General features: G+C 47.4%; 1 protein-coding gene across 1 annotated transcript; it reads left to right on the top strand.

The window, feature by feature from the left end:
• The first annotated feature begins 28,747 nt into the window (after positions 1-28,747).
• On the top strand, positions 28,748-54,925 carry net (atonal bHLH transcription factor 8-like protein net). The gene is made up of 2 exons (XM_050196089.2): positions 28,748-29,911; positions 51,209-54,925. The coding sequence occupies exons 1-2, from the start codon at positions 28,892-28,894 to the stop codon at positions 51,230-51,232; spliced, it is 1,044 nt and encodes a 347-aa protein (XP_050052046.1). The 5' UTR covers positions 28,748-28,891; the 3' UTR covers positions 51,233-54,925.
• The last annotated feature ends 17,164 nt before the right edge of the window (positions 54,926-72,089 follow it).

Genomic DNA, 72,089 nt, shown 5'->3' with positions numbered 1-72,089 from the left:
TGAGCTACATATCGCTTCACTTAATTGTATAATCTCCTTAGAACGGAAGCAAATAACGTGCCACTGACCAAGAGCATCTTCCAGTCCATCCATGACTGGCGGGTTTAATGTGCATCGTTCACTTGCAGTGCATGTGCACATGAAGTGCATGGCGTTTCATATTCCGTCTTTTAAATTTCACGCAATTTTCTCACGAAGAGACAAAGTTCTGCCCTGCGTGTAGTTTAATTGACAGTGCTCAAACTTCACATTTTTCGCGATTTATACACACAATATACTACTTCTGCAGCTTCACTCGACGACACCGAGGAAAACAGCGGATCGAGTGCATGGGGAATAACGGGTGCCGTTCGTCATCCCATTGCTCCCTTTCCGACCGGGGACTAAACACTTACTCTCCGATATCTGCACACGGCACGCTAACTCCTGCAGTTAGCCCCTTGAGGGACGAAAGCGCCTTTTTTAGGACTAACTGTCCAGTTGCTCCCGTTTTCACCGGTGATTGGTAGAATCGAAGTCGTTACAAGCATAGATAACTGTACAATACAGAGAAGGGGTTTTAATGAAGAGAAAGAATATAAATTACAGATAGGCAAATGCTCACACGGCAATAGGTGTAGTAAAACCTGATTAGCTTAAAAAAACTAGGTCACTATTTGTCGCCGCCCCCTTTCAAAACAATTCCAGTAGAAATCATCAGCATCATCATTATCATATAGGGGTTGCTGTGCTGTCGTGAACCTCCTCGCCGACGTTGATGTGGGAATAGGCTGTTTGCTCGTAAGGTGTAGGTGAAACTGATGTTTGTGAGAGAATCTATAACACAAACCCTTCACCACTTTTGTCCCGAGCGATGAATAATTGGCATTGTAGTTGATACAACCATATTAAAGGGAAGCTGAAGAGTCTGTCGAATTCAATAAGACGCTCATATACGGATGCGGGAGCCTTATAAACCATGAAGGTAAAATTTTGGGGGGGGGGGGATTTTTCACTTAGGACCGACGCAATCGTCGGTTAAAATTGCGCTGTAGCCCCGCCCCCCGTCGAGCGCCGCGCGCTGCTGCTGACGCTGACCATGCGAGCGGAGACCGGAAACCGCGGATTAGCGACGTCAACACTGGTGTTCCGCTCCTTCGCAGCCTCCGCGACCGTACCTGACCGGGCTTATTTCTGCGTGCGTGCCGTCCTAATCTGCTTCGCTCGACCCTACATTCCTTTATTTGTGTGTATATAGGAGTGGTAGTTGACGTGCGCAGCATCAATTGAACTTGTAGGCCGATCATGCCGGCGTTCTGTGCAGCCTACGCTTGCACGAACACCAGCGGCCGCGACGATGTTCCGATGTTCCATTAGTTCCTGCAAGACAAGAAGCTTTCAGCTAAGTGGGAGGCTGCTGTGAAGCGAAACAACTTCAAGCGCTCAAGAACAAGTGTTGTGCTCTAACCACTTCCGTGACGATTACTACCGGAGTTAATCAATAATGCGTGCTTTGGGTTCTCCTAAAAAAAAATAGTTAGCACGCTGAACGGAAGGTGCATGTTTATCGCCCACCCTTGACGCAGGTTTCATCGCCCAGCGCCGCGAATTTTCTATTCGCACGTGTGTTGTGAAACAGCCTGCATGCAGCTACCATAACGCAGTGCAAGCGTAATGTTTGTATGTGTTGGAAAACCAGCTCACGCCAAGACGCTGCACTCCCCCTTCTCTCACACACATAAGAAACCGACCATCTCACGTAGCCGACGGAATTCACCGGTTACGAGTAGCGTGCGGATGGCGCGCGGATGAAGGTTCTATACTACACGTGCTACAACAGCCGGTAAACTTTTCCCGCGTTTAAACCGTCTGTGTAGATTGCCGACAGCTTTGGGGCAGCGCACAAATGCTGAAGATCGCATCACCGCTTACGTTCTACGAGGAGGCATGCAGGAACATAACACTACAGTTGTTTGCCCGGAAACGTACTCACTGGAACGCTGAATGCAGCTTAGCAAAAAACATACTCGCCAAAGAACATTTCCAACACAAGGAGATGCTAACACTTCGCCTTCGTTCGCGTGGAAAGCAGTGCTTGCACCAGCATTTTTTGCTTCTTGGAGAGGCCGGCTCTTCGCAATCGGCTAGTACATGTAGTATGTACAAGTATGTACGTACGTGTAGTATGTACAAGTATAAACCCCTTACAAGTGATCTTGCACGCGACAGCGACAGCGCTACAAGCGAAGCGATGGCTGTCGCGTTCACTCGTCGTCTGCAAGCCGAACTCCACGCGAGCGACGGCTTTGAGCGACGACTTCCCGGAATGAGGGCAGCAATATACGCGCCGAAACTAGCGTGACGCATGCTTTATCAATTTAAGTTGATGTATTTTACTGAAGAAGGGGCATAAAATATTTCTGAAGGTCTTGCACTAGGTTCTTATTCTTGCACGTGTAAAATTCAATAGTTTGCTCGTTCCGTGCGACAAACAGCAGTATTTGAGTTATGTACATCCAGTTTCGGCTTCGCACAATTGGCTAGTCGCTCATAGCATTTCCGGGCGACGAGCGACGAGTTCTAGATTTCTAGAAACGAGCGATCGAGCGACAACACCGAGCGATTTGTTCAAGCGACGGCCCGTTTTGTCGCTCGAAGCCGTCGCCCGTCACCGTCGCGCGCAAAATCGCTCTCGTAGAGTTTGGACTTAACGCCGAACTCCTCAGGGAAACGCAAGCTCTCGAAAATTTCCATGACCGTCTCAGCAAAACACCACCAAACTACTTTGCACCGTGCTTCATGTGTAGCGGCAGCAGTCGGTCCGGACGAACACCATTGTTGACGTCACGAGGCGCCCGACCAATCACAGGCGGAAACGAGGCGCGCGAGCTGGGCGTGTCTGCTGCTGCACTTTTCGTTGAAATAAAATATGTTTGCGCTTTCTTTCACTCAATTTCGATGCGATATTCGAATTCAGAGGGTTGAAAACCACGGCGTACTGCTCTTCACTCATTTTTTCTGGAAAACCTTTCAGCTTCCCTTTAACAATGGACGACGCAGCACACCCACGCTTCCATAATATAGGCTATGCCGGAGGACGTATCCGACTGCAGCAGTGCTGATTGCATCTTGTGATGCTATTGTCATAAACGATGACGCACTAGAAACGCTCGTGTTGCAGGGTTATCCTGTTCGAAAAAGTTACGAAAGTATTTTAGCGATGACTGTGTCGCTGCCTTCATGTCTGTCTGCCTTCATGACACCACGGAATGCAGTCTGTCATTACAAGAAACGTACGTAGCGCGAACTTCGGTAGAACGCACTGTCGCCGTAAGATGTTGCCGCCAGTTCTGATGCTGCCTTCCCATCTTCCAGTATTTCGATATACATTTACACTAGTACGTCTCTCTACCATGCTAAAACTACCTATTTTTTAGCCTCTACGTTCATGTGTTACTATTTACGGAATGCTGAATAAATAGGCGGGAGCACAGCACCGGTTGCGACATATTGTAATGCTGTGTTGAACCACAGCGTGTAATGTTTTTTCTATTTCACATGAATATCCTCGTAAAAAAAATCACAAAGATTACGCTGCGGCAGGTGCCTTTAATCCAGCAGCTAAGGAGAACATATTCTATTAGTGCAATGGCTGCAGTTTTGCGTGCGCTATTTCTACTATACAGCAGCCAGTGTAGCCGAACTAAGCGCCACAAGATGCTGTCACCTATAATGAACCAACCATCAGAAGACGAGAAAGAAGAAAGTCGAAGAAGGAGGACGGGGACGAGGAAGATATAAGAATGGATTAAAAATTTCTCAATAGTGCTTCTTTTCACTCATATAATTATTTTTATAAACCACCCGATTCTTGGCCCATCCACCATAGTGGGTATGAGCCAGTCAAGCAAGCAAGCAAGCGCAAAGCACGCGCAAAGCAAGGACAAAGCAAAGCAAAGCAAAGCAAGTGAACGCGACGTGATGGAATCGTTCGAGTCGGCTCAGCTGGTGGTCGGACTAAGTATCGGGTGAGCTTATCCTTTTTGTTATTGTTTTACGTATTTTCTCCATATATTGCTCCTTTTTAGCCTATGCTGATGTCCAAGAACTCCCCGGGGAGGGGTTTTTCCCCTTGGACGGCATCTCTTGCCACTCATGAGTTACCTTTGGATTTCTTCCTACACAGCGGTGTAACCATGCAGCATCCCTGTGGCACTTGTTCCTTAGAATGGAGGTTCTATCAGATTGAATAACCTTCAGGCTATCCTTGAGGCTCTTCACGCCGCTACTCCATTGTACCAGACCATCTCGGACGTAAGGCAGTTTGGCCGTGGAGGCATTGTTTGTAGGTCACCAGACAAGATATGTGTTGCGGATTTACTCAAGTGCACATCTTTCGCAGCCACTAGTGCATTTATCTCTACTCACCTCGCGTGCACCAAGGTGTTGATTCGGGTCTAACGAGGTGTTGATTCGCGCCTAACTCCGACAGAAACATTATAAAAGTTAGCTGCGTCTGGCGTGATTCCTGTATATCGCTCTGATCGAGTCATGGAAAGTAATAGAGTGCCAACAGAATCAATGATAGCCACTTCCTGCCTATCAGAGATCGAGGTATGACTCCTTGTTTTCAGAGTAGAGCCTCTTGCACCGCGTCTGCTTCATTGTCCCAATTGCTGGCGTTTTGAACATAGCATCGGAGGGTGTAAATCAATCCAACTGTGCTGCACGTGCAGAGAAAGTCACGCTCCAAGTGGCTGCACTTCTCAAAACGAGCGATGCTACCTCTGTGGTAGAAACAATCCGGCTGATTACTCGAACTGTTCTGTGCGAGCCCAAGAAGTACAAGTACTCGAAACTATGGACGAAAGACGTTGCTCCAGAAGAGAAGCTATAAATATTGTAAGAGAAAGAACATTCGGCTATGCTAAGCAGACTACAGTACTTGACGTATCTCGTATCTCTTACTGCAGTCACAGAAAGTGCTGTTCAAGAGGCAGTGGCTAAGACAGTGGATCAGCTGTTGGTGAACTTTGGTGATAGCATCGCACATGGATATTTCTTCGCAGATGAATACGCTAATGCAAGCTACTGGTCTATGCTCTGTTGCAAATGAGCTCATAGGTTCCGGACAACAGTCTAGCGATAGAAAGAGGGAGACAACCATCTCTGAAGATGTTTCAGCGTCTACTAATTCCCCTCCAGCTCACTATGCTTCTGACAACCAGACTATACAAGATTCAGAAATGAAAGACGCAGAACATAAACGCTCGGGCTCAAAAAAGAGCTATGTCGACTATCAGTGAGGATTATTCCTCATTTCCCCATTGCAAATCTAAGAAATGCCAGTCTAAGTTTACTTTCTAAGTTTTATCAAAAGACGTCTCCTACGACTGCAGCATTGTCTTCATCATAGGACTATGTACTTCAGTGGAATTGCCTCTCAATATTATCAGCTTCTGTAAATCTGTTTTCTCAAACTAACCAATGTAATCCAGATATAATAATCATAGAGGAAACTTGGTTGACAACGGATAAAACTTTCCATTTAAGCTTTTACAGACCTTTTCGGCTAGACCGCCCTACAAAAGAGAATGGACTAGTTATATTTATTTCTTGTGAAATATGTCATAAAGCTAAAATTATATTTGAGCTGATGGATTCTGAGAGCGAAATTCTGGCTATAGAACTCATTCTTCCTGGATGTTGCCCACTTTGTATCCTAAATACTTATTCTCCTTCCGGTGTGCAGGACACTAGCTCCCGTGACAGTGTTCTAGCTAGCTATGGGCGTGATTTTTTACTTACTGGGGATTTCAATTCGCATCATGTTACATGGGTTTCAAAGACAGAATCGTGCGGTATTCGCTTGTGGAATTGGTAATTAGACAATAACTTTCTTGAGAAAATTCTGGATTAACTACATTTGCACCTGGTCAAAATAAGTATGCCAAACCGAAAGGACGACTTGTGAAATCGATCGTCGAAATACATCAATTCACTTTCGACGTCGCTCACCCATCTGGGGAAAAACTCACAGATGCGGACGCCCTGTCAAGACTCCACATACATGCAAAAGACAAGTGTGAGAACGTAAATTACTTGAAACATTGGGAAAGCACTGAAGACATGGAACTGCGGAACGGGAAGCTTTGTGTTCCAGAATCAGAGGTGTCCAACATTCCAAGACTTATGATGACAACCCCGAGTCACATGGCCACGACGGGTTCTGGAAAACCTACTAGAAAATATCCAGCAGATTTACATGGGGCACTATGAAGAAAGACGTTACCAACTATGTCCGGACTTGCCATAACTGCAAACTCAGGAAGGCAAAATACAGGCCACGCGGAAACAGGATGGTAATTTTCGAGTATTCTGCGACTCCATTCGAGGTGGTTTACCTCAATTTCACGGAGCTGCAGAAGAAGAAGGAGGTGGTGAAAAGTACTCAGTCCTTTCTAATTGCCATTGATGAATGTGCGAGAGTGATAGCAGCAAAAGCGAGAAAAGAATATTAAGAAAAACAGTAATTGATCTTCTCGAAGGCAAGATGTTTGAGAACAAAAAAGTAGTAGTTGCTGATAATGGTGCTGCATTTCACAGCAAACAACTTTCGGAATGGGCTCAGAGAAATGGAATAAAACTCCGTTTTCCCGCTCCATATCATACGGAGGCAAATGCATTGACAGAGAGGGTCATTCGAGATATAAATCAATATATGTCGATGTACCCCGATGTACTCAGCAGTCATGGAGGCATTACGAAATCAGGGTGTAGACGAGCCGTATGTAAAAATACTGAAAGATGTCTATAGTGGCTCCACATCCACCTTAGCCCTCCGTAAAGAAAGCAACAAAATCCCAATAAAGAAAAGTGTCAGGCAGGGAGATACGATCTCTCCAATGCTATTCACAGCGTGTTTACAGCAGGTATTCAGAGACCTGGATTGGGAAAAAATTGGGGATAAGAGTTAATGGAGAATACCTCAGTAACTTGCGATTCGCTGATGATATTAGCTTGCTTAGTAACTCAGGGGACAAATTGCAATGCATGCTCACTGACTTGGAGAGGCAAAGCAGAAGGGTGGGTCTAAAAATGAATCTGCAGAAAACTAAAGTAATGTTCAACAGTCTCGGAAGAGAACAGCAGTTTACGATAGGTAGCGAGGCACTGGAAGTAGTAAGGGAATACATCTACATAGGACAGGTGGTTACCGCGGATCCGGATCATGAGACTGAAATAATCAGAAGAATAAGAATGGGCTGGGGTGCGTTTGGCAGGCATTCTCAGATCATGAACAGCAGGTTGCCATTATCCCTCAAGAGAAAACTGTATAACAGCTGTGTCTTACCAGTACTCACGTACGGGGCAGAAACCTGGAGGCTTACGAAAAGGACTCTACTGAAATTGAGGACGACGCAACGAGCTATGGAAAGAAGAATGATGGGTGTAACGTTAAGAGATAAGAAAAGAGCAGATTGGGTGAGGGAACAAACGCGAGTTAATGACATCTTAGTTGAAATCAAGAAAAAGAAATGGGCATGGGCCGGACATGTAATGAGGAGGGAAGATAACCGATGGTCATTAAGGGTTACGGACTGGATTCCAAGGGAAGGGAAGCGTAGTAGGGGGCGCCAGAAAGTTAGGTGGGCGGATGACATTAAGACGTTTGCAGGGACAACATGGCCACAATTAGTACATGACCGGGGTAGTTGGAGAAGTATGGGAGAGGCCTTTGCCCTGCAGTGGGCGTAACTAGGCTGATGATGATGATTATGATGACCCCGATTTCAAGGGTCACGTTTCAGCTAGGCCTGCTCCTTATAGAATTTGTCGAGTGATCAAATAAATGAATAATAACTGCATTGCCATTGCCAAAGATGCCGCAAACGATTTCTTTAACGCTATGCACTCTCGGGACATGTAAATTATTTATTTTTTCATAAAAGAATATATTTGTACGTCCCAAAAATTGTGCCAGAATTAACTGATATCAATGCTTCCACATTTTTCTCTATTTAATAAGTAAAGAAAATATCACACGAACTTTAGAACTATATCAGTTCGAAACCAGCAAAGCAGTGCATGAAGCTGATATGTAAAACGGGAAGGCCATGAAATGAACAAATTGAGGACACATATTTAATGAAACTTTGTAATTCAAGAACGTTGTTTAAACGAGGGGAAGTCAATAAGTAAAGATACTTTTGAGAAAAGGTACATATATTTGAATGACAGAAAACTGAAACATACAATATTTTTCTATACATAACCTCCATGCAGTTGAACGCACTTGGCCCAACATTTCACAAGCTTTTTTTTATTCCCACGGAAAAAAGGTTTTTTGGTTGCACCTGTAACCAATTTCGCACCGCATCAATGACTTCTGCATCGGCTGAAAATCTTCTTCCCCTGAGCACTTCCTTGCATGGTCCAAACATATGAAAATCACTTGCATCCAGGTCTGAACTGCATGGTGGGTGTTCCAGCAATTCGAATCCCAACTTGATCCTTTATTGTTTCGGCCTTCTGTCTGGCAGAATGTGGCCGAGCGTTATCTTGCTGCAGGATGACACCTTTTCGCAGTCTTCTACGACGTTTGGATCTGATTGCAGGTTTCAGTTTAGTGCGCAACACAGCACAATTGTTCTCACTGTTCACAGTTTCGCCGCTTGGGGAGAAATGAACGGCTACTACACCTTCCATGTCCCAGAATATTGTTAGCATAATCTTCCCAGCTGATGGTCGACGTTTAAATTTCTAGCAGTATTACCAAACCCTAGTGCGATAAATTGCAAAAGTCCCATTACTTTTTGACTTCTCGTATTTTTGTACACATGCAACGACCATGGAAAAATCTCAATGACGCTGTCCTTTGTTCCAATGTAATGCGCAAAAGCAGCTGTCACCGGTCCTGTATTGCAAGTAATTGCACCAAAATTAAAGTCACAACAGAGAGCACATATAGAAAGAAAAAGTTCTGCAGAATATACATTAGGAAATGCGAAGATACAGTGGAATAAACAAATGTGAAGATACAGCATGATAAAGGGCAAAAGGTCCCACTGGAAACACAGCTCAGTGCATGTATACACAAAACCTTGCAACAATATATTTAAATATACATATAAGTATCCAATAAACCTACGTATTCACGCAAAAGCATCTGTATATAACGCGTCAAACAAGGCAAATAAACATGTTACGCAATCAGAGATTCACAGATCATAGAATCATTATGCCCGCCCACGCCCCTCCTTCCACTCGCCCCGATGCATCGCGCGCGATGCATCGTTAAGGAGCCAATGTTGCATAAAATTTGGCGCCGGCGTCCGGCGTTGTTTCCGCAAAAAGATTTTCGAACCACGCATACACAGGCCATCCATGCGATGCAAGGAATTTCCTGAACTAATTGAATTTCTCAAGCTAAAATACCTGGAAAAATCGTAAACTACGACATGCACGCAACCTACAGACATGATAGCTCTCTGATTGTAATGTGACTACATGAAAAAATATAATTCTGTTACGCGAAAACTCAAGGAAACCCTTTTTCCAGCGTTTCTACAATGCACAGACCGGCCGTGGCGTCCGCAATTTGCGCAATTTGCGCACGCGTGTGCGCGGGTGTCTGGGGGGGGGGGGGGGGGGTCACGGAGCGACGCGCCTGGTTCCTTGCAATGCCTCCAGCTGGCGCTCGCCTCCGCCGCATCGCGGCCCACGCAAGAGGCCGCGTTTCTACCACAAAACCTGCCTTCGTGCACAGCGTTCGCGGCCAGCGTTTCCCGGTAAACATTACGGTTACATACGCTCCAGTTTCCGGGAAGCGTGAGAAGCAGTCGGAGATCTTTGAATGCTATCGCGTTCCACTTTTAAAGGCGAAGCTTAAACATCTTCCAAATTTTCTCCCTTGCGGACACAAGACTGAGCCACCATCGCCGGCTCACCCATCCCCCCTACCTCCCAACGCTTTCAATCGCGCATACACGATGTTATCGCCCTTGGAGTTTATACGAAACATGACAGCGACGGCAGGAACGCGCCTGCACTGTCCGCATAATTGCAGTCGCAATATTATAAGAATATCTGGCAAATGAAGAGTCCCGTGGCCCATTAATTTCCGCAAAAGGAGAAGTAAAATAATTTAGCTTTCACCATGCCACAATTGCTGCGCCGCAGCAATGTCCGTTCTTCTTTTGTGGGGCGGGGGCACCGAAATGAAAAAAAAAAACGCAAAGGAAAGGATGTTGGCCACAATCGAATGCCTACTTTGGGCACCTAATGTGGCTACCGAAGGAATACCGAAGAAAACGTGAGACGCTTGGTCCACAGAGCTAATCCATACGCATACTGCGGAGTATCCTACACCGGCGAGACAAAAGACTTTCCGGAGAGGTTGCAATGACATCGAAGTGAAGGTGATGCCCTCAAGCGAACGTGTTGCAATCTGTCGAGTCCGCACAGTGATGGCGGCGAGTGACCATTGTTTCTTTTTCTCATCTGTTAGCCAGAAAGCGTCCAAAACTCTGTCAGGCCAAAATACACTTGGCCAGAGAAAAACGAACGCGCACCGAAGTGCGCCGCGCGGTGGTCGGGGCAAGACGAGAAAAATGCATGCGCTCTGGCTGGCTCTTGCAGCGCGCGGGTAGCGAGAACAGAAAATTGAAGAGGCTCAATGTGTGCTCGCGAATAAAAGTCAAAGTAGAAAAAGCTAATAAAAAGCGTAGTTACCTTTGCTGGCTTTAGTGTCTTGCCATGGATGCTTTGGCGCAAGTGAAAAAAATGTTGATATTCATTTCTGTGACACGACGCCACAAATTAACCATCACAACGCTTCGTGTCATCGTACCTCACTGCGTGCTTTGCCAACTTGTATGATGGCATGTTGATTTGGATTGTCTCGTCGTAGGGTCCGATGTACGACTTTAGAAAAGTCAATGCGCCTTAGGCATCAAATGTTTGAGAACATTAAACCCACACCCACAAAGTTCCGGAATTGAAAATCTAAAGCACAGTTTGGAAATGTCCATGCACCTTTTCCATCAAAAGATTATGAGAACGTTATGTTCATAAAGTTTTGAAATTGAAATCCATGCGCTCCGCAGATTCCGCGACCTCTGCGAGATGCCGCGACGAGTCCCCTTGCCATCAAAACGCCCTTGAAACTCTGTGCTCGGATGGGGCTCCTTGCGTTATGTGACCCCAGGTGCATGGGCGTTGCCACGAAATCCGGCCCGAGTTCACAATGTTCGCGCCGAAACGTCTTTTCGAGCACGAAAAAGGCATTCTAGACAAAATTCGGAATGATTTCCGGCGCCGGGGTCGTTTTTGTCGGCGGTGCATGACAGCACGAAAACATTTCGGGGGGGGGGGGGGGGGGCTGAAGCCCCATAAGCTCCCCCTGGCTACGCCCCTGGCCACGAGCCATTTACTGCGAGAGGAAATTAGTAATTAATTCATTAATGAATAGCTGACGCATTCATTCATATCACCATATCCAGCGACGTATGCGATACGGTACAGTCGGTGATAATCTAACATTTCAGACGCAAGCACACCACCACTTTAAAGAAAATTTGTATGCATACTCTTAAGAAAATTTGTATGCATGCGTCGGCCCGTTTGCACATTTCAGTGACGTCACGGCGAAGAATTGCTTTAATATGGCGTCGTGCTCTTGTAGACAAGTTTGCCATGAAGAGGCACCGAGGGTCTTGTGATTATTTTTGTGTTCACTTATACCAGTACGACGTGGTACAGTTGTCCGATTGACTTTCAGCTTCCTGCATTTCCGGAAGTAGCCTTTCGTGGCAGTCAAAATTGATTATGCCGCCTGGGAAAGTGCAACACGGCATGCGTGTTTCTTGTAACCCTCGGCTACTGAATACAGATTTGCCAGAAAATCAAAGCAGTGACCGAATTTGAGCGTGCACATTCGGTTGCCATGACACGGAAATCGAGTCCTTGTCGAAGCGTTAAACGAGCGCGCCTGCTTTGTTGCTTATCCGCCGGCGAAAGGCATGCATCGCATCACTGTCAGCACGTGCGCTCGTCGAGCGATTGAAAATATGACAACGCGGAAATTATGAGAGCTTTCTCTCTCTCTCTCTCTCTCTCTTGCGCGCGCGGTACGTCTCAATGAGTGGTCGGCCCTGCACACAGGTGCGTTTCGTCCAAGCAGTAGGTGCGTCGGCCTTCCCTTTCTATACCTCGCGATGCCACGCAAGTAGTTCTGCCACCACGCGATGATGTCGTCGCGTTCAATAAGCAACCAGTTTCTGTCATTTAGAACTGAGGTGAAACAGCGCGAAAAAGACGAGGACACAAGGAAACAAATACCACAGACATACCACAGAAATACCTCATCAAGATCTTACTAATGCAGATTCTGTCCCTCTTTTCATGTGGTAAGTCAATATCACGAAGTATACGACACCTCCCAGCACCACGGTGTCAGTGGTGGCAGGCCATCACAGGCGCGAAACTAATCTTCGCAAGCGTGGCGGCCCTACGTTTTGCCGGAAGAAGCGGTATACACGCATGTTCCGCCGCACACACTTGGTGAAGTTGTCATACAGGGCGGCTCTTGCCAACTCGCGCTGGTCGCTTCCGGTACGGTGTAAAGAGAACGCATCACCAGTCGCCTTCGCGTGCTATATTTGACCCGGAAGACGGTGCGTGCACTGACGACAAGCAGTTCGGCGACGGATTTGTAAGCTGTGCCCTCGCTTGCATAAGCCTTGCGATGCGGCAGCTGCCGAGCTGCACAACATCACTGCTGAGAACCATTGTATGCACTTTATATACGTATATACGTATAGTTCTACTCGAAGGGGGGGGGGGGGGGGGAGGGTGTAGGCGCGTACGATGCCCTAAACTACGTTAGAGCATCGCATGCGTAATGCGAAGACGCGGGATCGTTCCCCACCTGCGGCAAGTTGTTTTTTTATCCACTTTCATTGCCATTAATTTATCATCTCTTTAATTTAATTAGTGAATACAAGTAATTTCCCCTATGTTGTCCTTGGCGCCTTTGTTTGTTGTCTTCTCATGATATGATTAATAAAAATAATAATAAACGCCTTACACACACACACACACACGCACACGTGGAAGGGGGGTTCGAGCCACTGGCATCACACGACACGGCGTCACGGTTGGCGTGACACCGTGTCGCTTGGAGATACTCCAACAATTTTTTCATACCGCCTAATTAGATAATTAGTCTTAATTAATTGATCAGTTTCTCAGATATTATAATTATATCAAAAGTGTCAATGATAAAATTGCAGAGTGACATGAAAAACTCCCGATACAGCTTTCTGTTGCTCAATACGTGCTGCATAAAAGTGTTTTTCCGAGCGTAAAAGAAGCCCGCGAATACACGCAAAGTGCCTCGAGCGGCCCGTCGAGCGGCAATTTCACGTGCATTTGCGGGCTGCTTTCACGCTCGAAAAAACACTTTTATGTAGCACGTACTGAGCAACAGAAAGCTGTATCGGGAGTTTTTCATGTCACTCTGCAATTTTATCATTGACACTTCCGATATAATTATAATATCTGAGAAATTGATCAAATAATTAAGACTAATTATCTAATTAGGCGGTATGAAAAAAATTGTTGGAGTATCTCCAAGTGACGGCAAACAACAGTACCTGGATTACGTCGAGCTACGTGGCATTTGCGCATCTTTAAATCGTGGTGCATGATAGTTGGGACACTCTGTATATAGCATGCATGTGTATTACGCTATCCCATAAGCACAGTGACTGTAATCTTAGAGACCACTGCATATACCAAACATAACAGTAATGATGAACAGTGGAATTATTTGCTCTCAATTAGATGTAACCGAAACGAATGAAATATGACGTGCGACCACTTTGAACAGAACTAAAACACCTCGACGCTATTGATAAAATGGTTTTAATAATGTGGTTATTATATAATCACCAACAAGAAGTTTGTAGGGTCTACGTGACAAAAAGTTACAGTGACGTTTCACTTCGTGAACGCGAGGGACGCGGTTGACGCGGGTGGCGCGCAAGCTACGGGTGCCAACAGCGCACACGACGCTATCGGCCCTCGGTGTGCCTAGGCGCCTACATTGTCCACATCGCAGATCGTATGCAAGACAGGGCTCGCGCTACTGCGCCATAAGCAGCAGTCGCCGGAGTGGAACGCCCCGTTGCAAACATTCGCTTACTATCTAAATTACCTAGCAAGGTGTCAGCGCGCCAGGCATACATGAACACAAGATTTCTGGAGTTCCAAGTACCTTCAATTGCGCGTCGCATAAACTGGACCCCATGCTACGGCTAACTGCCATCAAGCCTTTCCCGCTACGAAACAACCTTGCTGTTCCGCTTGTGGCTGGGAGTTGCGTTCACGAACGCTTAGTCCTATCGTATGGGACAGGCTGAGAGCCCGGTGTGCGACTCCATGTAGGTGCGAGGAAACCGTCGAGCACCTATTGTGTACCTGCCCTCGCTACAATGTACAACGCCTCTAGGCTATTTCACATGGCGCGATTGAGGCGAAAAAAATCGTTCTGCCGCGCACGTCGCAGAGCGATTTTCGCTCACAGCTTGCACATGCGTTTGCGGCAGCGCGATATCCGTCGCAGCGATGCTCAGGGTTGCCTCCTGCTCACAAAGTATCCATGCCGGCATCGTTAAATAAAAACAACATGGAAACTAGTCAAATGTTCGAATTTTCCTATTCTTATTCGATAATAGAATAGGTACACCATTTTTAACGTTTAAAAGCGTTGAGACTTTACGACAGCTTGCAGATACGGTGAGTGAGCCGCTGCACAACACCGCAAGTATGAGCGCGCGGCTTGCGCGGCGTCGGTGGGGTGGTTCCGTTTAGTACACTTTAGTTTCGTTGTTACTATGGGAGCCGCAACTTCTTTCCTGGATGAGTATTTGCTTTTGCAGAAGAACAAACTACTGTTGAGCGTGCATGTATATAAGCAGCTGGCGCGATTTGTAGGGATGAAGAGGTTGACGACGGCGGCGATGAAGTGGGTACGTGCCCCTTTCATCGCCGCCGTCGTCGTATCCATATCGGGAGAAGCGGCGTCCTTCTCCCGATATGGATAGCGTGCAGCTTCTCCTTTCAAACGAATTGTGTAAGCGAAAGAAAAAAAAAATGTATGAAGCTCCTAAGCCGCAAACGCTGGTGGGTACGCCCTAAACATAGATAGAACTGACGCGCGACATTGCTTCACAGAGCTATCAATGCGCGGTGAAACACACATTACCCCTCCCACATCGCGCCGATCGCTGCGACTGAGAGACGGCGCGACCACCAACTTGTTAGAATCCAGCCGCGGAGAACCCACGACGTCCCGGCGGTCGCTGAGCGACGGAATTCGCTGTGTCGCTGACTGAAAATCGCGCCATGTGAAACAGCCTTCTCTCTTCGGACAACTTTAAAACTACTGGACTCAAGACCGTTCTCCGAGTCAAACATACTCGGACCGTGGCCACACCCGTCACTGGCACGAAAAGCGATCCCTGCACTAGTACACTACTTGAAGTGCACCGGCTTAAGATGCCGGTTATAGTGTCCCTGTGCATCCTCCCACACGCACTCAGTGCTCATTCTCTCCCTCTTTTCCTCTTTCTATTCACCTTTCTCCCATCCCCGTGTAGGGTAGCATATCGGGTGCTCGTCTGGTTGACCTCCCTACCTTTCCTGTCCTTGCTACCTCTCTTCACACTCGATGACCGCGGACACTCGCTGTCAAAATGCTGGCGTGAGAGATCGCGGCAGCAGCCGCGAGCGAAGTGACCTTCGTGCTGTCTATCGTTTCAACGCAAACTGAGCGGTGAGAATACAGCGCGCGCTAAACTACGAGCGGTCGGCCCACCTGGACTGTGCCCCCAAAGCAGATCGCTTTCAAAATAAAGCCCGCACGTGCCCGCAATACAAGTTCCAATGCTGAGCAGTATCGAAGATACATGTATCTTAAATACTATCTTAGGTACTCTTTGGGTATCTTGTATCTGTATCACGAAAGATCTGGCAAGACGTGTATATGCGTCTATATTTCCGATACATGAAATAGTGTACCGTGTATCTAAAGATACGAGATACTGCTATCACCACATCACCATCCGAAACTGAATAAACGTTGGCTGAACTCCTCTTCGCAAGCTGATACTGCTGCCACTAAACCACCCGAATATCTCGAACTAGGCGATGAGGTCTGCGCGTCCGTGTTGGTGGAGCAGAGTCGCGTGTTGGCACTCGCGCCATCTCGACAAAAACAACCGCGCGAACGTATGCATGCAGGCGACCTCTTGGTTTCTTGTCTTTTTGTTTCTAGTTGTGTCGGTGCTACGAGGCTATGACACTTGCTCGTAGCCTGCTGTTCTGCGGACTGTTCTGCGTACGCCAATGCCTACGGCGTCTTTCGCGGTAAATCTGATGCCGCTATAGTGTCGTTATCGAAGTTGCTATTGCGTGGTGCTTTCTTACGAAGTCTGAAGAATGCAGGAATGGGGTTGCCTTGCGTGTAGTGGCTTTCACACACAAGCGATTTGAAGGATCTCGTGGATGTAAGTTTGCCTTTGTGAACCAAACCGTGGATGGCGCTGCTTCCGGAAGACTTGTGCATAAGGCGGCTGTCTTGTGTACGTGGTTGTTGCTCACAAGTACAAGTATAATATTTTTATTCTGAAACAATTTATTGGGGCTGCTTTAGCAGCTTAACATGATTGCTCCTTATACGCTGCGCTGTAATGTAATCTTATACGCTGCGCTGCTTTGTAATTCAAGGGAGTCGTTACTCTGCTTGCCGACCAGCTACCGGGTCACCACAAACCCAAGCACGTCAATAAAAAGCCTCTGCACGATGGCGCAAATACCACCTCCGCCCGACCAGCGGCGGAGGTGGAGCAGGCGTGGGCCGGCGTGAGCAGGCGTGAGCACACGTGGGCCGATGCCGAAGATAGTGCAATACCGGCCCGACCCGCGGCGGAGGTGAAGCAGGCGTTAAGCTCCCCCCATAAGTGTGCCGATACCGAAGATAGTGCAATGCCGGGCCGACCCGTGGGCGAGGTGCAGTTCTCCATTAAGGGGCCCACATACACACCTTCACTGGTCATACTTCTTCGCAGAGTGGAAAGGCACTGAGCTTCCTTTTCCTTCCGCCTAATTAGATAATTAGCCCTAATTAATGAATCAATTTCTCAAATATTATAGTAAGATTAAAAGTGTCAATAAGAAAATTGCAGAGCAACGTGAAAAACTGAAGATACAGCTTTCTGTTGCTCTATATGTGTTACATAAAAGTGTTTTTCCGAGCGTAAAAGAAGCCCGCAAATGCGCGCAAAATTACCGCGCGACTGGCAGCTCGAGGCACTTTGTTTGTATTCGCGTGCTTCTGCGGTATGTGAAAGAAACTGGTCCGAGTTTGGAAATGTACACACCGAGCTACGCAAGAGGCTCCCAGGGAATAGCGTGAAAAAACTTGTGTACGTGCAATCGAACCTCAGTGTTCGGAAGGCTTCGTCCACTGCACAGCGACTGAGCACTGACGCGTGAAGCGGAAATGCATCGGACACAGATTGATACAAATGTCGGTCTTGACGGTTCGATGTGAAATCAACGCCTTGACGTAAAATCGTGCCTAGACTTTGAACCCGGACGCTCTCCTGGGCCTTTTGTGTTGCAATGATGTAACAATTATATTCTTTTCGGTGTTCGAGAAATAAATGTGTCGAGTTTTCCATCACTCTGTGCGCCATGGTCTTCTTTTAAATTTCTCGCATTTTTCTGAAAAAAAAAATGAAAGAAAGCAGTTTTCTTTCAGGCCCCTCAAAATTTCGTGAAATTTTATATCTCTACTGACGAGTCGAACCCGGTACCTATGCATCGCAACCTAGAGCGCCTCCCCCAACCTTCCTCCTCCGCGACGCTTCGCCTCGTTTCTCCATCCCCACTTCGCTCAGCGTTACGTACACATTCCTCGAGGTGGCGTTACGTTGCCGTGCGCTAAGCGCGCTCCTTCGTACTTTCCCCGGCGCGCGATTCTCTTCACCTCCAGGCGCCTTCCTCGTTCGCTTGCTTCGCGGCTTCAGACAGACATCGCCGATTTCACCAGTTGGCCAGTTACGCTTGCGCGTAAAAGTAATAGGATATAACCAGTAAACATGTACATTCAAAGCAGATAAACTTGCATATGAGTACCAAAAAAAATTGTTTTTTTTTTTAGATGATAGCACTGGAAAGGCCAGCGCCATTTTACGGTTACACATGCATCAGACGATATTTGGGCGTGTTGGAATGCCCTCACTCCATTAAACATTGAATATTCACTGAAAACTTAGGGCCACTAAAGAGTAACCATAAATCAGACTCATCTGGCAGAGCATTCCTTAAAAACTCTGTCATTTGACCGAAATTTATGATTTACCAGTGGAGAAAACAAACGCTAATCTACCATTTTTTTTTTTAATTTGTACCAACGCATCAGTGTGATGTCACGGATTTCAAAGTACTTGCTCTTATCTAGGCCGTTTCGGAGCATGGAATATTCCCCGAACTCATGAAACTTGTCTTAGTATACATCCGTAGTCGTTCTTTACAAATAGACAGCGAACTAGAGCCAAGTAGGCGTTGTCAAAGTTTATGACGTCACGGCGGGCTGGTACAGGCAGCTACAGAGTGTATTTCGTTTTTGCGTATTTTCTGATTTATCAAGCTCGTTGTACTGGGGAATTTGGCGGTTTCGAAATTACAAAAGCGATATTTACTAATGAAGATAAACTCAGTAATGTTCTTAAGTTTTCCTTTAATAATAATAATAATAATAATAATAATAACAATAATAATAATAATAATAATAATAATAATAATAATAATAATAATAATAATAATAATAATAATAATAATAATAATATATTATTAATCAGTTATTGACCCAGATAAACTCACTCCTGCGCACACTCTAGAGACTGACTGCCGATCAGGAATTCTTGTTTGCTTGACAGATTATTCGACATGTCCATTCTTCTACCTATAATCTTGCACTTTCTGAATAAAGGCCCCCTTTTTATTTTAATTGGGGGGTTTTAAGTGCCAAAACCACGATCTAATTATGAGGCACGCCGTAGCGGGGGACTCTGGAAATTTGGACCACCTGGGGCTCTTTAACGTGCACCTAAATCAAAGCAAACGGGTGTTTTCGCATTTCGCACCCATCAAAATGCAGCCGCCGTGGCCGCGATCCGATCCCGTGACCAGTGGCGTAGCTAGGTCGTCTGGCACCCGGGGCCCATAGGTCTTCTGTCACCCCCCCCCCCCCCCCTTATGTAGTCGAGGAAGGCGAGGATATCGACAATTTCCGGGTTTCAGCACCAGTACAGCCGCCTTGGATACCGCGCACGTTCCCCAGGTCCCCCTCTCCTTCGCTTTCCTTCCCAGAGATCGCGAATGCAGGAAATATACACGCTGTTTTTCCTGCGCCAAATAACACACGGTGCTGCACTGATAACGTGTGATAAGCCCCATGTGCACATCTTCTGTCAGACTGTAAGGCTTGGCAGCCAATACAAATGCGGCATCGTGGAAAACATGACTCACGTCACAAGTAACAAAATATATCTTTATAATAAAGCTTTAATTACCAATTCTAGCGGCAATATTGCATTTGCAAAATTGAAGCCCGACATTCATATCTTGCCCTACAACAACTTCACAAAAATCGTCATAGGTACTATGGCACGCAGTATTTTGTCTGTGGGTAGCCCTGAACGAAAACGAAAATTAAATTGTTCGTCTGTGACGCTGATCTCGCCACCCTATTAGAAAACGCTACCTGCCTCCCCGCTGCGCGGGCGCCAATGCTATGACAATTACGAGTTCTCTTCATTCTGACCAATAAAGCCTTGTTTTCATTTGCTGCTATACGTACAAACGTGATTATCCGAGCTGCGGTACCACCGCAAGATTGGGAACAGAACAGAGCACGCTTCGCGTCGATTCTTGGCGTCACCATAAAAAAAGAAAGAAAAGGCCGCGATGAAGCCCGTACCAGCGAAAGCTTGCACTACTGTTGGTCTGCACTCGCAATGGAGAGGATTAAGGGATCAACGTCACTGGTGCACCATTTCATATTTCTTTCGCTGCTGCCATATACTGGGCGCCGCCCGCAGTGCCAAAGTACTGTAGGTTGTAGCACCCAAAACGATTTTGTTTAAGAAGTTTTTGTTGAGTTAATAATACGATTTGAGTCCTCAATTCTCGAATTGAAGTGCTTCCTCTAAGTACTAATTACGGGATTATTAAGGATATGGTTATTACTTATCTGCCATATTTCTCGCGCTACCGAGTTCCTAGTAATCACAAAAAGACATAACTTCATAGAATCTCGATCGGGAAATATCCTTACAAAATTCACCTTTCTTTTTTTTATAAAATTCTGTGCAGCTGATACAGACACTGTACTTGTGACATGAAGTCACATAACAACAACAGTTTTCTGAAACTTTCGAGGGTAAGAAGGAAAGCGTGAAACATAACGACAGGTTTCGCAGCGGCTTCTCGGAGCGAGCGGGAGAGGGGAAGTAAAAGCGAGCCGGACATCGCGGCTGGCCGGCGACTACAGCCTGTCGAGTCATACGCCGCCAAACTCTTCGGCCGAACCGAGTCTGAAGACGAGCCAGAGAATCCCATTCGCGACTTTTGACGGCCCCACTTATGCAACGTCGCTCTCAACGAACGCTTCGCCGTAAATGCGAGCGCCGGGCGAAGCTGGTTGAACGCCCTCTTGCTACTGTCTTTGTTCGTCTTCGCTGCGCGTTCTGAACGGAAGAGGGACCGAAGAGTCCCAACGCCTTACAACGCCTCACTGTATGTTTCGCGACTCCTGCTCCCAGCATGAACGCACAGCACGAGCGTACCCCACATGAAACGTTCCGCTAAGGCGAGTGGTTTAGCGACCATTTCGCGAATTAAATTTGTTAGCCCGCACATTTGTGCAATTATTTCGTGGGGTGTTGATAGAGCTGCAGTCGACAATTCTGCGGCGCAATGCATCGGGTGCCTGAGCTCGGGCTACTGGATACCGGAGCATTCTTTGCAATTTGCGCCCAGTCAAGCCGGCGGAAAGAGGGGTGCATACAGGCTTAAATGACACCCCCCCGCCCCCCACTGGCCCCTTGCACCCGGGGCCCACGGCCCCCCGGCCCCCCCTGTTGCTACGCCACTGCCCGTGACCTCGTGCTTAGCAGCCCAACACCATAGCCACTAAACAACCACGGCGGGTAGTTAAGGCCCTCGTTCGGTTGTTTGTTGCAATGTGTCCCCAGCGTAGGACAATGTCGTCGGCAAGCTTAATTAAGGTTCTTGAGATATTCGCCGTTGCTCCGTCTCTCTATATAATCCTTCCCCATAAAACAGCTTGAATATTTCTTCTATGCAGGCAGTGATTATCATTGGGGGGACTGTGTCTCCTTGTCTGGCCGTTTTCTCGATAAGTATTTTTTTTTTCAGTTTTCTTGCGGGTAATTAAAACATCTTGGGCCGAATTCACAAAGATTTTCGTCCGTATACGTGCTGTTTTTTATTGTCTGATCGCCTTCGCTAATTATATGTCCTACATCACTACTGACTGGCACGAACGCTTTAAGCATAAGAACGTTTTGTGAATACGGGCCCTGGAGCCGGAACTATCACTGAGGCATAGTCGAAGCCTGAGAAGTTGCGGATACGTGCGCTGTGGCTGAACGTTAATATGGCAGTTACACTTATACGAAAGGCTTTTTTGAGTTGTGAGCCGAATGCTGCAAGGACCGCGCCCTTGATGTGAGGTTCATTCAGTCCTTCCGTACAATCCATACGAAATGCACTTACACCGCTAATTACACACAAATGACGTACATTCGCGCAAGCGCACATGTATAGGCCGCCGGGACAGCACAAAAAATAGCACAATGCGAGCGACGCAAATGCTGATCTTGCTGATGCGACGCGTTTTAGTGGCCGCGCTTAGCCTCGTTCGCGCTTCACATTGTTCATTTCGCGATACCAGGCAGCTCTGGCCGGCTTTTCTATACCTGTCATGTTGACCTGACTACTGTGCAGCAGGTGCGGAACGCCATAAGACCGTCGCCGGCTGGAAGAAAATTCTTGCGCTGAATTCACAAACGCCTGTGAAGTGCGCTTGTTACGCGAAGCGACTGAAAGACGTGAGTGACGTCATTTCGCCCAGGACTGATGTTAATGTGGGATTTAGAATAAGCATAATAAGATGACGATCATCGGCTGCTGTCCGCTGTCGCTTTTCTTTGTCGTCTGGTCTTCCCATGGCGCAAGTTGCATGTTACTGGCTTTGCGCATGCAAAATTAAAATCTAATGGTGCCTTTAGGAATGTTATTCTGCGCGCTTTATTACCGAAAACGAAGTGCCTCTGATACGCATCAATGTGGGTATATACCGGGTGTTTTCTTTAGAAGGTCCAAATTTTCAGAAATTGCCTGTGGCAGATAGCATAATTCTAACCCTTGATTTAAATTACTTGATGAGGCGGCCATTACTTCTACGAGAAGTCAAAACAATTAATTGACTAATTAACCTAATTACGCTAATTCGCGTTTACATTATTTAAAATAAGGCACATATCTAAATATACGAATTATAGCCGGTGAGTTCGCAAGGCGTATCCACTCGTAACGAATTCCCTGGACTGCACTAGTTTCGAGATAGTAATTTTCAACGTGTCCGACAAAATACTCTGGCGTTCCTGTTACATTAAGAAAACGCTGTTGTCTGCATTGAAGTACAAAGGTAACTGGAACACCAACGCATTTCGTGTGTGCGCGTGCGAGTGCTCGTGTGTGTGTGCCGCATGTGATTTTGTTCACCATTTCTTTTTTTTTTATGTGTGATCACACATTTGAAGTCTTGCGTCATATCATAGACAGGATTACCGTCCGTCGTACACGTAGGCTCGCTTACACCGTAGGCCACAGGATGAGCAACACCGCGGGGGTAGGCACTACGTCGCTTCAACTTAGTGCTGAATTGAAGCTATGAGCAATAGTATATTAGAAGGCTGAGGCTAACAGCACGGAAGACAACAGCGAATTGTTGAACAGCGACATGTTTTGATAATTAGAAACGTTTAGCAGTTTTTCCGTTGTTTCATCTCACATGGAGAATTATATCCTCAGAAGCTTCTGCAAAAATAATAATTCGTAGCTCTATGAACGAGGGAAAGCTTAAACTAGAATTTAAAAAAAGAAAAAACGATAGAAGTGCTCAAAACACACCTTGAAGGGGCAGCGCAAATTGACGAATACAGAAGGCAGGAACACACAGGACAGCGCTGTCCCCTGTGTTCCTGCCTTCTGCCTTCGTCATCTTGCGCTGCCCCTTCAAGATGTTCAACCAGTACCAACTCGCCCAAATGTCGATCGTCAAAACACATCAATGACAGATTTGACAGTTCACAGGGACGGACACCACACTTCTATTTGCTAACACCCAACAGAACGTCATGACGAGTATGAAAAGTCAAGCTATTGCGCGCATATAGAAATACAGGCTATCAGACAAGGCACAAGTTCAGAGCACAGCACGTATTACTGCCTTCTACAGCACCGAACGCACAATTATGCACTAAACTGCTCTTCCTGCCACAAAGATATAAGCACAGCGCGCGCGATCCTCGGCTACAAGTTGTGGCCTCTGGCCTTGAGACGTTTCTTTTAACTGCGCGAAAACCGAGGACACACGAAAGAAACACACACCGCATCACGAGCACAGACTGCCAACTGTTTATTTTTGGTAAGCAAGCAACAGACATATAATTCATTCAAGAACCTGTACACGCGTCCGCATTGTCACTCTCACATGTGCCGATAAACATAAGAACACAAAAAGTTATCTGCTGGGTAACAGTGTAGACCAAGATTGCGACAAGCGATCACCAACATAACCATGAGCCATCCTTACAGTATCATCAAAACAGGGAGAGATAACGTAAGAAAGAAGAGAGCACAGGAAGAGAGAGAAAAAAAAAAAACGGAAGAGACCGCGAGCATACGAAGGAAACGGATATGGCACTTAACAAATAACCAGTGTAAAGGCGATGGATGAGGGTATAAAATCGTTTGAAGAAAGCAAAAAGAAAAAAAAGACAGCATAACAACAAACGGGTAATATCACACCGGTCAACAAATGTGGCAATGATGTCATGAAAGCACGAAGGCTCAAAATATGGCTTACTGAGAACAACCATATGTGGGGGTGACGGCGACGGCCAATCGGCCGCTATACAGCGCGTTCCAACGCTCACTCGCCTCAGCTCGAGCGGCGCACATAGACATAGTTCGTAAGGTTGCTACCCCCCTAGTGTCTGAATCCCTTCTTACGTCGGCAGCTGCGATGGCCGTTTAGGTTTTGTGAATCGACTTACGCTTACTAATGGCGCAAGCACTGAAGTTCACTTGAAGAAATGAGCGCTACGAAGACGCGGACTAAAGGAGGAACATGCACGACGGACATGTTCCTCCTTTAGTCCGCGTCTTCGTAGCGCTAATTTCTTCAAGTATGTAAAACCAACTTGCCAACATCAAGCTTCTACTGGAGTTCACACCTGCGGTACCATTACATACACGCCTTTCTTCCACTGCAGCGTTCGTCTTTGTAGCGGCGGGCATCGCAAGCTTGCCTATCTTACGAACAGTTCTAGCTTTGGGAATACACTTTTTTTTCGTAAGATTTATTTCATTCACACTAGGCCAACACGACACCGATTTCGGTCTGCCGACTGTCGGCGGCAGCGTTTTTTCCTTCGTGTCGGCGCCTCTGTCACACTCTACCGACGCCGACAATCTGCCGACGGTCGGAGGAGAGCTCGGCGTCGGTACAGTGTGTCAGAGGCGCTGACACGAAGGTAAAAAACGCTGTCGCCGACAGTTCGCAGACCGAAATCGGTGTCCTGTTGGCCTAGTGTGAACGAGCCTTCAGTGAATTCCGCCACAGATTTTCGACGATCGCCGACTGTGCTCGCCGATATCGTTGTGCGTGTCTGTTGCTTGTTTTTTCTGTGCACAGGTTCGCTCAATAAAGAGTTTCTTTCTTTATTCACAGTATTCGCTACTGTGTTCTTCACCTTCACTACAGCGTGGCAATACATTCAATTGTCTCCTCATAGCAAGTAACAAGGGCATCACCTAAGGTCTCATTCGTGGCGGTGTGAGCGATGTAGTAGTGGCAGCCTGACTGCAAGATCCTCCCTACTACGTAGTGCTCTCACCCACCTCAGGGATCATTACTTGCCTAGCGAAGCCCTTATGATGAAAACATCGTTGCAACTTTTACTTCTTTCATTTGTATTAACTTTTCCGCCACGGCCTGATGGATTGGATTTTCTTCAGCAGTTATAGCATCATCATTTGATATGTTTGTCGGACTTTCCCTGTTCCATACGCCAAAGAGGTATAGGTGGTAGCTTTGGTTAAAATACCGTTTTGGGAGCCCACAAAACCTTTTGTTCCGTTCGGTTTCGCTCAAGTTTGTTAACATTGTGTCTATGGGAGGCCGACAAAAGTTGATCCGACAGTTCGGTTTAAACGAGCTTCGTTTATCTGGATTCCACAGAAATACTGGGTTCTCGGATATGCCAGGAGTTCTCAATATGCTAGGAGTAACTCGGCCGCAGGTTCGCGCAAGGTTACAAAAGGCTGCAACGATGACGTGTACTTATCTTCAGAGACAAAGCCTCACAATTTCAACAGAAAAATGCGCATTAGTCGCCTTCACGCGAAAATCGATGACTGGATGCCCGGTGTCTATTAATGGCCAGCATATCTTGTACAAAAGGACCCGTTGATTTTTAGGGAAGATTGTCGACCGCGACCCCTCCTGGAGCCCCCATGTATCCTACCTAAGGAGTAGACTCCTCTCAATGAGTCACCTTTTCAAGGCCATTGCTGGAAAAGAATGGGGACCGTCGGTGCGATCTATGCTTCAACTGTACAAAACGATCTTCATGGGTTTTTTGCATTACAGCACTCCGGTGCTGTCAAGCACAGGCAGGACAAATCTCAGAGTCCTTGAGAGCATGCAAGATCAAGCGCTTAGAACATGTCTGGGTCTACCGCGGTACGCTTCAACAGCCGCAACAAATACCATCGCCAGGGAACATCCCATCAGTACATATATTGCCACAGACACCCTTAGAAATGATCTTCGTCACCTTTCCCGACTCCAGTATGAAGGCCTTGCTTCTCTCTCGGAAAGTAGACCAGGGGCCCTATAACGTAAAACTATTCCAATATGTTTTTATTCCAATCTCCTGACGTCAAATTTGCGTAACCGCCGACGCAAGCATCGGGCGGTCACCCACCGGGTTCTCTGAACAGACCAATCAAACGCTCTCCTCGTTCATAGGAGGTCACTTTTGTTTGCTTGAAAAACGAATAACATTGCCTACACTGAGCGGCTTGTCTTATCTAATTGGCTCACAAGAGGCGAGGAGCACGCTCAAGTGGAGGGGGATTCGATAGGGCCGAGCCACTGCACTGAAAATCGACAACGGGATGAAGAGGGTGGTGCCGGCGTGTGCGATTGGTCCGCTTTCCCTTACTTAGCTTGCGGCGGCTCGTCGACAATCGCGGCGACATGCAACGGAAGCATAAGAATGACACTAAAACGGATCCTCAGCAAAGAAGAGTTGGTAGAACGAGGTCGTAAACGGACCGAAAGTGCTCGAAAATGTTACATGGCCGCGCAGAAAGTTTTATTACACGCAAATAAACCCATGCTCTTCGACAGGTGCGAGTAGACAGTGCCTGAGCGATCGGCGGCAGCCATCTTTTATTCCTTTCGGAACGGGGAAGCCTGTGGCTATTCAGAAGAAAATTCAGTTTTGTTCGGCATAATAATGCATCTTTATCGCGTACACGTCACTTTGACGCGGTGAGTTATTGCGGTTTTGTGAAGTCGCGTGAGAGGCAGGTGAAAGGGGGGTGTTCCAAAAAGCTTTTGACCAATCGCGGAGGGCCGATTGCAAAATTGGAATAGAAAAGTTTGGAATAGTTTTACGTTATAGCGCCCCAGATGCAACTTTTTCGGGCATTGTAGCCTCGTACTGATCCTCTCTTCTGTCCACGATTTCACGCCTGCAGCAAGGTCACCTTGTCTTTTGTGGTGTCTGCGGCAGCTATAAGTGCGGCTTTCCATTCCATCAGTTCGAAAGAAGCCCGACTTAGCAACATGTGCCCTGAATTAAGCCGCTCTACATCTACTGCATGCATGATTCATACTCCAATTGAGTTCACGTTTATACAGATGGCTCTTCGACTCTAACCAGCTCTACTGGTGCGATAGTCATTCCGTCGATGTATATCTGCAAGAACTTCAACATCAGCCACGTCGCAACATCGACAGGATCCGAACTTTCTGCCCTCCGTAACGCAGTGCTATATGTGTAGCAACAACCACCTTCACTGGGCTATATTCTGTGATTCAAAGGCAGCCCTGCAGTCACTCTTATCACCTCTGCGACACAGCCCACATGAACAATCGGTAGCAGAGATACGATTACGCTACCGTCAAGCGGTTGACGGTGGCCACTACATTTTATTTCAGAGGCTACCCGGGTCCTGTAACATTGTTGGCAGTGAAAGTACCTACAAAACTGCCCGTGAAGCACATGATGTATGTGGAAGCACCGCGATACCATTGTCAAGAACAGATGCAGCGCGGCACCTCAGCGGTCTTGCTCATATAATTACTGTAAGAAAATTAAACACACCGGATTTTACCAACCGGCGCCTATATGCCATGGACCTGCATATGACATTGCAACTTTTATCTGGTTATAACCGACGGGAAGAAACGCTACTGTACCGCTTGCGAGTAGGTCTTTCTTTCACAAACACTTACTCAGTTCTAATTGGGATGGCGGACAGTCCCAATTGCAGCAGATGTAGTGTCAAAGAAACGACCAAACATATCCTGTGTGACTGCTCTATACATACGAAGACGAGAGGAGTGCCTTTCGTATAGCTTTGGGGCACTTAGACGACCGTTCTTTTAGAGAGGAGTAGATCTTCGGCCCGTGGCCTCGTGCGTCTGCTGTGCGCAAGGTCACAAAGGCACTGGTGCGTTTCTTCAAATGCAACAGCCTGTATGACCGTCTGGGACTGACTCAGTGATGCACGCTTGTGTGCGTAACAATGGAGACTGGGATCTCCTTTCTTCCTTATCCTCTCTCCGCTTTCAATCCCCTTTCCCGCTTCTCACATCAAAGTAGCCTACAGGGCTCAGTCTGGTTAACCTCCCTACCTTTCTGTTATGACCTCTCTCTCTCTCTGATATGCATTGATGACACGGCGCATTGGCCAGCAATAGGAGTACATTGAAGCATCCACCGCCAGCATCGCGAAGTCCTCTGGTTTTCTCCAGAGATGTATCAGCGTTAGCTTGGGCAGTTCACCTCAGCCATAGAGAAGCGTGGCGTCCGGCCCGCTTCCGCATTCTGAATGAGCCATCGGCTTTCTCGTTCAGCAGCCGAACAAAGCGTTACGTAATGAGCCGCGTGAGCAGCAGGGTCGCCCCCTTGCGAGGAAGGGGCGCGCGCCGCACTTGCCGCGCGCCATCGCCGCTCCTCCCTCCGGGATGAAAAGAGGGTGAGCCGGGCGGCCAGCTGTGTTTGCGCTCTCTGGCAGCTGTGGCCGCTGTCGCCTAGGCAACCTTCTGCGCATCCTCCTCCGGCCCGTCGCGGGCGGTAGCGGGAGAGCGGGGAACCCCGCCGGTTGCGGGCGTTGCGGCAGTCTAGTGCGCGCGGCCGGTGAGCACGCACGCACACAGCAGAACCGGCCGCATCGCGTGCGTGACAGCTCCTGCTTGCTCGGCCGGCCGTAGCGCGTGCGTGCAGCCATGAGCGCTGCGTCGAGCGACGACAGCGGCGTGGAGCTGCACAAGCGGCGCAACAAGCGCAAGTCGAGCGAGCCCCGGCGCCGGCGGCTGCTGGGCGGCCGGCCCCGCCCCTGCCGTGATGCGGACACAACCGAGGACGACTCGGCTGAGGAGCGCGTGCCGACGATTTCATCGGCCGCCGCCGGCCGCGGCTCTGTCATCCGCGAGGTGCGGCGGGCTGCGCCGGACGAGGGCCTCGACCTGACCACGACGTCCAACTCGCCGGCCACCTCGGCCACGTCCAACACTGCCGGCGGCACCGAGGGCGATGACGAGTGCCTCCTCGACTTGCGGTCGACGGCGACCCACTCGTCGGTGTTCGAATCCCGCGAGACCGGCGTCGTGCTGTTTGGCGGACACATGACGCTGTCCGAGGAGTCGGCACACCGCGCGCCGGCTCTGCCCGCTCGGCCCGGCTCTTGGACTCCACCGTGCAAGAGACGCGCCGCAGACGATGGCGCCTTGGCTGGCAACTTGCGGGACACCTCCTGCCTTCGAGACAAGCGGATAGCGCTCTCCGTGTACGATAACGCGTCATCCTTCCCTAGTGCCAGCACGTCGACGGCACGCGAGACATTCGACGCGAGTGACGTGGAACTAATTCCGAGGACTAGCAGGACGTCTCCGTGCCTGGACAGTACTAGTGGCGGCAGTCGCGTGGCGCAGCGCAACTACAAGGGCATGACCAGGCAACGGCGCATCGAGGCGAACGCCCGGGAGCGCTCGCGCGTCCACACAATCAGCGCGGCGTTCGAAGCGTTGCGGCGCGCCGTGCCGGCGTACGCGGACAACCAGAAGCTTTCCAAGCTGGCCATCCTACGGATCGCAGCCGCCTACATCGTGGCCCTGGCTCGGCTCAACGAGAAAGACTACAGCTACGACCAGCGGGCCCCCTCGTTTGCCGAGTGCATCGACCTGTGCACGCGCACCATCCAGGCCGAGGGCAAGGCCAGGCGCAGGAGCACCGCGGCCGCCTCGAAGGTATACACCGACTTTCTTTGCTTTCATTTTACGCATCGGAGTCAAGTGCGTATATTTATGCGTATAATGACTGCGTAAAGCTGTGTTCAAAGTATGACAACACGTGCGTTGTGTTCTACCTCCCAGAACGTTCTCGTGCTTGCAGCAGATTCTACGCTGCTTGCCCGAGGATAATATGCTCGACCATTGTCGCAGCTTCATGAGTGCACGTAAAAGGTTTCACGTGCAGGCTACTAATAAGTGGATGGCTTATTATTTGTCTGTGCGTCGAATAGTTCCACGTTGTGCATATTACCGGCGTAGGATTCGGTGTTCAACGCAAAAGTATGAACTTTATTTTGCATGTGTCGTGCATCTTTTTGTTTTTAATTATCGTCCTCTATGTAGTCGTTACCTTGGAATATCTGTGAAGGTTCTTTGTGCAGAAAGATAACCTGAAATGGCCTGGCGTGGGAACAAGAGTTCGCGATTGGTAGTCAGCCTCTTAAAACAGCGAAGAAATACTTTTACGAGGTCAAGCGGACTAGGAATCTGAATCATGGAAAGGACAGTTGACGAGTAAAAATGGGACCGAGGCGCACATCATCATCATCATCATCATGAGCAGCAGCCTGTTTTATGTGCACTGCAGGACGAATGCCTCTCCCTGCGATTTCCAATTACCCCTGTCCTGCGTCAACCGATTCTAACTAGCGCCCGCTAGGCGCACACTTGGCAGGCGTCAAAGAAATAACCGCTGGTTTATATAGACGACATTGTTTTCGGTTCACGGGGGCCGCTATCGTGGGCTGCAACCTGTGCATTTTCTAAATTTTGTGTGTAGCGAAGAGCTAAGTTACAGCGTTCGTAAAACGGCCAAACGCGTCTGTACGATCACTTTCACGCGTGCGAATCAACCCTAATACTACGACTCTCGGTATTATGGTTGATTCTATCGCATTAACAGCCCATGATTACGGCACTCAGACGTCTCTGTGAAGTAGGTAAATAAAATAAGTATTAATAGAACGGGCACCAAAAGAAAGAAACTCGGGAGTGGTAAGGGGATTACATGAAGCCATGAGACTAGAAAATGTGCTCGGCTGTGGCACTGTCAGATCTTTGGGAGGAGACTTCATACTGTAGTTAAGTTGAATGGGCTGATAATGATGGATTTTATTGAATCCGCTAAACATGGCCCGATTTAGATTTGCAAACAAAAGCAAGCTGCTCAGTGAGGACAAAAGAATACTCTTCCCTTGTTATGTCCTAGCTAGATGACAGGGATTTGTTTTCCACTCATATTTGTGCTATCAGTGAACACGAATGCGGACCAGGCCGCATTGTCTGAAATATTTTGCTCGTTCTACTTCTGGAACAAACACTTTCTATAGGCAGAGTATAAAGGAAAGCAGACAATTTTTAAATCATTTGCATCACGAAGTTTCTACAGAAACTTGTCTTTCTCACCTTCGCACAAACAAAACAATAAGCACGATTGAAGAAATACAAGAATGAAAGGGAAAGCTACAGCCAGTGTCGTGCACGTTCAGACATGTAGCGCTACTTGTTCAACGAAGTAGCAAGCCTGCACGGAACACTGCGTCATGTATGGTTCGCTAATGGCACTGCATTAAAGAAAGTGTAAAGGCACGATAGACAGTTTTCGCTGCTTTATATTGCGAACGTGTGACTATGTATGTAAACTTGATGGAAAATCAGGGCACGCGTCGTAAGTAAAATTTTAACTTTGTTTAGATAGCTTCATTCCGTGATTGGGCGCCTGCTTTGATATACTAAATCGAACGTTCTCCATCGTTTTTGGCGTTAAAGGACGTCGATTATTTTCTCGACGACCCTTACTGGACGATGATGCTTGCGACTGTTTCCTTTGCCGCATCTTGAGGTTGGCGGATAACCCCGGGACAGCCAGTGTAAAGAATCGAAAGTGGAAAAGGAAAGAAATAACAAAAAAATAAAGGAAGAAAGGACCAACACTGTCATCAAACAGCAGAGTGCGGGTCAGCTTACATATTCGCTGACCGCAGGTCAACGGTATAATTTCCCCAAAAATATTACTGCCCCATTCAGACACAAGAGAATCCCGGCCACGGCGGCTGCATTTCGATGGGGCCGACATGCCAAAACACCCGTATATTTAGATTTAGGCGCACGCTGAAGAACCCCAGGTGGCCCGAATTTCCGGAGTCCCCCCACTACGACGTGCCTCATATCAAATCGTAGTTTTGGCGCATAAAAGCCCATAATTATTTAAGACAGAAGATACGGCGCAGACGCCGTCCTGAGGAATGACAAGGCCCCTGTTGTGGGAAACAGATGAGTTGCGCGGCAGAAAGCGCTCAAAGGACCAGTCGAGCAGAAGCTAATAGAAAATCTTGCGTGAAGGTCGCACTCGCGGTTTTATTTTTCGCAGGCATAACCGAGCGCTAATTACACGGTTTCATAAAGCAGAACCTCAGCTTGGGCATAGCGATTCTGACATTTCGTTTTATACCTATAGGAGCCCGTCGAACGTTGCGCCGACGGGAGGCACTTTGTGCAATGTTGACATTGAACGTGCGACTACTCACGGTGCTGAGCGCCGTTGCGGTAAAGCTGGAGCCCAGTGCACGCGGATGTATTGACTCCGGCAGCACGTCCCCCGCTTCTCCACTGCCAAGCCAGCGTTCAGTCGGGAGGCGGCAACCGTCCTCTCCCGAGCCAGGTGAAGGTGCAGAGGCGATCAGAGAAAGCGGCAGTTGCGCGCACGCCTGAGCTCCTCGGGGCGTGCGCACTCGAGCCCTATTTATAGCCCGGAGGCGCGGTCTTCGAAGCCTGCTTCGGTTCAGTGCTTGCACGACAGCCCGCTCGCCGCCGCAGGTTCGCAACCTCGCGGAGCTTTCCATCGACGCTGTAACCCGCAAACCCGCTCTCGTCTGTACGTGACGGCTTCCTGCTAACGCTGGCCCGCGTAGGAACGCCGCCATGTCCGTGAGCGCTCGAGCTTCTGCGCATCCCGCTAAGGCAGGGACGAGCTCGGACAAAGTCTGGTGCCGGCATCGCGTAGCGGACGGCGACTTCCGTCAACGCGCGAGCCCACGGCTGGACTCGCCGAAGGGCTGGTGGCGCTTGGTATCGCCTATGTGCGCTTCCTTGTTCGTACGTGAAAAAGTCGCGCTGCCGCAATAATTTTTAGCTTAAAGGAGTATACTGCCACGAAGACTTCGTGTATGTCACTTTTGTTTAAGTTGTAGCTGCCGTCTCCTTAAATAGTGTGGGGGATTTAAATTCCTCGAGCGCTCAACAAATAATTAGATGGTATTTCAATGCTACCAATTCTATATACGTCACGTAGAGTGCGTTTCCAGGCTTGAAGCAGCACTTATCGTCATATTCAGTCGTGGTCACGTGGTATTTCGGCCATTTCGTCACCACAAAAGAAAACTCGTGAAGCACTGTTCATTGTTGGACAAAAAAAAAGCAAGAGGTGTTTGCCTCGAATGACCTGAACAAAGTAAATATCAACGGTAAAACGGCGGACTATCATCATCATCATCATCAGCCTAGTTACGCCCATTGCAGGGCAAAGGCCTCTCCCATACTTCTCCAACTACCCCGGTCATGTGCTAATTGTGGCCATGTTGTCCCTGCAAACGTCTTAATGTCATCTGCCCACCTAACTTTCTGCCGCCCCCTGCTACGCTTCCCTTCTCTTGGAATCCAGTCCGTAGCTCTTAGTGACCATCGGTTATCTTCCCTCCTCATTACATGTCCGGCCCATGCCCATTTCTTTTTCTTGATTTCAACTAAGATGTCGTTTACCCGCGTTTGTTGCCTCACCCAATCTGCTCTTTTCTTATCCCTTAACGTTACACCCATCATTCTTCTTTCCATAGCTCGTTGCGTCGTTCTCAATTTCAGCAGAACCCTTTTCGTAAGCCTCCAGGTTTCTGCCCCATATGTGACTACTGGTAACACACAGCTGTTGTACACTTTCCTTTTGAGGGATAGTGGCAACCTACTGTTCATGATTTGAGAATGCCTGCCAAACGCACCCCAACCCATTCTTATTCTTCTGGTTATTTCAGTCTCATGATCCGGATCCGTGGTCACTACCTGCCCTAAGTAGATGTATTCCCTTACCACTTCCAGTGTTTCGCTACCTATCGTAAACTGCTGTTCTCTTCCGAGACTGTTAAACAGTACTTTAGTTTTCTGCAGATTAATTTTCAGACCCACCCTTCTGCTTTGCCTCTCCAGGTCAGTGAGCATGCATTGCAATTGGTCTCCTGAGTTACTAAGCAAGGCAATATCATCAGTGAATCGCAAGTTGCTAAGGTATTCTCCATCAACTTTTATCCCCAATTCTTCCCACTCCAGGCCTCTGAATACCTCCTGTAAACATGCTGTGAATAGCATTGGAGATATCGTATCTCCCTGTCTGACGCCTTTCTTTATAGGGATTTTGTTGCTTTCTTTGTGGAGGACTACGGTGGCTGTGGAGCCGCTATAGATATCTTCCAGTATTTTTACATATGGCTCATCTACACCCTGATTCCGTAATGCCTCCATGACTGCTGAGGTTTCGACTGAATCAAACGCTTTCTCGTAATCAATGAAAGCTATATATAAGGGTTGGTTATATTCTGCACATTTCTCTATCACTTGATTGATAGTGTGAATATGGTCTATTGTTGAGTAGCCTTTACGGAATCCTGCCTGGTCCTTTGGTTGACAGAAGTCTAAGGTGTTCCTGATTCTATTTGCGATTACCTTAGTAAATACTTTGTAGGCAACGGACAGTAAGCTGATCGGTCTATAATTTTTCAAGTCTTTGGCGTCCCCTTTCTTATGGATTAGGATTATGTTAGCGTTCTTCCAAGATTCCGGTACGTTCGAGGTCATGAGGCATTGTGTATATAGGGCGGCCAACCTTTCTAGGACAGTGTTCCCACCATCCTTCAACAAATCTGCTGTTACCTGATCCTCCCCAGCTGCCTTCCCCCTTTGCATAGCTCCTAAGGCTTTCTTTACTTCTTCTGGCGTTACCTGTGGGATTTCGAATTCCTCTAGGCTATTCTCTCTTCCACTATCGTCGTGGGTGCCACTGGTACTGTATAAATCTCTATAGAACTCCTCAGCCACTTGAACTATCTCGTCCATATTAGTAACGATATTGCCGGCTTTGTCTCTTAACGCACACGTCTGATTCTTGCCTATTCCTTGTTTCTTCTTCACTGTTTTTAGGCTTCCTCCGTTCCTGAGAGCCTGTTCAATTCTATCCATATTATAGTTCCTGATGTCCGCTGTCTTACGCTTGTTGATTAACTTAGAAAGTTCTGCCAGTTCTATTCTAGCTGTAGGATTAGAGGCTTTCATACATTGGCGTTTCTTGATCAGATCTTTCGTCTCCTGCGATAGCTTACTGGTTTCCTGTCTAACGGCGTTACCACCGACTTCTATTGCGCACTCCTTAATGATGCCCATGAGATTGTCGTTCATTGCTTCAACACTAAGGTCCTCTTCCTGAGTTAAAGCCGAATACCTGTTCTGTAGTTTGATCCGGAATTCCTCTAGTTTCCCTCTTACCGCTAACTCATTGATTGGCTTCTTATGTACCAGTTTCTTTCGTTCCCTCCTCAAGTCTAGGCTAATTCGAGTTCTTACCATCCTGTGGTCACTGCAGCGTACCTTGCCGAGCACGTCTACATCTTGAATGATGCCAGGGTTCGCGCAGAGTATGAAGTCGATTTCATTTCTAGTCTCACCATTCGGGCTCCTCCACGTCCACTTTCGGCTAACCCGCTTGCGGAAAAAGGTATTCATTATACGCATATTATTCTGTTCTGCAAACTCTACTAATAATTCTCCTCTGCTATTCCTAGAGCCTATGCCATATTCCCCCACTGACTTGTCTCCAGCCTGCTTCTTGCCTACCCTGGCATTGAAGTCGCCCATCAGTATAGTGTATTTTGTTTTGACTTTACCCATCGCCGATTCTACGTCTTCATAAAAGCTTTCGACTTCCTGGTCATCATGACTAGATGTAGGAGCGTAGACCTGTACAACCTTCATTTTGTACCTCTTATGAAGTTTCACAACAAGACATGCCACCCTCTCGTTAATGCTATAGAATTCCTGTATGTTACCAGCTATTTCCTTATTAATCAGGAATCCGACTCCTAGTTCTCGTCTCTCCGCTAAGCCCCGGTAACACAGTACATGCCCGCTTTTTAGCACTGTATATACATCTATTTCGCTTGTGCATATGGACTTCGCACGTTAGCGCGAATTGCTTGCCTCAACTCCTTCCGAGTAATCATACCCCAGTCACACGGGGCACTTTCCGTCGCGATCAAGCCCGATCAGGATCGAATTCCCCGATCGCGATTGGCTCTCTTCCGCAGCTTGCGCAAAGGAGCCAATTGCGATCGAGAATTTTGATCCCGATCGGGCTCGATCGCGATTTAAAGGGCTTCGCTTCGTGTGACTGGGGTATAAGTGATGGTACTGTTAGAAAGACGCTCGTGGGGCAGTCCTGCTCCCTTGTCATTGCTAGCAGAAGCCGCGCAAATTGGAATTCTTTGAAACTACGCTTGCGGAACTGTTCCGACACAAGTATAGGCAAGGGCAGATAATATTACGTATATATGTATATTTGTTTTCTCTTTACCGTGCATTAGGCTTTGCCATTGAATAGCGTGCCATTCACGGCGCCCGGTTGTCAACATACAATTTTCGCCGCTAATGTCGGCAAGTGGCGCTTCGTGTTCGGTTCGAAGCTCTAGCCCAAGAGGTTATCTGTAACTGTACGGTGAAGCTTGGAAGCAATTAATGCAGCGAAACGGTAGTGCACCCGGCGAGCAAGCGGGACGCGCACCTGTGGCATGAAAGCCGTTCGCCGTAAGGCTTTAGTGCCGGGAGAAGCCGTCGCGCGCACCTGAGCGCCTGGAGGGGAGGGCCAACCGGCAAGGCCCTCGATCCGCCGGCGGTCGAGCCGCACGGGGGGCCGCCGGCCTTGGCGTCCTTGCCCTCCGCCACCGGCCATCCACGTGAACCGGACACCGCGCTGCCCCCTGGGCCAACAACCGGCCGTAGCGGCCCGGGAAGCCGCGACAGGGCCCCGGCCGACTTCGGGGGGAGGCGCACGCAGCCCCGGCGGGAGATGCCAGTCATGCAGGCTGCAGAGCGAGACGCCGTGGAACCGAGCGGCGCGGCCCTTCGTGGCGGCAGTGATTGAGCGGCCGCCGCACCGAGGAATTCAATTGCGCAGAGGCACTTACTCAGCGGTTACACTATTGGGCGGCAAATGGGCTCCGTAAGCTGTCCTCCTCGGCGCGGAGAACCGCCTTCCGAGTCGTGACCGCAAGATTCTCGCGGTCCATGAAGGAAGGCTTCCGCGCGAGACCATCCTCACTTTAAATAAATTTGCAAGGCATGGTCGCTGGCCGCCTTGTTCCTCCCCGAGACGCTGCTGCCGCTTGCTTTTTACAAGTTAATAAGCCGCAGTTGAAATTGTTAGACACCGACTTCTCTCCCTCCTGCATTACTACGATATACCACCACGCGAGCGGGCGCGGAAAAGGCACATTTCTGGCTAATCTTGTTAGAGAGAGAGAGAGAGATTATACTTGTTATAGGGTAAGGTTGAGTAAAATGGCAAGAGAACGATTATTAGGGTGGTGACAAGATTGATGAGGTGGTTTGTTTGCTAGAAACTTGCGTCAAGGCTCTAGCAATCAGCTGCATACATTAGGTGGTCTCGCATTATCTATTCCGATATGTTATTTAGGAATTGACCACTGAAAACAGCGTTGAGTATTTCATGCTTTTGTATGTTATTGTACCTATCAATATGTGACCCTATCTCTTGGGTCGATTTCGCCCGCAAGAGATATTTTCTCTCTGATGTCGGGATACGATGTAACGTGGCTATACTTTCGTCGGTATATAGCTTTAACGCACATGTCTCCGCGGTCATCGACGAATATGAACTGCGCCCACAAATGTAATTCAACCATCAAAAAAGTTCGCCGGCGGGCCCAATTATCGTTTTCTCTTCTTGCAATCCGTTCCAGAATTACGCGCGGGCCCATTACTGCCCTATACGGTGCGCATATCGATTAGGTTTACGGCGTTTTTCGATTCGGACAAGGCGCTTTCAAGAATGACCAGAACCAAACTTGCTTGTCTCGCAGTGTCCGGCTGATCCAAGAAAGCTAACCGTGCATGCACATATAAGGAACCATGCATGCATATATAAGGAACCATGCCACAAGGGTTCGTTATAACCCGCAAGGAAACGTCACGCCTTCTTCTTGCATTCCGGGAGACCCTGGTTTCCTGGGCGTATGTTAATATAACCCAGTGACACTGCAACAGACGCTCGATCACTAGGTTAAAACCTCCTGCAGAGAGCTGAGAACGAAGGACAGCAATAGGGAGGGAAAGGCCGTTTAGACGGCGCACGGTAGAACCGATCAGACGAAATTCCTGGCATGGTTCTTTTCTTCTTTTCTTTCCTGCATTACCGATTTCGCTTGAGGGTAGTGAACGAGGTGTGCGGTCAAGTTTCGTAAGCATTAATTACTCGACTGACCAAGTCGCTCTTGCGCCTTCGCAGCCACGCACTGTCGACCGTGAAATATGACCATTAGTTTGGCACCCAGATACCAGGTGTTCCAGCGAACACTTTTCACTGTTTCTTAACTACAGCCCAGTAGCAGTAAAGTGGTATATTATTTTGTCTCGACTCATTATTCACATTGATGGACGTTAGGAATTGTGCAAAAATCGCCTAATAACTGTCAACAGTTTTAGGGTCCATCAATAAAGAATTACCAGAAATTAAAGCTTTGGTTACCAACAACGTGAAACTGATGAATGATCTTCAGAATACGATTGAGATAAGGAGTACATTAACTTCTTTGCCCTGCTAGTCAAGATGAACACATTCAGACCGCTCTTAAGACATTTGAACATGTCGCAAAATTCCAGGCGATGAAGCTCACTGACCTAGAAGACAGAAATGTAAGGTCAGACCTAATTACACACGGATACCTTAAAAGTCGTGAAGAAACAGAATCCGATATTAAGGAAAAAGTGGTTTCGAGTATTTTTTAAAGATACACTGAGCGTGAGCTGTGTGTCCGGAAGAGGCATTCATATACTCGGTTGGCAGCGCGGTAAACGACCGGTAATTGTTTATCTTCAACGTTTCAATGGGAAGAAAAAGGAAATTTCGAATAACGGGAGGAAACAGAGGATCTTCTATATTTATTCAGAACGGTAATTCGAAAGCTCCGTTAAACAAACGAAAGCTACTCTAGGAAAGTGCTAAGGCTGAAATAGCTAAGGGCAAAAGGGTAACTTTGCTCCATGATAAGCTTAAAGTCAACAGTGAAGTCTTTGTGTGTGACTAGACTAGCGGTAAACGTGTGAAAAAAGAAGAAAATCAAAGTAACGGGTCGCAAACTGGAAATCAAGGTAACTAACCGCAAGCATGACAGGGACAAACAAGCAACTGCGCAAGGTCAACATAGACGCACGTGGTATGCGCAATAAAGCTTATTCATTAGACATTGCTTTAGTTCAACTCGATCCACATATCATAGCCATTTTCAAGACGTGGCTGCGTGATGAAATCGATGAAGACAATAAATAGTCCTGCTGAATACAAAATATACCATATTAGAGGTTCGATTGCGCAATATTTCTACGAGACACACAGAAGAGAAACACACACCACAGAGCGCTTTCTCTTCTATGTGTCTCGTCAAAATATTGCGCAATCCAACCTCTAATATGCTATACCAACACGCCCAGTCGTCAACCTTGGCAAAATATACCGTAAAGATAGTGCTTCAAGAGCAGGCGGTGTTGCCGTGCTCATTAAAAACAACGTTGAATCTACCTCATTTTGTGATATTACTGATAGTGAGGGCTTGTGTATCAAGCTCTTATGCTGGAGTCATCTGTTTATCTTGTGCGCGGTATACAGACCCCGTGATGCATACGTATATAGCTCCGGAATGCTTGAGGAAATGAGAAGCTCATATGACGCAATACTTGAAATCCAATATCTTAATCATTGGTGATTTTAACCTACCCGGTGTTGATTGGGACGGACAACAGTCCCTTGAAAGTTATAACGGTCGCGTTAACATTGTTTCTAGTATCATGGGGCACACAACCTAATGCAAGTTGTTCGTGAGCCAACACGAGAGTAGGGATCATGTAAATCGGTTTTAAATTTGTTTCTTCCGATAATAATCTCCAAGAAGTGGACTTGTCGTGAACTCTCACCAGCGACCTCACAGTGGCAGCGTGGGCGCTAGAATCATTAACAAGGAAGTTGGTGGATTTCTTTTGCGGATTTATAGAGTGCAGCAGCAATTATTGCAAAAATTTCTTCCGCCGGCGCGAATATCGCGTCGCCGAAAAGTAACATACGAGTATTCACATCGATACCGCACTTTTTTTTAAAGAACTTCTTGAGAGTCCTCGTTGAAACACCCGGTAGATGGAATTCAAACGCAACGGCGTCATCCCGTGGCCCGTGGGCAGTGCGGGCAGGAGGGCAGCATCGATCAGGCCGGAAGGCGGTGGCGGAGGAGCGAGTCTGCGCTGGCGGGGTGCACGTGCGGATGCGCCGGGCCCCGCGGTTCCCCGAAGCTTGAGCTCTTCCCCGAACTCTGATCGTAGGCGCAGCCACCTGCTGTTGCTTCGCTGCCTCCCACGTCTAAAGCTTTGCCACCAGGGAGTGGGGGGAGGGGAACCGTGGCGTCCGAGCGGAGGCGAAACATGCGGCTGTGCGGGCCGTACCAGCTGCATGCATAAATGCAGCGTGCCATGTTCGTCAGGCTCTTCGGCGACAGCATAGGACTTTAGGACATAGGATTCGGGGGCTCCTCCGCACCCAGTCACGTATTGATATGCGTTACGCAAAAAGGAATTGAACAAAGCGGAGTGGCAGTGATAGCACATACCTCTCGAAGTTCACATTCTGATGACTCGGAGACCGTGCTTCGGGAAACATGTAGAAAACGTAGAGCCTTAGTGCTATTTATTTCACTTGCTGCTATTTTGCTTGCGATTCCGCGCATGCGCCGTCCCAGATGCGGTAAATCAGCCGTCGATTTCTTCGTGCATGCGATTTTTGAGTGCATGGAGTACTCAGCTTCCCTGCGAAATCGGTTGAACGGAGAAGAGACAGCGCGGATAGTTCGAATACGAAGTGGTAATATTTTGACCGAACAAAATGGGTTGAACGCTGCGGGAACGATTCATAATGTGATTTCTTTTTTGGAACCAAAACAATCGAAATAAGTCTACGCCAAACAATAAGTGTCTTCCGCTAAAGGCAGCTACCGCGTTATCTTCATGTAAAGCGGAAATTCGCAGTCCGCGTATGCGGTTACCTCATGTCCGAAAAACGCAATAGAAGATCCATCTGTATCAAACGTTCTTAAAAGAATTCACCAATGAAACAGCTCCCTCATGTGACTACAGCGTTCGATGCGAACACTCGCGTTTACAAGCATCGGAATCAACCGCGGAACACAAAGGTGATTTCGAAAATGGACACGGGTTACGTAATGGATTATTTGCTTCGGAATAAACAGTTGGAAGAGGGTGGGGGGTGTAGCGCCTTTCTGTGTGCTCTTTCCTTCCTTTTCTGAATTTTCGCATGTCTTATAGCACACACTCGCCAAGAAGTTATGGAGTCAGGGGAAGACGACAAAATGCGTGTGCACGACAGAAGAAAAAAAAAAAAATGCACCAGGACGACATGGGAGGAGAGCAGGGTTACGTTGCCTCAAATACCAACGGTGAGACCCTCTCTGGGCGACGATGACCAAGCACTCGGGGTCGTTGCCTTCCGTGCTGGTAACCGCGCGCGTCCGCACGCGCCTCTTTCAGCATCGTGTTTCGCAGCCAGTCTCCAGGAACGTCGATTCTGGAACGTCGTCGCCATGGCCCCACGAGTGCAGGTTGTCTGCGCAAGTAGCTTTATTTTTTCCGAACCTGGCAAGGCGTTCCCTGAAACAGTTTCTGAGAATTTCATTCGTCATTCTTAGCCTTGGTGATTGCAGGGTCAAACAACTTTTCAAAAAATTCATCACAGACCACAGAGAGGGCCACATATGGGGAGTAGGGGATGAAAGAGGGGGGCAGGTTACAGTACCTACCTTAGTGGCGACCACCAATGCGCCCGCGGCTGTAGTCACTAGTATAGCTACCCTGTGAAAGAACATCGTTTCGGCTCAGTAGGGCTCACACAGGTGAGCTGTTGAATGCGTGACTGTGAAGAGGGGAGCGTCAACTTCTCAACGTAATCTTCCCTGCTTAGAAAGAAGGAGGTGCTTGGGGGCAAGCTGGCTTCGGACAAGAGAAAAGTGAACCGGTGGACGCGGTGGGGTCGGGAGCCCCGGTGAAAGGACGACCGGCGAAATCGCGCGCGCCGGCGGCAAGTCGAGAGAGCGGTCAGCGGCGCGCTCACCTGCGCGTTCTTTTCGGTGCGCGCACAGGTGTCACGTGCGGCACCGCGGGAGCATCGCGCGCAAAGAGGCAGCGGCATCTGGGAAGCGCGTGCCGCCCGCCTCGCTTCCCGGCACAGGTAGCCTCTTCAAGCGGAACGTGCACCGTGACGCGCGCACGCACGCGCGGGTGGCCGCGCACCGGAGTTAACGGAGTGGAACGTCGCGGCGCTTTAATGAACGCGAGCGGTGCTATCGTGTGCGAGTCGCGTTGCCTTGCAGCATGAGGAACGCGTGGCTCAGGAGCCAGAAAGTCCTCAGGGCCGTCGAGAATGGAGCAGTATCGATGAAGCAGCCAGTGTCCGTGCGCGGCCCTTGCTTCGCCGTCGAAGGTTCAAAATGCTGTGACCGGCCGCTGGTTGTAGATTAACTTCATGTGCGCTACCGGTGACCGCCCAACGGATGCAAACCTCCTCCTCGTAATGGCCATTTGGTCTAAATTCTGACACACGTGTCGTTGATATCGAGAAGACTTCTTCACTGCGTGTGAAGCACTTTCTGAGAGCCCAGCGTGCTGTCACTTTGTTCATGTGCAACGTCAAATGTCTGGCCCTGAATGGAAGAAAGCAGGCTAAAATTTTTTGTCACAGCCAATAATTTTTCATGCAGTCGAAATTGCAACTCTGACTCCGAACTTGCAGGACGAATAAAATTGGTGTGCTATCGGCGTCAAAAGCTTACCGGCGTTGACCGGATCTAAGAAAAAAGCTGAATATCATCAGTTTGGGAACGTACACCAGTGAGCAATAGTGTACGGACCAGATATTGCGCGATAAAGCTCATTTTCACCTCTGCCTGTGAATGTAACCTGAAATTAAAGGGACACTAAAAGTTAATATTAAGTCAACGTGGACTGTTGAAATACCATCCCAGAAACCTCGAAACGCTTGTTTCATGCGAAGAAGAGACTTATTTTAAGAGAAAATGCGTTCTGAAGCGTCCGCCTACCTCTAGTGCAGTTTAAATCGCCGCTCTCCGATCGAGGAGTGGTGACGTCATGGTCTCATAGTGACGTTACGCCGTCGGTGAGTAAAACGGCGCCCGCAGACGGCGCTACGGCTTTTTCTGCGCAAACCGCAAACACGCGGCCAGAAACAGAGCCGACAGCAGCGCGAAAGCGGAACAATGGTGCCTAGCGGAAGGGAAAGCGCGCGACGATAAGCTGGTTCTTTATTTTATGAGCCCAACTTTGACGCTCATTGCAATGTACGACCCTAACAACGACACATTGGCTCGCGATGCTACGCTCGACTTCAGCGATTTAAGCCTTAATGAACGTGACCTGCTGCTGAGGGCTCGCGCTGCCAGCGTCGTTGCGTACTACTACGACGTCAACTGCATGTCATGGCTGTACATATTCGCACATCTGTAGCTTTTGCTTCGTGAAAACCAAATACCGACCTGCAGTTGTTCTTGCGCTTCGGAGAATGCAGGCAAGACCTACGGAACAGCGCTACGGAAAAGCGTTGCTTTGAAAAGCACTCCACACGACTTCAGCAAGTCGGCGTTGAACTCGTAATCCTCTGGACGAAAGTGCAGCGAGCACGCTATGCGATTTTTCGGTTCTTTGCCAACGCGCTGTGGCATAGCTACGGCACTTAACCACTTCGAAAGGAGAGGTTCACTCGTTGGCACACAGTGATAAGTAACGTTGGATTCGCCGCTGCAACTGCCCTTGGCCAAGTTCCGCGGACCGTCTAGTTAAAAGACTAGTTAAAACTTGGCATTGCGTAATTTCCAGTACACTCGTCAATTTCAGTTTATGCATGTTAACGACGAAGAAATTCAGTTTTTCCGGTGACCCTGCGGTCCATATACTTTTGCTCACGGGTACACTGTATGTACTCTGGGCGGGTATTAAAAAACTTCTCTTACGTAAGACATTCTTTTGAGTGGCTGGTGTTTGGGCATCCGCCACTACCGATAGCGATCAGCGTGCCGGCGAGGAAATTGCCGCGGCGGTATGCAATCGCAGATCGTATGACTGAAATAGAAATTTCGTGAATAATAGCCCTCATTTGCTGCCTGTACTATGCCTTAGGCTTGGTGCAGTATAGTTTTACTGTCTGCAGGCACAAAAAATTCGGAAGTTCAAGTTTTTCGCCCAACTCACGCCCTGTAATCTTTTGATCCCGGCAGTACGCATATACTTGCGGTGGCTCACCAGCTACGATGCCTCCTGCACCTTCAGAATCCAAGTATATACGAGCTTCTTTAAAACCGAGGTTGATTGTCGCAAGAGAAAGCCGCAAGTACTTGCTGCAAGTGCGAAAGAGGGTGCCTGGAAACGGCATCTTTTGCGTGCATATTGCTGCGTTTGCGCAATAACGACGACGATGATTATTTCAAACGAAAGCAAACGAAAGCACGTTATCGACGTCCATATGAAAGCTCATCAGTGCGCCCGTCTGCCTCAGATACTAGAGGTTCGTAGGAACACGAAAGTGATTGACAGACGTAGAACAGAGACTATCGCTGAAGCCAGCGTTTCGACAATGGGTCCGACCACTGGTGATCAGAAATACCTGGGATAATATAACGCCAACATCTATATATATTTACATAGATGTACATTTTATATATATATACACATAAACATGCGGCGTCCGCATTCAGGTTGGGTGGAATGCAAGAACTCCCACGCACCGAGCTTTGGGTGCACTTTAAAAAGCTCCAGGTGGTCGAAACTAATTAGGTGCCCTCGATGTCTGAATTTCTAAGCGAATAAATCGTATGTGCCAATAATTGTCAACGTTCTCCTGCGAAATGGATATTTCCGGAAGCAATGTGAGGCGCACGTAAAAAAATATTCTGCAGTGGTAATCGAATGTTGCCCTATTAAGCGCTTGCTAAAACAAAATAAAATAGTAGCACAAACAGGTGCGATGTGAGGACGCATGGGTATCACGAGACTTGATAAAAGAATATTGCAAAGTGAAATGGAGGGTCGTGGTGCATGCCGATTCTACGAATCAGTGTGTCTTTCACAACGCTGCGGCAGATAGAGGGAAATACCATAGGACATTTAAAAGGCTTAATGTCGCGTTTACCATTTGTTGGCTATCAAGAAATGCATCCTACGCCGGTAAGAATGTTTAACGGCTGTTCACAGTTGCCTCGCGCAACGCAGGATATTTTTGTGTTCTGGCTAACCATTTAATTAGGCAAATATAATTGATCATCTTAAGTATGTATGTTTTTGTTCTGGTTAAATTAGAAAGGTTTAGAGCTCTGTTGAAAACACCCAGTCGGTTGTACTAGGTTACCTTCCGCGCAGGCTGTTATTTTACAGCGAAGCTTTCGTTGCTACCCCTCCCCTTTCTTCTTCCTCGATTTTCAGCCTGTTTTTGCCTAGCAAAGCGGGACGATCCCACATACATTGTTGTAATAGTAAACTGGACCCGATCCCGGAGACTGTGTGTAATCGAAGGTGGTGACTTGGGGGCCAGACCCTCACACCAGTGCACGATGTGCGTTCTCGCAATGGTTTTAATGTGCTTCGTAACGCGAGCCGATCCTGCAGGCCGCGCAGTCCCCATAGTTACAGTCGCTCAAGTGTAGCACGTGAACTATTAGCTTCTTTGCCTACTTCTCTGGGTTTGGCTTCGGGTGTGTCGCCGATTCTACGAAGCAGTGTGTCTTTCACAAAACTGCGGCGCAGAGAGGGGAATCACAAAGGACACTTTCAAGACAAGCATATTTTACAAAGGACATCTCGCCGGATAGACTCAGCGGGAGATCTCCGCGCTCGGGTGGGTCTCGTGGTAGGGCTGATTGATTGATCACGTGTCTGTCACAGGTCGCCGCTATGTTTCACACTTTGTATACACACCTCTGCTGACAATGCTTCTTTCACCAATCGCAAAACGTCGCATTAGCTTGTAAGTCATCGCTGCATCCACGTTGCATACCATGAGGCGAATGTGAACTTGTGTTTGCATTTAACCAAATGCGTAAACTATCGCAAAAGTTGGAAATAAAATACAATTGCACACATCATGTGTCTCTCCGCAAATCATCTAAATCAAACAGTTCAAGATAACTTAGGTTAACGTAGACAACGTTACCAAGTGCGTTGGATTATCCGTAAATTTCTTTTGTTTGTTTGTGTGTGTTGAATAGAACACGACAACAGTGCGCTCAGACGGCCCTAGAGCTGCACGAACCACGCACACGAGTGCCGTGACATTAGTAGTTCATGCTCGCCTGCTGCACCGAGGAACTACCGTATTTCTTTCTTTTTTTTTTTGAGCGATTATGGCTGGCCGTCTTCTCTCGCAGCGAAGCGCTGCAACTATCTCGTGGGCTTGTATTCGGAAAAGGTTGTTAGAGTTTAGCGGTCTTTAGACGACGAATGCCCGTTTTCACAATACCCCAAACTGCTGAGGTGAAAAATAATTGCCTTGACCACCGCTTGGCAGCACCGTCGTTAATGGCCTAAAACGATTCTTGCTTTTTTTTTTTATTCACCAGGGTGGCAGTTAGGGCACGTTGGTAATCCATAGGAACGTTAAAAAGCGCAAGATGGACACGGACGAAAAAGACGCGTTAGCTGTGTGTGTATACGTGCCTTTTTCTTCCGTGTTGATTTCACGCTTTTTAACTTTCCTTTTTTCAAATTCTTTTTCGCCTGTTAACCGGCAGCAAACAAAAGGTTGAAGTGGTTGAGGCGCTGGCCTCGCATGCGTTGTATATCCGTGGTAAGGAGCCTTCGTACACGCACGCCTACTCCATGTACGTATGAAGCGTCGTATGAAGGACCATGCACGGTGACCGATCATCCTGCGGTCGGGTTCATCGTGCAGCTTTGCCGATTGGCAGAGTCAGGCTGGTGGGTGGCTGACACAAAAGCTGCGCCGCCTGCCATGTTGATGGGGACACAGAGCCAAGTTACGTTCGTTCACAGCGCGCTCGAGGACAGTGCGGTGGCAGCGCGCAAGCCATCCAGTGTTGCCCTCGCGCACTTTCTTTTCAACCAGGAAGTCCCCGCGAGAGAGAGCATAGCACAAACAATTCGAAGGGGAAAGGGGAGTAAACATATCCACAACAGAGATTAGTGAGAGGCGATTGGAAGACTGGTGGAAGAAAAGTAGGGAAATGACGAACAACGGAGGCGTACAAAAACGAAGTTCCCAATCATCATCATCATCATTATCATCATCAGCATCCTGTTTTATGTCCACTGCAGGACGAAGGCCTCTCCCCGCGATCTCCTATTACCCCTGTCCTGCGCCAGCCGATTCCAACTAGCACCCGCGAATTTCCTAATTTCGTCGCACCACCTAGTCTTCTGTCGTCCTCTACTGCGCTTCCCTTCTCTTGGTACCCATTCTGTCACCCTAATGGTCCATCAGTTATCTACTCTACGCATTACCAATAGAGGTTCAGAAATTTTGGTGATGGGAATTCTTTGCGTTTTCTCTTTCCTTTTTTTTTTAATATAGGTAAGACATTAGTCAATATAGTAACAAGAACTTGGTGGCGCAGCCCACTGCCCCGTTCCGACGGGGATGCTCATAGCATCCGTCCGTCCGTCCGTCCGTCCGTCCGTCCGTCCGTCCGTCCGTCCATCCATCCATCCATCCATCCATCCATCCGTCCGTCCGTCCGTCCGTCCGTCCGTCCGTCCATCCATCCATCCATCCATCCATCCATCCATCCATCCATCCATCCATCCATCCATCCATCCATTCCATCTATTCCTTGTTATCGACGTCGGTCGAAATTTTCTCATGTAAGCAGGGGTACGTTACAGTGGGACTTTGACTAGGGGCAGTTCCGCCAGCATTTTTATTTCACTTAAACATAACCTTAAAAACATTTAACAATATGGTTAACGTTAGCTAATTATTTGGTTACGCACAATACAAAATACACCCTGAGGCTGCGCAAGGTGACTGCGGACAATGTTGCATAGCTCAATCGCCAAAAAGAACATTCAAGATGCTGGCTAATGTTAGCTGGGACATCCTGCGTCGGTGGTTTACTGGCCAGCTATTCGCTTTTCTCTCTTCCTCTCCTTCAAAAGTCACTACACACACACACACTGGCCAGCTAACTGGGCTGTGTAATGAACCACTTTGAAATTACCTTGAAGAATTAAGGAGGGAGAGAGAGAGTTCGTAAGAAGTCGTTCCTGCGGTTTTCAGGGTCCCACAACGCGTCGTAATTGAAAAAAAAAGTAAAGATTAGCTGAAATTGCTGGTAATGACTGCGTGTCGCGCGAAGATCTACGCTGCTTTATAACGGAATCGGACACCTCGCGAGATTCTCAAGCACGCTCAAGGCAGTTAGCGTGCACCATAACACGAAGCGCCCTGCGTTCGATGTCAGCAGAGGGACGGCAGAAAAAAAGAAATTGATGGTGAAGGGGAGGCAACGAGCAGAGAGAGACTTACAGAAAAAAAAAAAGAATCAAGTCAGCTCGTCGCGTCGTGCAATGAGACGCTCGCACGGCTAGCACAGGCGCAGGGCCCAGAATCGAGTCTGCGGCGGCGGAGTGCAAACGAGCCAGCTGTTCAAAGCGAGCGCCCGCCTCGCGAGCCGTGACGGCGAGGGGGAAGGCATTGGGCGAGAGGAGCGGGCAGGCCGCTGCCGGGCGTGCACTTGCTGAACACGCACACCTGTTCCGGCGACTCTTCTTCTGCTTCCTCCCTCGGGCGGCGGGAGAATGCGCGGCGGCCGAGGAACGCTCCACGAGCCGCGGCGACAAACGAAGCAAAAGAACGAAAAGGGACGAAACACGAGTGCGCTTAAAAGAGGAAGAAATGAACGAAATGACTAGCAGGCCCCGGCTTTGCTGGCGCGGCTCGTTGAAGTGGACGAGCATCACTTTTGTGCCACTTCGTATTATTTTTTCTGCTTCTCTTCTGCCAGCCGATGTTCCTGTAACTCCCCTTCGCGCTTCTTGAGCAGTGTGCAGCGCTTATTGCCGTTTCCAGATACGCCTCTCGCAGTGGCCTTTCTCTTTGCACTCGGCGCTTCACTCTCCGGTCGTTCGGGGTGCTGGGCTCGTTCGTACAGCGAGCCGTCTTTGTGCTCGCTCGCGTCTCTCTCCGCACAATATGTCCGCGCATCCGATGCGCCGACCACTGGGCTGTCGTTGCATTTCCTTTTGATTTGGGCCCGTGAATGGGCAGTTAAATAGGCCGTTTTTTTTTTTTTTTGTCGCGTGTGAAATGCTTGGTCTGAAGGCTTTCAGACAGTGCTGAGTTTCCGTAAAGGTTGCGTATACGTTCTCCATATAAGGGCCGTGTTACCGAAGTGCGTTATTGCCTACCCTTTAGATGAGACCCATCATTTGTGTTCATCGCAATATACCGTCAACATGATGAAAGTGGAAGCGAATTCGTGCTCGCTTGTTGCCATTATTCCGCGTACCTTCGTTCTATAATAGCTGTCAAAAGACAGTTTCAGCCGAGCGTCGCTTGCGATCTGCTCCGCTCACATTTCACGCGCTGAGGCACTGTAGAGAATTGCGTTGATTTAAGCGCGTCATAGCGTGTTTACCAGAGACGCAAGCGACGTGCAGTCAGCTTGGACGCAGTACGACGAAGAAACCAAGTGGATGGCGTAGCGTCGCTCCCTTAAATCGGCTCTTCAGTGGAGCGAGGGCAGCGCTCTCTTTCACTGCCGGCGTGAACGTTGTGCGTACATACGCATACTAGTGTTCTTGCTGATCACCTGTGTGCAAATCGTTAGGATACACTCGTCTGAGCGGAACCGACCGTGAACGGTCAGCTAAAACTTTCTAATAATGGAACCTGTTTTAAGCGTGACTCGACCTGCCCACCCAATTTCCGTCGATCCCTTATTGAAATCGTATTGAGCCAAAAGAAAGTCGATAGTATCTTCATGCTTGTCGATTTGTCAACGAAGGAACTTACTAAATTTTTATTGAGCACATCTCACGGCCTTTTAATTATTCAAGTTCGGTAGATTTTTGATCTTTTTAAGAACATTTAGCGTGTCAGCGACAATGCATTGTCTGCTTTTCGAGGACAAGCGTAGATCTCATGGGTTGTTGTCACGGCATTAAACAATACCATATTAATGACGTTGTACAGTGGACACAATTGGACAGTGGTTCGTCTTAACCACTGCCAGTTTTCTCTTTCCTGCCGTCATACGGGTCTGAGTGCAGAGGTAGCGAGGGTTAGTTGAGGGTCACGCCATATAAAACTTCGGTTGCGCGGTAGTATTTGCTGTCCAGTGCCAACTATTGAGCAAGTTAACTTACGCGGACTTTTCAAGTGAGCCGGCGAGGCCCAGGATGCAGGTCCATTTGTGGACAGCAGCAGGGCCCTTCCAAAAGTATACAGGCACTTTCCCGCCTGCGCATGTTGCGGTGGTGGTGTCACCTGAAATAGCGAGCCTAAGGTGCGCAATTTCCGTCGAGCTTTGAGGGGGAGGGTCGAAGAGTTTGGCAGAGGTTTGAGTTGTGTCGATGGACAGAGGCGGTGAATTAGGGCGCCTGTTTTGCATCACGGAACAACAGTTCGCTGTTGTGCTGGCCGCTGTGATACGAAACGAGCTGCCTCGCGAATGACAATGACCAGTGCTGTCGTCGATACAGCTTCGTGGTACGTTGAAAGCTTAACTCCAAGGCGACCGAAGGTGACGTGGATGGTGGTGCCACCTTTGGGCGTGCATTATTCAGCGTATTTTGTGCGCGCGTGATTTGGCATGTGCATATTTTCTTTACCGAGTTCAGATTCTTCGTGGCTTATACCCACAAATGTAATGGTGCAACATATTCACCTGTTGTTTTGCTTCGCAGGACTCCCTGGAGCTGTCTAGCTGACGTCGGGGCGAGAGCGGCGCGGCGGCACCCAGTCACTCAACGTCCCAACCGTGAGCGCCGCCGACTGCGCCAGCCCCGTCAGCCGCCCAGCGAGCGAGCTTGGCTCAGCAGCGCGCCATCACCTGGCAGTGCAGCCATATTGCAGGGCAGCTTTCGCGCTCTGTTGTGTAGAGACTAACGCAACCTGTGTGCAAGCTGCTGAGTGTGATAGACCTCCACACTGAAAGGAGGAAAAAAAAATACCCGAACTGCTTTTTAATTTAAGGAATTGATTAGTGACTGTCTTGGCACGGCGTTTGTTTCGTCATTGTTGTTCTTGCGTAAGGTATTTTCTCGCGAAAGACGGCACTTACGGCAATTGTTTCACTGGTGCTTCTCGTCAGAGTGAGGAAGAGGAACACGCCTACGTAACCAAGCGACATTTCCGCTATTTGTGCTGTCGTTGTCGCGCAAGCTTATCTGACTGGCTGCTGGACTGGCCTCAAAGCTGACGTTATCCAGCCCAATGATTTGAGCATAAACAAAGCATGATTCCATTTGGCAGCTGGGATACACTGACTGTTAACTTGTCCTCACATATGCGATTTTTAATTTGCCAACACTCATGCTTTTTGCCATCGTGGTCGGAAAACACTGGTTGCGTGTGCCACCGGTATTGCAGACTCACTACCAGCAGGAAAAAAATGTTTCTTTGTGACAAGGCGTCCCGACGACTTGTGCGAGGGCCATGACTTTCGTGGACGCGCAGCGGCGGGGAACAACAAACCACTAAACGAAAAAAGTAAAAAAGGAAGGAAGGCAAATGGATTGGAGAGGACAGACAAACTTTTCCACTTATTCCTATAGGATGGTTAAAGACCTTGACCATCCGCTACAACTGCACCATCTTACCTAGATATCGTCAGACGTATGTGCGTGGAGAATGCAGATGTGCGGGCGAGAAAATCATGAGCAGCGCGCCGGTCAGCTCTGCACACAATTCCTTTTTTTTTTTTTTCAAATGAGGCGTCACTGTAAACAGTGTGGCGATATGTAGGGTAACAAAGTGTCAACACTGTCACCACTGAAGCACCCAGTTTGCTTTCAGTCACTTCCTTCCAGTACGCACGCAGTTCTGTGCTTGGTGTCTACAGTTAGTGGCCAAGTTAGTTGTTGGTGCTATAGTGTTTCAGAAAGCCCATTGCTCTATCGTCGACGCAACAGCGCCGCGCACGCATTCTGGCATAAAACGAGTCACTTTCGGCGCATGTTACATGGTTTCAACCTAGCGATGCTGCAAGAATGTGGTCGCACTTGTGCGTGTGAACCTGCCACCCGAAAATCCTTTGGAAGATGAGAGAGAGAGAGAGATTAAAAGACTGAAGTCGTTCACATGGTGGTAGCCCTCATAAACATTGAGTGTCAGGGTGAGCTAGCTCACCCTAACACGCATCACACGATCCAAACGAAGATGAGCAATTAGCCCTGTTTGTTGTGCGTAACCGGATGACAACGTGTTGTAGCCTTTTAGAATGAAGTAATGTAGCTGAGAAGTTTAGTGAGCTTAAGACAACGAATGTAGCGAAATACTCCGTCGGCTATTTGTAGAACAAAGGGATGATAGTTGCTTTTCTTAATTAAGGACTTGATGAATGGAAAAAAGAAAAAGCTCGTGGCAACAGAAGGTGTCGTATAGGTGGCCTAAGTGCAATTAAGACGATATGAGCAGTGTTGAAAGGGTGATTCTAACTCGTCTGTTCAACTTCGACCATTTTCGTCCTTCACCAGATGTCGTTCCGGCGTTATCCCATGATCTGCCTGTCAGCGTGACATATACAAGCGCAGAACAAAAAACAAATGGTAATAGTTTGTACTGCATTGGCCCTCTATTCCGTCTAGTACGTGGCGGCATGCTGTTTTAAATTTTTTTAGCAGCACGAGTGGCAACACTCTTCTTGAATAGGGTTTTGTTCAGTCAAAGGTAGAGGAAACAGAGCACCTGTTAAATGGTTTGCATCACTGCATGTGCTAGGCACATCTCTCTATATGGTTTTGACATCGAAAGCTAAAGCCGCAACTACGCTGTAAAGTCAATCTTTTAAGGCTGGAAGTGTCGTCTGCATATATTATTGAACAACGAGTGCTTGTTTGTAATTAGCACCCTTCACAAAATGAAAAAAAAAAAAAAAACTTGTTTGGGGTTGTTATGGATGCTTTGTTCTTTTTTAAAAACTCAGCGTCAAAACAACGTCTGCTCTTTTTCTTCAACTTACGCTCGGTTTATAGTGTGCCGTTGAACACGGGCCACAACGGCCGCAATCCAAATAGCGCGAAATGCAACAATGCTGGTTCATTTTGGATTTGCGTGTTCGTTGGAGAACATGGTGTAGTCAGGATTGATTCAGAGACCACCACCGCGTCACAGACCGCATTGCTGCTTTCGGATGTTCGACACCATCGAGCATTTTGGATCCTGCTTGAAGAAAATAGTTTATTGAACTTTGCACCTTTTGTTTCCCCGGTAAAGAAAGAGCAGCGACCAACACTCCGTAGCATCGTAAATCTTTCGTTCACAATTGTTGCGGTGTCGAACGACAGAAGAAAAATAAAAAGAAAGCTGCAGCGAATGGTTCCGGATTTACCTCTATAATTCGTCTTCAAAAGTAAGCAATTCCAAACAAATGTGTTGGCAAGGAAAAAAAAAAATGTTGGTACATTGGAGCCTGCGTGCTGCTGAAATTAATGTGGCCCTCTTTGTCTTGTGTGATTTTTATTCGAGAGAGTAACATTTCAGTGTTCAAGACCAGATAGCCTTGGAGATCGTACCGTCCTGACCGCAGGCTCTGAACCGATTGTCGTTGCTTACAACCGTCCATGGACGCGCACTTGTGAAGACTTACAACCTCGGATTTGATTCGTTGGACTAGGAACGACAAAATGATGCTCTCCCTTGATCTAATCTACGTCTCTGAACTACTTATACAAAACGGAGAGCGTTTATGCACTCGTAAAGGCCGTGCACTGACTTTCACAATGGTGGGAAGTGGGATGACTACCACAACAGGACCATCCACTTAACTACCGTACACTTGAGGATCAATAATGCTCGATATACAGTTCACGAAGGTATACTGAGACTTCGAATGTGTCTTGCTCCGTGTTTTGCTTGTAAACTGCTCGCGCAAGGGGGTCGTTATCCAGCGACTGATTTGTACACACGCGTAGTGATATGTGTGAATTTAGTCAACTCAAGGCAGCGATAGGCGACAAGCACCTGTCGCTTCATCGGCGCGAAGGGTATGAAACGACGAGGGAGCGAATTTGAACATTACGTATTTTAAATTGCGCTTTCGGCTTTTCAATTGTCTACGAGCTAAGCAACATCCAGATGGGAGCGCAGCTGCTATAAGAACGGTGACCGCGCGCTCTCGTCGTGCGCCACCTCCATGCCGCGTGCGGCCGTCAGTCAGAGACCGCTGCCACGCTTCATAGAAACAGCTGTGTTCGCGGATTACGTGCTCTCGTTCACGGAATAGGTGGGCACATTGTGGCGCCTCTTTATACTGTGTCGACATCTAGTGAGTGTACGTGCATTATTTGTAGTGTGGAAGAGGACATTCGTGCCTGACTCAAGTGCCCGCATCGTTCATTTCATTGTGTGCAAGACCAAAATGGGTGTGCAAATCGAAGAATAAATTATATATTTGCGTCGCACTCCCTGGAGTCCCGTGCTGCAGTCCGTGCCGGCAGCCGCATGCACTGCGCAGAAAAGAGACATTAGTAAGTATTCTCCAGACACGACCCTGACCGGTATTATTTTTTTTTTCATCCACGGAAGGGCAAAAGTGCAACGCCCACACGATAGTCTGCTCATTGGCAGGAAATGCTCCCTTCACGGGTGTGTGAGAGAGGGAGCAAGAACAGTGGAATATCTTTCCTGCCAACGACTTGAGAAAAATCCGTACTACGTAAAAAAATCTGGGTTGGTATTCACAAAACTTAGCTCTCTTTCGTAAACGTCATCATCATCGCCAAGGCGACCAACTGGTTGCGACGACGATTGTTATTAAAAGCGGCAAAAACCTAACGTTCACTAACGAAGAAACGTTCGTTTGAAAGTTTTTTAAGGGGAGATACTACTCGAAAATTTTTGTTATTACTTGTACTAGATATTTGAATATACTGCCATTCATAGTCTTATGTAGATTTACAATATGTCATTAGTTTTTGTGTAACTACTTTATTATTTTAGTTATGTCCTACTCAACTGCAAAATATAGTGAATTTGAAGGTACTTCCTTGTGTATAAAATTTTCACAAAATTTAGCATCGTGCTATAGCTTATTAGCTCGTTGTAGACCGCAGTGTGCCGATATCTGTCCTAACAGTATGTACAATTACTGGAACTATGCAAAAGAAATTAGGACACTATTTTTTTACACAATATCAGCATTCAGCAAGATATCGGCATTCCACATATCTTGAAGCGTACGTATACACCGAATTTTGTTGGTATAGGACAATTAAGTCCACAAGGTTATTTTCAAGGGATTGCGAAATAAGTTAGCTGAAGTTTACTAATATTTTCTTGTATAGTTCCAGTAATTATACGTGCAGTCTGGATAGATATCGGCACTGTGCAGTCTACAAAGAGCTAAATAAGCCACAGCGCGATGCGTTTTGTGCACATTTAATAGACAAGGAAGTGCCTCCAAAGATCACTATATCTTTCAGTTGAGTAGGACATAACAAACATAATATAGCAGTCACACAAAAACTAATGACATCCCTACTGCAAAACCCAGTGCCACTGGGACCCAGCGCGTCGAATTATGGGCCCAGTGCCGCGCGCTGGATGCTGGGGCGCTGGGCAGGCGTGGCGCACTGGGAGGCGCTGGCTACTGGTGCGAAAAACAGCTCTAGCGTGTTAAATACGCGGTGCCTGGACACTATATATATTTTTTTAACCCAGAAAGCAACAAAGAGCGTTCCGACCAGGATTCGATCCTCCGACCTACAAATCGCAAGCTCGGTACATTACCGCTGCGCCACGCGCCAGCTTCTTTTTTTTTTCTTTATTTCCGAAGTTCACATATGAGAAACGAAGAAGTCAAAAACAATAAAACACTTCAGCTACACTTGAGCTGGGGCGAGCCAGCAGATGAGCATGAACGGATAATTTGCCAGGTCAAAATCGACAAGCAGTTTTAGTTTCGCAGAGATGCGTCTCACCCAGCGACTAAAACTCACGCCTGTACTACAAAGAGAAATTCGCTGTCCGTATTCAGTAGCGTGCTCGGAAGTGCCACAACATCGATTTTCACTAGCGATTGGTATTTTAACTTCGAAAAAAGTCCTAAATGAACCGCCGACCCGGGACGGTGTATGGGCTGTTACTGCCGATTTCGATAGCCGTTTCTTGTTCTTCACGCAAAGGGTATGCAACGTTTCCTTAGTTCAGTGGTGCCTTTCAGTCAAAACGTCTGACTAGTCATATATCTTCGTCAGAGAAGCGCAGGCTAGAGCTGGGAGCCTTCGGCGACAGCACATATAGCTGTGTTTATGACGCGTCACATCGGCGCTCATCGCTCCTTGTGCTGGCACTGTAGACATGAAAAAGTGGTTTATTTAAGGACACCGATGCGAAAGATGAAATATAGAGTGATTTATCCTTGTTAGACTTCTTGATTCCTGAGCCGAGACGCGCTGATAGCGTGAACACGGACTCGGCGGATACGCTAGGCCTAAGCTTCGGTGGGAACCGATCTCGGCGCAAGCTGGCGAAAGCTAAAATGTGTGTACTTGAGCGTCAGAACTTTTTTATTACAATAGGGAAAGTGGAAGCGCACGAATCACCTCAGGTTTGTTATCGGTGGGATAATATCAGTCAGCGGTAGGCTTCGAACTCGGGGTCCGTTCGCGCGCGTCTGAACGACTTCTGCATTTCATGTCCACTCCACAACACTGCGACAACGGCGACAACTCCCAGTCATATGTTACGTGCGTATCACTAAAAAACGCGGCGTCCTCTGCGTTTGCGTGGTTTCGTTCAAGAATTTAGCTATCCGCCCAGTCAAAAGGGAAAATGAAAAAAAAAATGAAAAGAAAACGAAAGTGATCTTCAGTGTCAAATGTCCATGAATAAACAGGGCAGCTCACGCACCTTCATTCTAAGCTGCGACACGAAATAGGATTTTATGACCCCAAGATATAGCGTTATTTAGGACAAGAGACTAGTATCAAGCGATGAAATTGTATAAAGCATTTCATATTCAGCAGTGCTCGTCCTTGCGTACTGGAACCAGCGCAGTTTCCAGTGCGAACCAGCGAACTGCAGCGAGAACCAGCGCCTGTACAGCACAAACCAGTGCGCCCCAGCGTCATGGCAGTGGAACCAGTGTCTCTTCCAGTGTGACCCAGCTCTTATCCAGCGTTCTCACTGGTGTCAAAGCGAGTCCCAGCGAGCGCCAGCGTACCCAGTGCGATCCAGTGCCAAAAAACGCGCTGGTTTCACACTGGAAGGCACTGGAAGACGCTGGTTTTTGCAATAGGGATATTCGAAATCTACATAAAAGACTCCACGAATGGCAGTATTTTCAACTCTCTAGTACAAATAACAATTCTTTTTGGGTAGCACCCCCTTTATACTGGCACTGAGCATGTATTCACAAAATTTCACTTACGTAAGCGAAATTCCCGAGGGACCGTACATCTGCGGCGATCGTCCAGTTGCAAGAGGCTTTGTAATAGGGGAACGTTCTTACGTAAGGAGGACTTGCGTAAATACGGGCCGTCGGCTTTATTCGGCAGTTCGCGTTTCCCTCAAGCCATGAGCCGATTGCCAGATTGTGTTATTCTTAAAGGAACCGACGATCTACAGAACATGCTGGTGCCCCAGAAAATTGTTATCTGGTTAATAATAATAAAAAAAGATAGGTCAGTGAACACATTAGATCTGCGACATTATTGAACACCGTTTCATGGAATGTCATTTTATCAAAAAGACTCTGCCCAACTATTATCAGGTGCTTCAGCGAAGGTAGTTTCATTTACTATGTTAACTAACACAAGTTAGCGCATACTAGTAACTTCTGTGTAACTAGCGAAAGTTACACAGAACAGAAGTTAATAGTAGATGCAGTAGATGTTAAGAGAAGATGTATTAGCAGAAGTGGATATTAGTAGAAAAAAGTTATGGCGTTTTATGTGCAAAAAGCACGATCTGATTATGGGGCACGCCGTAGTGGAGGACTGCGCATTAATTTTGACCACCTGGGTTTCTTTAACGTGCACCTAAAACTAATTGCACGGGTGTTTTTGTGTTTCGCCCCTATCGAAATGTAACCACCGTGGCCGGGATTTAATCTCGCGACCTCGTGCTTAGCAGCGCAACACCAAAGCCACTAAGCAACCAATGCGGGTAAGATATTACAAGAACTAGAGTCCTTCAATGAAGGACTCTGGTAGAATGGAAGTAAAGCTGTTATACTAAAACACACGAGCAAACTGAAACAGAACGAATACGCCCGGCTTTCACCTAACACATGAAAAGGCAGTCACTATCGTAGCAAACAAAAAACAACACGAGAGACGGGATGCTGTGAAGGAACACAGCACGCCACTGACTTATGTAACTAAGCATTTAGTTTTTCGTTGAGGGTGCAATATACAGACATGAGGGACAAGAAATGATCAAAATAGAGTGCGCAAGTGGTGGCATAAGCATTTCTTGTGAAGTTTATTAATTGAGAACTAAATCCACTATTTGGAGTTATGATAAAGTAAATTTGTAAACACTATGGGAATGACGTCGATTTCCTTATACGTGAGCATTACTTCTGAGGAAATCTCTTCAACAGTAATGCCTCTGTGGTCGCAGCAAACATGAGCAATGGCTATGTCTCTTGCCGCCATGATTTTTTTGTTGGCCTCGGCACCTGGTGGCCTCGGCCGCTAAAGGGTGACTATTTTAATGCAATTAGCATTTTCAGGGTACTTCACGCTGTTTTCGATCCGAGCGTCTGTCTGTCTGTCTGTCTGTCTGTCTGTCTGTCTGTCTGTCTGTCTGTCTGTCTGTCTGTCTGTCCGTCTGTCCGTCTGTCCGTCTGTCCGTCTGTCCGTCCGTCCGTCCGTCCGTCCGTCCGTCTGTCTGTCTGTCTGTCTGTCTGTCTGTCTGTCTGTCTGTCTGTCTGTCTGTCTGTCTGTCTGTCTGTCTGTCTGTCTGTCTGTCTGTCTGTCTGTCTGTCTGTCCATCCGTCCGTCCATCTTCAGCCGTTTTCTCACCATCCTGGGTCAGTTCATCGCACTGCTGTGCTGAGGCAACCGGGCACGAAACCAATCGCCGGGCAAACTTGGGTTATGGTATGTGACATTGGGTGTATTTCGCTTGTCAGTTAATCCGTCTCATGTTAACGTGTTACTGGGTATGTGTCACCGCATATGTGCTGCTCTTCAACCAGCCTCTTTGACGCCAACTTGGGTTACTGGGTATGAGGCAGTTCTTCAACAAACTCCGTGCGGCGAGCGAGGAGGACATCAAATCATCCTAACAGGAATCGTACAGCAACGCCACTGGCGGCTGCTCACCGTAGGAGTTCTGTTGCAAGTTAAAAAAATATATGGGGTATTGCAATGCAAAATCCAGATCTGATTATGAGGCACGCTGTAGTGAGGGGGACTATGGAATAATTTGGGCCACCTGGGGTTCTTTAACGGGCACCAAAATCTAAGTACACGGGTGTTTTAGATTTATGTGCACGTTCGGCCTGTTCCAACACCGAACTATATAGTACACTCTACTGTTGCTAGGACCATATCTCTCCCGGATAGCTATTTCTCGTCTAATTTTCCGCGATTTCCGGGGCACTTTATGCGTCCTGCCTTGCTGCTATGGATGCGGAGCGCCTCCCACAGGCCCGAACGGCCAGAAGACTACTACAGCGAGCTCTTCATTGGCACATGCCACCTATTCCATCAGCAGTGAAGATTCCACTGAGGCTGCTTCTCTCCTGGCCACGGACGCGGAGCTTGCCAGCCCGGCAGGCCAGAGCTCTACTTTGATAAGCTCTTCACGGAAGCGAGGCACTTGGTCCAGCACCAACGAAGACATCGTGGTTTACTCAGTCTCAGGCAATGACTTGTTGGATGACAGCTTTGTGTCGGTGATGAGCCGAAAGGCCAAAAGCAGACTCATCAAGACGTCATCACCTGGGAGTACATAAACGCTACAAACAAAGCACGAGCGCTGGCCGCACACCATCCTCTTCAAGCCTGTGGACTTTTCCATCAGCCCTTGAGGATTAAACAGGCAAGCTCGTTTCCTTGAGGGTATGGCGCCAAATGAAATTAAGGAGGTCCAACGAAACACGCGGAAGAATATCTTGAGGACCCGCGTAAATGCGCTAGAAAAGCTCCCACTGGTAACAGAATTTGGGAACATCAAAGGGCGACCAGTTATACCAACGGAAGGCACTTGTACTGCCGGCGTAATCTACGACATTGATCTGGACGCGGACCTGCCCATTCTGATTAAGCCGACCTATCAAGGAATGGTCATAACGCACGTATGCCGCCTTGGAAACAGCCACTGCGTGAAGATAATGTTTAAGGGGGGCTCTATCCCTTCGCATGTCAAATCGGTCGTTCCCTATACATCGTTCGACCGTTTGTTCCCAAGCCGCTTCAATACCACAATGTTTCAAGGTCGGACATATCAAGGGCGCCTGTGCAAAATGTACAGTGTGCCCCTGGCGCGTGGAGTCGCACACTGCAGACGTTCTGCCGCGCAACAAATATTAGGTGCGGCGACTGTGATGGGTCACATGAAGCCAAATCTAAAGACTGCCCACATATCAAAAAAGAAATTGCTTCCCTGAAACAAATGGCTAGGGACAACTCAACTCATAATGAAGTTTCTGAAAAGATCGGGCGTCGACGGCGTCATCAACGGAAGCGTAAAAACTAACTTGCAGTTCATGCACTGGTTATGTCAATGAGATCAGCCTCAAGTACAAGCAGTCCTAAGATCCCAAAGAGGCCTCAAACGTAAGAAGCCTTCCCTTGTAGGATGTTGCCGGTGCTTTCGAGCACTCAGCCTTCCAAGGAGCCTACACGCTAGATGTCTCCATCGAAGCAAACTTCATTTGATGATGTGCCAACAGTAGACCACCAAATCATTCCGATGCTGCAGCTCCTAATTAATGTCATCAGAGTAATGTTGAACATCATCGAAACTCCATCCGCTCGAAGGGGACTACATATGCTGGACTCGCTGAGCCCAGTCCTAGCAACCCTCGAGTGAATTATGGCTAAAAATCACCAGTCATTCCGTAAGGATGTCAGAGACGCATCGATTATTCAGTGAAACGCCAGAGGTCTAAGATGTCTTCATGCCGATTTTCACCAGTTTGTGCATGTTAACCGATTTCCAGTCATTGTTATTTGCGGACCAAAATTATCAAACCATATCAGACTATCCGGCTACTAATCAATCCCGTCCTCAAGCAACTTCGAAAGTAGCCAGGCCATCGTATTTATTTGTCGTGGGCTTACATCGTCCAGCCTGTGCAATCTTATGACGACAACCAGTATGTCTACATAGCCGTTAAACATAGAAAACTCATCTTTACCGTGAAGCCCATTTGACGTAAAAAAATTAGAAGACATAATAAAAGCATATCTTGATCCTTGGATTATTACCGTGGACTTTAACGCCCACCAAACCATTTGGGGAAGCTCGAAAGTTAAAGAAGTTGGACGACGACTCGCTTCATTTGTCTCCAATCATGACCTCTTGCTGCTGAATTATGCTAGCCTTGCATTTCTACGGGAGACAGTGCACAGCAGCTGCCTGAACTTTACCTTTGTATCACGCCGCTTTTCCACAAGCGTTAAGTGTTTTTTGGACATTGAGACACATGGGAGCGATCATATCCCCACTTAAGATAAACGGGATATCTAATACAAGTTCGCCTAACACACTACGAAGAATAGATTGCACTGTGTTTTAAAAACATACTTGAGGAAACTTGTCAGAAAGATCTCTCCTCTCGACAGCAAGAAAATATTAAGGAAGCGGCTATGCGCACGCTCATGTGCTCACCGAAGTACTCGCAATTCGCGCGATTCGCCGTCGCGCCGAACGAAGATACCGACGCACGAAGTCCATTCACGGTCTGAGAACAGCCCGTCGCACTCAACAGAAGATACAGCGTCGCATAGATAAACTGGAATCCGAGCGATGGAGAAAATATTGTGAGTCCCATACCCCTGTAAACCACTGTCTCAAATATGGAGAAATGTGAGAGGCCTACGTTTTCTTTCGGAACAACGCTTCCCATTCAAGGCCCTAGCGCTCTTCCAACGCCGACAAGGCCTCGACATAGCGTGAGATTTCTGTGCTATGATTGCAGGTCAATCAACGGGCACAAGTTTTCCTACGTTTAACTACGTTCCAGGCACACGAGATTCACGCATGTACCTGCCGTTCACCACTCAAGAACTCCACGCTGCACTTGCCTTATGTAATCGGTCGTCATCCCCTGGCACAGATGGTACATTTTACCGTACCACCACCACCTCGGCGACCTCGGCGAACAGGCGTGAAGTGCATTGGTGCACATATTCAACGAGTCATGGTAGGATGGAAACGTTTCTCAGGTAGGAAAGACAAGTCGCCTGGTACTGCTCCTGAAACCTGGAGTCTCCTCTAGAGGTTACTTCATACCGCCCAGTCACACTGGCTAGTTGCATTGGGAAGGTGATGGAACGAATGATCCTCGCCAGACTTGAATGGTACCTTGAACGCCATGGTCCAAAAGTCATGGCTGGCTTTCTATGTCACCGATGCTCCATTGACAACGTCATCGATTTGGTTACGTACGTTCAACATCAAAAGGCATGTAAGCGATTATCTGTCACCATGTTCTTCGACATCAAATGAGCATATGACAATGTACTGCATGAGGCTATATTAGAGGCTTTGGAAAGAGTAGTCCTCGGCGGTCGGCTCTGTTGTTGGACACGCAGTTATTTACATATGCGGCCTCTCTTTGTGAATACTGAAGACGGCCCAACTTCTCAACACTATACACACCGTGGAATACCGCAGGGTGGCGTGTTGAGCTCAACACTTTTACCGCAGGATGAAGTAGCCAGTAAATGGGAAATATACCGGGAGAAAAAGTCCATGGTTCAAATACTGGTGCAAGCAAAGATCAAAGGGGAAAATGAACCTTCGTTGTCAGAAATACGTGAGAAAAAGAAGGCCGCACCAAGAATATTTTGGAACCACAAAAAATTATTAGGCAGTTAGTCAACAACAATACAACAACATATCCTAGACGAAGATGGAAACAAACTGGAAGGGGAAGGGGGAATAAATTACATCCGAAAAATAACAGCCGAATCTTTCCAAGGCAATGACGAAGTTGTATTTGAAAAAAAAAGAGCATGAACGAGAACCAGGTGGAAAAGGAGCTGGTGCTGACAATTTCAACTGGAAGAGAGCCGAAGAGAAAATTCCTAAGCGCAAAGCCACAGGGCTAGACGAGGTCCCCGTTAGGCTGAATAATGAACTAGGACCAAAAAGTAAGCAAGCTCTGGTGAAAACAGTGGAAAAAACTTTAAAATATAATCGAATACCAGACAGTTAGCGACAAAGTAGAATAAATTTAATTTATAAAGGTAAGGGGGAGAAAGACAGAATTCACTCGCATAGACGATTGACCATTACATCGGTAATGTAGAGGCTAGCAATGCAGGCAATCAAATTAAAGCTGCAAGCATGGGCAGAGAATAAGGACGTTTTGGGGGAACTTCCGAATGGCTTCAGAAAAGGCAGGCGTTTGGATGACGGATGTGGCCCCGGTCACAGTGTCTTTGACTCACTTGACTGAGAGAATGGTCTCTAGACCAGTAGGCTCAAAGTTATCCGTAGAGAGAGGCGTTGGTCGTAACGAGGACAGGCACGCAACAGCTGCTCGATGGTCGCGCCTGCAGGAGTCGCACGTCGGGCTATCGGCCATTCCAATACGGTAGGCCTAGTATATAGGCGTTCGTAAACGCCACTCCCAGCCACAAGCAACGTCAATTTGCAGTGAGATTTATCGAGAACTTTTAATCAACTGACGCTCTTGAAACATCGCCCACAGGCTAACCATTGGATGGCCCCTCATCCCAAATGAAAATATATTTTTTTTTGTGGCAGGTTAACTTGCTTCAGGAGATTGGACGACATTCTTACGCGATTCAAAAACGCTTGTAAAGCTTGGACACGCTTCCTTAAGTAATTTACTGCCAAGGATGTAAATAACTTACTCAGTTCAAACTTTATGTTATATGATCATCCATAACATTCACGGTTCCTGTCTTCTCTGAACATGCGTAGAATCGCTACCATCTTTTTGTTCTCCCAGTGCGGCAGGGAAACTTAGTAAGCGTTTCATATAACGCCTCTAAACAGGTCTAGAAAACTACGATTTATCAATTTCATTTAACCCCTAACGTGCCTCCACTCCCATTTTCTCTAAATGTAAACTTGGTGAATGATGCAGTTCTTTCAGGCCACCGTGAAGAGATGCATATAAAGTTTCCGAGCAGGGGCGTAGCCAGGGGGGAGGGGGGCTTATGGGACTTCAGCCCCCCCCCCCCCCCGAAATTTTTTCGTGCTGTCCATGCACGGCCAACCAAAGCAACCTCCGGCGCCGGAAATCATTCTGGATTTTGTATAGAATGTTCTTTTCGCGCTCGAAAAGACATTTCACCGCGAACATTGCGAACTCGGGCTGGATTTCGTGGCAACCCCTATGCACCGGGAGTCACATAACGCATGGAGCCCCATCCGAGCACCAAATTTCAAGGGCGTTTGGATGGCGAACGGGCTCACCGCGGTATGTCGCGGAGGCAGCGGAATCTACGGAGCGCATGGATGACAATTCCGAAACTTTATGGGTATAAATTCTCATAAACTTTTGATGCGAAAGGTGCATTGACATTTCCAAAGTTGTGCTTCCGATTTTCAATTCCGGAACTTTGTGGGTTTAATGTAGTTATAAACATTTGGACGCCAAAGATGCATTGACTTTTCTAAAGATTTGCATCCCAACATACAACGAGACAAGGCTAAACACACTATCAGGCAAGATAAACCAATAAAGAATCAATCAATCAATCAATCAATCAATCAATCAATCAATCAATCAATCAATCAATCAATCAATCAATCAATCAATCAATCAATCAATCAATCAAGTTGACAAAGCACGTAGCGAGGTCAGATGAGACGAAGCGTTGTGGTGGTTCCTTCGTGCCGTCATGTCACATAAAAAGCATGCCAACATTTTTTTTCACCTACGCCAAAGCATCCATGTCAAGACACTAAAGCCAGCCAAGGTAACTACGTTTCTATTTATTTTTTCTACTTTGACTTTGAGGACGTGGGGGTGGAATGGGTGAGCCGACGATGGTGGCTAAGTCTTGTGTGCGCAAAGGAGAAAAGCGGGGAGCAAGCGCGCCGACTTCTTTCGTGCGCGATACACCGGGGAGAGTGGATGGAATAGGGGCGGGATCTAGGATTCTCTGAATCTGTGATTGCGCAACATGTTCATTTGCCTTGTCTGACGCATTATATATGGTGACTTTTTCTTAGATAGGTAGATTTATTGGATACTTATGCGTATACTTAAATATCTTGTTGCCAGGTTTTGTGTACACGTGCAGTGAACTTTGTTTCTAGTGACACTTTTTTTGCCCTTTATCAAGCTGTATCTTCGAATTTGTATATATATTCAATTGTATATTCGCATTTATAATGTAAGAGGGGGAGTGAAATGAAAGTTAGCCTACCCACCCCGCGCTATAATGATTCGGTTCATTATATGCGAGGCATGCGCGTAGCACACAGGCATCTCTCATTTACAAAAGTGACACGCAGGTGTGAGGATAAATGTTCTTTAATGCTCTCATACACTGGGTTGAACATGGTTGCGTGACGTAATGAATGCTCCAGAAGTTGCGCAGCGTGGTGCCGTGAAGCTTTTGACAGCTGAAGGTGTTTCCCAAAAAGAAATTAGTCGCCGTATGGCTGCCGTGTTCGTTGAACATTTCATTTCATTGGCCACTGTGAAGCGTTGGAGTAAACGGTTCAAAGAAGGAGGTGAAAGTTGCAAAGACGATCCAAGACCGGGCCAAAGCCATCGCGCAATCACCCCCAACAAAATTCCAAAGCTTGATGATCTGATGAGACAAGAACGGAGGATAAGCATCGATGAACTTGCACAGCGTGTGAACATCAGTCACGGTTCGGTTCACGCCATAATTCGTGAACATCTCGGTTATCGGCTTTTGTGTGCGCAATGAATGCCCAAAATATTTGAACCATTCCCAGAAGACGGAGAAGTATGGCGTTGCCTTGACTTATCTGATCCTGTATCTCAATGAGGGTGACGACTTCTTCTCTGCAATTGTAATCGGGGACAAACCATGGTGCCACTACTACGAGCCTGACACACGAGGGCAAAATTTACAATGGAAACATTCGAATTCACCAGCCCCAAAGAAAGCAAAGGCCGTCATTCCCGCCGGAAAGGCGTTGGTGTGGTTGCCTTGTTTTTTTTCGATCATCAGGGGCCATTACTGATAGAATTTGCTAAATCTTGAGAGACTATCAATTGTTTAAACGCCGGAACGGCTGCGTGTCGCAATCAAGAACAAACGACGTAGAAAATTGAGTAATGGAGTCACCTTGCTCCACGACAATGCCCGTCCCCACGTCGCTGATGTGGTTAATGCAAAACTTCTAAAGTTCGAGTGGGAAACGCTGCAATATCCGCCATACAGCTCAGACCTGTCGCCTTGCGACTTCCACATGTTGGGGCAGCTGAAAAAACAGCTCAAGGGAACCAGATTAGTGTGGGACTATGACGTGAAAGAGTCAGTTGCAGGCTTTTTGAAGCAGCAACCCAAGGAGCTTTATGAGACGGGAATTACGCGACTCGCTAGTCAATCGGAGAAATGACTAAATGCTCATGAAGATTGCTTTTAAATAAAATACCCCGTTTGTCATGTATTCCCACTGGCTCATTTTCATTTGACTCGCCCTGGTATATCTTGCAGAACTCCCGCTTTTTATACGTGCTCTCTGTTGCGACTATAATTTCCATGCAATTACTCACGTCACACGACCGGTGACAGCTGCTCCTGCGTAATACGTTGGAACAAATGACAGCGTCATTGAGATTTTTCACTGGCCGTTGCATATGTACAAGAATGTGAACAAGGTTATTGAATGACAAAGTTTCATTAACACATTTGTCATCAACTTGTTCATTTCGTGGCCTTTAAATTTTTCATATCAGCGGCATGCACTGCTTTGCTGGTTTCGAAATGATATAGTTTTAAAGTTCGTGTGGTATTTTTTTAACTTATTAGATAGACAAAAAACATGGAAGCGTTGACGCCAGGTATTCTGGGCACAATTTTTGGCACATGCGAGTACATTCTTTTATGAAAAAATACACATTTTACTCGTTTTTACAGTGTGTAGCGTTCAAGAATTCGTTTGCAGCATCTTTGGCAATGACAATGCAGTTATTATTCATGTATTTGAAACCTCGACAAATTGTTTAAGAGGAAGCTTTAGGTCGGGCCTAACTCCGACGTGGCCTATTCAAGCACATGTAAAACGCAGAAACATTTTTCTGAGATAACTCCTCGATCGCTTTTCTTGAAATTTGTTGCACTTGAGAGAGAAAGTTAAGTTCTAGTGTCTGTTGGAAGCGGAATTACGATTTAGGCTCTGAATTTTGTTTATATATCTTGAAAAATCCGAAAGTTAGAAATAAAATAGAAACACGACGTTTAAAGCTAATAGCTCTGCATAAAAAACAGATATCGCGGTTCCGTAAAGGGCATCTATTATGACCGTCAAAGCGGACAAATTTGATATGTCAATTTGTATCTTACGTGAACTGGTTACGTTGTGTACAAGGGTTCTGCAAAAGCCGTATTTCCATAATACTAATTTTTTTAGATTCATGTGTAACATCGATTTTGTCCGCTGTAGATGTACTATTAGATGCAATTCACAGAATTGCGATGCTATTTTTCATTGTTGAGTTACAGAGTGCTAAACTTGATAGTTTCGTTTTCTGAAAATTTCGAATTTTTTCCAATTTTTAATACAGAACTGACAACCTAAATGAAAAAAAAAAACGAAACGAAGAGTGAGTAGAATTTAAATTTTAATTTTAAATGCAACTAACCTGGTCAAGTTTGGTGTAGTGGTTGCCAAGAAAAACGTATTTACATGTATTTAGATAAGCAATCCGAGCTAAAGCTTCTTAAGGAGGAGGCCGAGCTGCAATGTGAGCCCCCCCCCCTCCCCCCCCCCCGAACGAAATTTCTGGCTACGCCACTGTTTCCGAGCACATCTATAGCCGTGCTAACACCTTCGCTGTATAAAGAGCAGATTGAAGTGTGGACCGTGAGCAGAGCTCCGTAAACATCGCGTGACATATTTAGTAAAACAGAAATCTGGGCTAGTTGTGCATACATGTTCATGCATACCAAAAACTGAGCATGAATACAAGACACGACAAGAGCGACACAGGTGCTCATTGTGGAGGACTTGTCCAGTTGCCTCTCTTGTCGCGTCTTGTTTTCGTGCTCAGTTTTTAGCTATCACCATTTTAGCCGCAGGAATGGAGATCTCGGACGAATACAACTTTTTCTGGCATTCTCATAAACAATACATTTTCCATCCTGGCTTTCTCCAGAGGTGCTCACGCAAAGCGCCTCACAAACAAAAAGCGATTCCATGTAAACGCTATATAGAGAGCCTACAATTACATAAGTTCACGAAAAATAGGCGAGCCCCGTGAACCCCCCCCCCCCCCCTCCCCACAGTGTCCGATCTCCCTCTTACTTCATTAAGTTGAAGCCGTCTGCGCGTTGGCGTGAAAAATTCCTACGAAGCCACAATCGCGTTGCAGAAGAAACAGCATGCAGTCAATGAAGGTACAGCACGAACTGCAACGCGCGTATCGGAGAGCGCAACCAGCTCGCTATTGTTCCTGAGCACAGCATATGCTCTGCGAACAAGCATTATCCTCCACGGCGACGCAGCGTCATCGACGGCCTCTCCAGAGAGTGTGCGCCGGCTCTGCGCTCAGCTGTGCAGTTGAGCCCACTGTGCGGACAGTTCAGTGAGCCTATGAGATCACTGTGGCGAGCCACGTGACTATTCCTGATGCGACACTGCGCGCGCTGCTCCAAATTGACGCAAGAGGCGTCGTTTGCTTTCGTAGAACTTCAGAAACAACGAACGTGGGCTGGGCCTGTAGTCGAAGCGGTTCGGAACGGTTCAGGAACAAAATTTATGTTCAGATTCGCTTCCAAGATGGCGGGAATAATTTCGGTTCGGTTCCGGTTCAGGTCGACGCCCTCGAAGAAAGGATGAGAGTAGTATTCAACTATTTCATTCCATCATTTATTAACAAACTGCAAGCGTCTCTGGCAGTCGGCATCATATATATATATATATATATATATATATATATATATATATATATATATATATATATATACTTGCAGAAATTTCTCGAAAGCTTTGCATTAGCTGCAGCTCCGCTCTCATACCTAGGGCCCTATAACGTAAAACTATTCCAGTTTGTTTTTAGTCCAATCCCCTGACGTCAAATTTACGTAACCACCAACGCAAGCATCGGGCGGTAACACGCAGCGTTGTTTGAAAAGCCCAACCAAACGCGCTTCTCGTTTATAGGATGTCACTTTCTTTTGCTTTCAAAGCGAATAGCATTACCTACGTTGCGCAGTTTTTCTTATCTAATTGGCTGAGAAGAGGCGAGGAGCACGCTCAGATGGAAAGAGTTTCGATGGGGCCGAGCTGGCGCAGTGAAATTAGCCGGATGAGGAGGGTGGTGCCGGCGTTTGCGATTGGCACGCTTCCCCTTAGCTTGCGGTGGCTGGTCGAAAATCGCGGTGGCGTGCAACGGAAGGTTAAAAATGCCGTTAAAATGGATCCTCAGCAAACTAGAGTTGCCAGAGCGCTGTCGTATACGCTCTGAAACGTCTCGATAACGTTACACTGCTACGCAATATTTTATACGCAAATAAATCCATGCTCCCCGGCAGCTCCGAGTAGCCAGTGCCACAGCGATCGGCGACAGCCAGCTTCTATTCCTTTTGAAACGGGGCAACCTCCTTCCATTCAGAAAAACTTTCAGTTTTGTTCGGCATATTGATGCGTCTTTAACGCGCACACGTCACTTTGACGTAGTGAGTTTTCGTGGTTTTGTGACGTCGCGTGACAGACAGGTAAAGTGGGCGCAGCCGAAAAACGTTTGACCAATAGCAATTGCTCAAACGACGCCTTTGTCGCTAATGGCTAAAAAGGCGTCAAATCAGAAATTATTATTTTTCTTTCGTCTGGTCTAATGATGCATAATCAAGGTGCACATATCATAACATATGGGGCGTTTTCGCGGTTTTCGGGACGTCGCATGAGAGAGAGGTGCAGTGGGTGGTGACTCAAAACGTTTTTCGCCCATCTTCGAGGGCTGATTGCAGGATCGGAATAGAAAAGTTTGGAATAGCTTTACGTTATAGCGCCCCTATAAGAAAGGATCGAGTTTTAAATGGTACCGTCGAAGGACAGCGCCTTCTGAGCCCTCAGGCACCAACTGCCCTGTTCAAAGCCATTTCATTGAACAGTTGGCCGCACAAGTGCACTCGCATACAATGCAGGTTGAGGTTGTGGCCGTTCTGATTGAGCTTGACTATACGGCGGGTGTGTACGCGTATGTGTCTGTATGGCCTTTCGCCTTTGCGCTGCCATGCGAATTGCAAAAGACTGGTAGTGTCATCCACTTGGGTTTAAGAGCGTTATCTGATGCGACCACTGAAATGGAAAATCTCGATATATTAACGTCGGCACGGTGTTGCGTTGATCTTGCAGATATGTGTTATTTTGCACGACCACTGACGCAGTGATGACTGCCTCGCCCGATCTATAGGACAACTGTCTTGATTACTCCCTCGTCTTCTCATTCTTTGGACAGAGGTCTCAGAGCGCTAAAGAAAGCTGGAATCTGGACACGGTGGCAAAGATTCATTTTAACAAAAATGGTGCGAGAAAGGCAGTGATAAAAGCCCCGAATTTTAGCTAGAAGGTCGTTAATCAAATTCATCATGTACGCTTCTTTATGATCAGAAATATTCAAAGAGCACCACGTTCATCTGCAATCAGTGGGAAAATATTCAAAAGTTTTTTGTCGATAACAATGTCTGAAGCCGCAGGCGAAGTGCAAGACACATAATATTAAAAACGCACGTATTTTGTCTACGAATAAAGACAGAACACTCGATCTAATTAATGGATAATTTCGTTGACAACCACTGTCAATTTTGGCAAATTATAAATGCAGCGAGAATGGGATCCTGCCACTAAAGTGCTATAACTAAAAAACCACACTGGCTGTACTTACGTGTACCCATTCAGTTAACTTTAGGAATCTAGAGAGGAAATATCTCCCAAGGTTGAGGAGACAGTTTCTATCTCCCGAAATAAACAAACCTCGATGAGAGCTCCATAGAGGTGGCGAAAGTCTATAATTAAAATTAAACTTAAATTATGGGGTTTTACGTGCCAAAACCACGATCTGATTATAAGCCACGCCGTAGTGGGGGACTCCGGAAACGGACCACCTGGGGTTTTTAACGTGCACCTAAATCTATAGATTTAGGTGCACGTTACATAAATAGTACACAACCGTGTACTTATAAATACACGGTTCTTTTCCCATTTCGTCCCCATCGAGTTGTGGCTGCTGTGGCTGGGATTCGATCCCGCGACCTTGTG

Source organism: Dermacentor andersoni, chromosome 1, assembly GCF_023375885.2.
Source record: "Dermacentor andersoni chromosome 1, qqDerAnde1_hic_scaffold, whole genome shotgun sequence".
In the NCBI taxonomy this organism is placed as follows: Eukaryota; Metazoa; Arthropoda; class Arachnida; order Ixodida; family Ixodidae; genus Dermacentor; species Dermacentor andersoni.
Note: the sequence above shows the minus strand (reverse complement) of the source record. Positions and strands in the feature narration are given on the sequence as shown.

Coding starts and splice junctions, on each gene's coding strand:
- net (XM_050196089.2), top strand. CDS start 28,892: ATGAGCGCTGCGTCGAGCGACGACAGCGGCGTGGAGCTGCACAAGCGG. Junction 29,912..51,208: donor GCACCGCGGCCGCCTCGAAG/GTATACACCGAC, acceptor TTTGCTTCGCAG/GACTCCCTGGAGCTGTCTAG.